This window comes from Triticum urartu, chromosome 2A (genome assembly GCF_056163025.1).
Source record: "Triticum urartu cultivar PI428250 chromosome 2A, HENAU_Tu73, whole genome shotgun sequence".
Classification (NCBI taxonomy): Eukaryota; Viridiplantae; Streptophyta; class Magnoliopsida; order Poales; family Poaceae; genus Triticum; species Triticum urartu.
Genome location: NC_141874.1, coordinates 98,948,334 through 99,020,422, shown reverse-complemented (window position 1 = coordinate 99,020,422; position 72,089 = coordinate 98,948,334).

Below are 72,089 nucleotides of genomic sequence, written 5' to 3'. Positions count from 1 at the left end.
ATTAGTAGTTTTGCAAAAAAAGTAAATAAATAAATAAATATATATACTAATGGCGCACCGGGTAATAGTGCGCCATTACTAGTTTAAACTAGTAATGGCGCAGTGTGAAACGGTGCGCCATTAGTAGTTTTGCAAAAAAAAGAATAATTTTTTTTACAGTAATGGCGCACTGTCTGCCTGGTGCGCCATTACTAGTTAGAACTAGTAATGGCGCACTTCGACCTGATGTGCCATTAGTTTGTATGGAAAAATGGAAAAAAAATAATACTAGTGGCGCACCCTGTTTCTGGTGCGCCATTAGTGTCTTCCACACTAATGGCGCATCACCAACCAGTGCGCCATTAGTATATAGTAGTGGCGCACTGCTTCCATGGTGCGCCATTAGTATCAATCCTATCTATAGCCCTTTTCCTAGTAGTGAGTTGTGTGTGTGTGTCTATGAGAGAGAGAGGAGACGGTAGTCGGGGTTGTCTGATCGGTAAACAAATGAATAATGTCAGTCTGGGATGGAGATGAAAAGGAGACCGCAACAAATGTTGTGTCTACAGGAGAGAGAGAGTAATTTTAGTGGTATGAGTCATATGTAGAGACATATAGGGTGTGTGAGAGAATCCCATAGAGAGAAACACAAAGTGAAAGACGAGTGGAGACTGTGTGTGTGGCAGTCAAAAAGAAAGCTTAGGTACCGAGTGATACCAGAGAATAGTAGAGACGTGAGAGATAATGAAAACCGTGTAATGTATAATGATAGGGAGAGTGCGACACTTCTCAAGGGAGACGTTGAGAGACCATGTTTGCGAGGATAGGAGAAACATGAAGTGAGCGTGCGGGTGAGCTGGAGAAAAGAGAGTGATAGCTACCTAAAGGAGCATGCATGCGAGAGAGATGGGCGTGAAAGGAGTGAACAAAAAAGGGATTCAAATATTTGAATTCGAGATGATGATACATGTAATCCATACTCGAACCAAAATTGATCTATCAAACATGCATACTCATATGAATTCACGCACATCTATGTTATTTAATATGTAGATATTACTGATCCATACATTTTAGTAGAACATAATTTGGTTAATTTTTTTGAATTCAACCTTAATATTTCAAGATCGTTGTATTTGTAAATCATATTATACATATAAAGGAGCATAATTCTTTGTTGTGCTTTTGAAAGTATATATAAAAAATGATGTATATAGAATGTAATTCCAATTGAAAATGGATCCCGCCCGAAAAAATAGAATACAAACGGGATTAGAATTGAGTTGGCACGGTAAACATGCACTCTGCAAAATTTGAACGAAGCGGGGAAAGTCGCAGTAACCGCCCGAAACCAAAATCTGCGAGGTGGAAATCACTACTGCCTATCCCTGCCACGCAAAGCCTATCTGCTGGATTTCTATAGGTTTCGATAGGGGTAGGTTTGTAATTTCACCCAAACGTGACGTAACCGCCTCTCACCTGGATTCATACACAGTTGGCGCCAAAACACAGTGTGTCCTCAGCCGAAATCGACTCCCTCCCCGATTCATATTCATACACGGTGGGCGCCAAAAACAAACTCTCGTCGGCAAATATTCGGTGTATGCGGGATTACCGTCCTATCCCAACCGACTAATGTTGCTGTGATGTAGTAGAAATTTGAAACGGGGGCTAAGTTTGTAAATTTCCTCGCATTTGAGACAAGCGCGCCCTGAATACATGGTTCCCCCTTCCTTTCTACCTCCCTTTTCCCCATTCGTACTCCGTGGGCGCCAAAACACCCTCTCCACCCCACCCTCCTCTGTCCGCTGCCATCCGCCACCCCATCCACCGCCGTCCTCCTCCACCATGCCGGAGCTGATACCCCGACGCTGCCATCCATTAGAAGAGATCGACCTCTCTCATCCACGGCTTCGGACCGGGATCCTTGCATCCCGTCCTCTCGCTTCATCCCCGCTGTCGTCCACCTTGCCGGCGCCGCTCCTACGACCGTCTCGTCCACCGCACCCTGCCGCCACCGTCTACCCTCCTAGATCTGCTTCCACGCCGCTGACAGCCATCGCTACCACAGCACCGTCAAATTCTCAGCAGATGCGTACACGGCGCCGCACCAGAGGCGGTACTCTTTCGTATCTGCTCAACTTATTTATCATAGCAAGAAAATAGATCGCCATTGCTTTACTCTGATTTCTTGTCTTGGTTGCAAAGTTGCCTTTGTCCGGTTTGCACCTTCAGATCCGCCATGGCACGCTCAACACTATACTCCCAATGCTTATGGTTTTCCCCTTTTATATTCCACACTAGTTAAATCACAGTACACTAAATTTCAAAATTGGGTCAGTCGATTTTTCAGAGCTCGCCGGAGTTCGCCGGTGCCATCTAAGGGGCTCGGGTGGTTGTGGGGCCTCACCGAACGAAGAAAACTCGGCGCGGGTGGGGGTTGGGGCGGGGGTGGCGGAGGAACACATGCGGTGGGGGCCGGTGGTCCGGCCGGTGGCCCATGCGGTGTTTTGTATGGGAAGAATCAGAGACGAGGAAGAAGAAGGGTTAGGAGACGTAGGATCTTCATCCAACCGCCTGAAATGGTCGAGAGACAGCTGGGAGTTCCATTCTTAATGCGCTCTGGTTCATCTTGTGTGGGCACTGCGCAACCAACATTTTATTATCCAAAATCTGCTTGCTCTTCTTTACCATGTTCCTCTTCCGTTCTTCTTTAATATGTACTCTCTCCGTTCCTAAATACAAGTCTTTGTATAGATTCCACCATGGACTACATATGGAGCAAAATGAGTGAATCTACACTCTAAAATGTATCTGGATACATCTGTATGTGATCCATAGTGGAAACCTCTACCAAGACTTATATTTTGGAATGGAGGTAGTATGATAGTAGTACAGTATATTCCTTGTACTGAAGATGAGCAGGGACATTTTCAGTGTAGAGGTCTATACGATCGGTTGTGATGGACACTTTGAGCCTCTTTGATTCGTAGGATCTTGTAAACATAGGAATAGGATTTGTAGTGGCCTTCCCACCTGAATCCTATAAGAATAGCAAGGAAATGCGGGGAGCTGTGTCGCCTTTGAGAGTTACACTGATATTAACAGTACCGCACCTTCACTTGAAGAGAGCTGGTATCCGAAGCCTTTCTAGCCCTACCAGCAATACTAGCACATATATTCCAGCAAGTTCCACTTTGCTGATTTTACTCTGATGCTTAAGGTTTTCCCGTTATATCTACACTATGATCTGTGTAGCTGCTTTGTGTCGCACTAGCAGCAGTCCACTCTTGAAGCTAAACACTGCAATGACTTACAAAATTGGCACCAAGGCATTGAGTGCCATTCTGGATGAAATGAAACTCATACGCTCCCCACCTGTTGATTCTTGTTCAGAATATGATCCTAATGACTATTCTAACCTCGAGGAGTCAAAGGCAGATGGCCTATCCTGTTCACCCATCAAGGTGCCTGTTCTAATTTGGCAATGTTTTATTGATTGCGGGTATCTTGCATATGTTGTCTTGCATTTCTTCTACTTTGTTGCACCGCCATCTGCTTAGTTTACTCATCATATATGTTGAGATGCCATGCCCATCCATTATCAATACATATTTCATCTGTCATCATGCCATGTTTTTCCACTCAAATGTTGTTCTTGTGCATCAGACATCAAAAAGGAAGAGGGTGATTGCAAAACCTGAAGGAGCACCGGCAAAGTCCTTGAAAAACGCGATGGTGCCGGAGAAATCAGACAACACCCCACTTATATTGGCTGTACAACCAGTGACACAAAACGTAGGACTGACTCCAGCAGACTATACCCATACTTCACTGGCCACACCACTAGCCCCACCACACGGGACCTGCACTCCAGCAAAAGGTATACCAATTTCATTTGCCATAGCACCAGCTGTACCACAGAAAAATCCCACTCCAGCAAAAAGTACAGCAAGTCCACCGGCCGAAGACCTATCCCAACTGCAGAGACGGCCAATTCCTGCAGATTGGAACCCCATTCCATTTATTCCCAGTTTAAAAGACAATGCTTTCAATGTTGTTAGGGACTACGTGCATATATTCCCATCATGGGAAGATTATTGTGAAGACAAACACCATTTTCACATCTTCCTGTCCAACTTATGTGTAAGTGCTATTATTCATGGTTATTATTTTCCTGTTTTCTGCTGATTGAATATATCAATGATTTACATTACATTGTTTTAACTAGGCGAGGGTCAATCTGGATAGTCATGACGAGCAAAGCTTGCTTGTGCTTTTCAAGGAACCATTGCAGCAGTATCGGTGTTACCTGAGGAAATCACACTTTGATGGCAAGTCTATAAACGAATTTCCGGTGAAGTCTCCTGTGCTAAATTTAGAAGACATTGAATGGAAAAATCTTGTTATGCACTGGTCTCATTCCCAGGATGAGGTACTATCTATGAAATCACATAACAATTTGAACTTCTACTTTTCCGCATGTGCCTTACGGATCTTTTTTGCAGGAAATCTGCTCAAAGAAGAATTCTGGTTTGACAAGAACGACAGGATATCGCAAATATGCTGCCCGCTGCTTTGCTCTTGTTAGTACCTGTTGTCCTGTATCACTGTACTTGCATACATACCTGGTTCATTATGTGACAGCAGTATGCATGATAGCTTGCTTATCAATTGTTCGCTCCAAATTATCAAATCTGTATGAATGGTTACATTAGTGTAGAATATATCCAATGCCAATGTTTTTTAGCTCTGCATTGTTCTTGTAAGTACATGCTGTCCTTTATCAGTGTACTTATAATGACAAGTAGTTGTTCATGTACCATCACTCTGCAGCTTATTTTCCTTTGCCCTCCATTTTCTACACATCAGATCTATATTTACTCTTACCATAAGGTTGGTACTGAAGAAGTTTAGCTGTGCATTGCTCTTGGCTGTACCTTTTTCCTGTATCGTTGCACTTACATTTATAACTGCTTGGTTATGTAGCATCACTCTTCATCTTATCTTAAATATTCTCCATTTTCGTATATTATCACATCTATATTTACTCTTAACAAAATGTAGAATAAAGGCAATGCTTTTGAAGAAGATTCTATGGTAAACTTCTTGAATTGCCCCCCCCCCATCAGCATGGACAATTCCTTTATAGAGCATGTCTTCACCAATAATGTAAGTTTGTCCATCTCAAGCCTTCAAACTTTGATGTATATATTTGGTTAGGCATGACTGCAACAGCTGTTTATTTTCGGTGTTTGCATCAAATTGCTTGTTTAAAGTTTATTATGTAGTTCATAAACAAAAGTTTGTCCTTTCTCAATTTAAGTTTTCAGTTGTACAACCAAGTTCCTTCTTCATACCATGTAAATTAAACTATACAGAGCAAGTGATCTTCTTTTGCACTGCATGTATGCTTCTGTTCATCATCCATAATCCAGTGGTGTGGTGAACCTACCCACTACAACACAATGTCATATTCTGCAATGTCTTAACTATGAACAATGTCATATCATTCTACTGTTATTTAAACCGTCTCTTTATTTGCCAATCTGAAATGGTATAAATTGACAGCACACTAACCATTGATACTTATGAGTTCTTGATCTGTAATCCAGTGGTGTCGTGAAGCTGCCAACTCCTTCACAATGTCATTTCCTGCCATGTCTTGACCTGAACAATACCATATTGTGTTAATGCAATTTTAAACTGTGTCACTTTATTTGTTAGTAAGAAATGTGATGAATTGTCAGCACTGATACTTTTATGTGCAAAACCTATCATCTGTCTGCTTGTTTATCTTTCAGAGTGAGGAAGATATAATTGTTGAACAAGCGCAGTCTCATCATGTTGCTCAGGTGCTTGTGCTGCAGCTCCCCAGCAGGGCTAACCTTTCTTGAACTCTATTGAAGTGCTATCAGTTTTGTATATTATTTTGTTAGCGTGTTGCACTGGTGGCGATCTTTGATGCCCGGTGTATGTAATATGCTATCTGCTTGTGCTTTATTATCATAGTGGCGAACTTTGATGCCCAGTGGATGTAATATGCCGTAATTTCTTTATTGTATAGTCTAGGTTTTTTCTTATGCACGATGCTGCAGTTATTTTACTGTATATATATCCTGTCTTCGCGGTAAACCAGCCAAACCGTAAAATTACGGTACATAATCGGGCCGTCATGCAATCACGATGTAGGTTGGGCCTGAAACATGCCGAACAGCTCACGGGCCGGCAGCAGCCCGAAATGAACCCCTGCCCATGATTGTGTGAATCAAATCACGGGCTTTTAACAGGCCAAAATTGTCCCAGTCCTTGTTTGGCCCATTCAGATATCGGCTGCGAGCAGGCCGGATGCAAACCGGGCCGTAGTTAGGCCCAACTATATGACGAGCTTTTAACAGGCCGAAATGTTAAACGGGCCCTTAACATGCCAAAACTAATATCAGGCCGAATTACTAAGTGGGCCTTTAGAAAGTGGGCCCAAAAGCATTGTGTCCAGTTGACGGGCCGTATCTGATATGGGCCATAATTGAGCCCAAAGCCTCTTAAAGGGCCGGACCTGATCTGGGCCGTAATTTGGCCCAGAACGTGGTAGGCTTTTAACGGGCCGGATCTCATATGGGCCACTATTAGGCCCGGAGCGTGGCAGGCCATTAATGGACCGGATCAAATATGGGCCGGCATTTGGCCCAAAACATGGCATCCAGTTAATGGGCCGACCTACTAGGGTCCTCAAAATCTTGTGGGCCTACAGCTGGGCCGGCCCATTAATGTCGGCGAAATCTCATGGGCCTTTAGCTGGGCCGGCCCATTATGATCCGCAAGAATCTTGTGGGCCTTTACCTGGGCCGGCCCATTATGGCACACAAAAATCTTGTGGGCCTTTACCTGGGCCGGCCCATTATGGCCCGCAAAATCTTGTGGGCCTTTAGCTGGGCCAGCCCATTATGGTCCGCAAAATCTCGCGGGCCTTTAGCTAGGCCGGCTCATTATGGTCTGCAAAATCTTGTGGGCCTTCAGTTGGGCCGGCCCATTTAAACTTGATGGGCTGGTCCACGTGTCAACATATCATAGGCGCGTCTCGCCCATTTGATGAGTGACACCTGTGCCAACGCGGACCTGACACGTGTCTCCTCCAGCCAATGATGATTTTACACGTGGAAAATCTCCATTGGTCGGGGCTGTTAACGGGTTATCGGATCCAAAACCCGACCCGATAGCTTAACGGCGTTCCGTTACGGTGGATGCCACGTGTCGGTCACCCTTGACGAAAGCACTTCTATGACGCGCGATTTATCGTCATGGAAGTGGACACTTCCGTGATGATAATTTTGGTAATGTCATGGAACACTTCTACGATAGCACAGGTATGACTATCTTGATTCTGTCATAAAATCGTCATGGATGTACATGCATGACAGAAAACGCGACCTACTGTGACAAACACGTATCATCACGGAAGTGTATTTTTTTGTAGTGAAAGCTACAGAATATGTATCATTTGTACTCGAGATTAACTAGATGGCACACAAAAGTATTAAAGAACAACATAGGTAATACTAGAAGTGGTATAATACTATAATCACCAGCCTGTGGGATAGCATTGGCTGATGGATGATAACTATGGAACAACTTTACCTAAAGAACAAGTATCTTAGCTGAACTATGGAACATCGTTAACTCCTGAATAAGACCCGTAAGAAATCAGCATGAATATACAGTGAAATGTGATGATCTATTTTCCATGCTTAGATGAATAACAAAGCCAAAAATGTTGCACACAAGTAAGATGAGGGTACAACCTATCTGGCTGCCATCCATAGGAGTGAGCATCATGTGCTGACTTGTCGATGGCCTTGCAGTTGTTGTGGCTGTCCATGTCGGCCACGCGCATTCGATGCAGGGAACTGTTGAGTGGGGACTACAGGTCGCTTCTGGTGTATGCTTCCCTTGTTGGAGCAGCTGCGGTGAGTCGGAAGACGGTGTGTTTGAAGATGCAGATAACGCATAATGTTAAGAATGACATATCTCTTTGATCTGAAGAAATACACTAAGAGATCAACAGCAAGGTATGAGAGTGGTCACACGTCTATTGACTGAAGACTAAATTGGGGTCACACGATTTTATTTTATTTTGGTACTGTCCGATCTACGCCGGATGGCTGGCCGTCTTGTGCCTCCCGGCTGACACTGTTCGGAATCTTCCCCGGAGAGCCAGCGACCAACGGCAGAGCAGCCTGCCTCCGCCGTCCGTGGCCCCGGCCAAACCCCGCTCCCCGCCCCACCGCACTGCCGTGGTTGCGCCACCCTCGGGCCAATCCACAAAGACTCCCTGTCATCCAGATCCGGCGGCGGCAGTATCTTCAACCCAAGCAACTCTAAAAGATAGCCATCTAAGCGCTGCTTCCGCGGCGAACTTGCGGCCCTGCACCCTTACGTTAGATACCGGCCAACCGGCAGCCTAGGAGCTCCGCCGCCTCAAGGGGTGCTGCTTCCCATTGGGAATCGATTGGCCCAGAATAAAAATTCAGACAACTGACGCCTAAATAAAGTGATTTGAGATGAGGGCGCGACCTATCTGGCGGCATGGTGAAGTAGGCAGGTCCACCTGCCGAGTCTGTGAGGCCGGCGCGGTTGCAGTGGCGACCGGCGGCAGGGAAAGAGCGATGTCGCGACGGTCGACGGCTACGCGGAAGCAGCGCCAGGACTCTGGACGGATCCAAAGTTGGAGCCGCTCCGGCGCCATGAACAATGGTGGGGGTGAATCGGCTCTGGTATGGTTCACGCGGCTGTTGTCGAGGCAGCACCAGCAGCACGGAGTAAGAGGCACACGGCCCAGTGCACGACAGCAGATGGACAGCGTCTCCGGCATTAGGGAGGAGGGCGGCTGTGAAATTGGTGCGGTGGAGGCGCCATGGAGCTGGGGCTGAGGTTTCGTGGCTCGGGAAAAGGGAGCTTCCCGGGGAGAAGGTGATTTGGTGCCCACGAGGTATGAATGGGGGCGGGCGAGGGGGGGGATTGGGAGGGGAGTGTAACCATGTCTTACGGACGCATTTGTCTGAAATGTGAGGGGGAGTTACAGTTCTACCCTTGCCTATAGGCTTCTTGGCTTGGGTCTGTGTACTGAGGGTCGGGGATAGTAGAGTAACTTTGCTTCTCCCCAAATAGTGGGCGGGAGCGATTTCAGGCGAGGAGGGCGTGTTTTGAACTATAGTGTGCGCGAGCGATTTCGGGCGAGGAGAGCGTGTTTTGAAATAGTGGGCGCGAGCTATTTCAGGCGAGGAGAGCGTGTTTTGCCGACCATGGTTTATGAATTATTCGGCACATGTCATTTCGGCCGAGGAGAAGGCGTGCTTGGATGAAGTTACGAATCTACCCTCGATGTACAACGGGCCAATTGATGCGTGTCCCACATAGGACGGTAATTTCACATTTCCCATTTATTTGCTTGGGCGAATTCCACCGAGCAGAGAGGATGTTTAACAGTTCGTTCAAATTTTGGGAGAACGAGCATCCACGTCTACCTTACGAAGTCGATTCAGATCAAATTTTGAAATATTAGCTTGCCACTTCTTTTTTAGATGGAGAGATGATGCTCGGGAGTAATGTGTTTTTACATGCTCGTTGCTAGCGATTTACTATATGACAAATAGTTGACCCACTCAAAAACGCGAATCAAACCCAAAATGAAATATCTCGATTCAATGAAATAGCTCGTTCAGTAGGTCAAAATAGTGAACTAAATCCAAAATTGAACACCTCAATCGAGTAGTATGTTGTACAGTATTATAGTACTCCATGAACATGTTGGAAGTCAAATTAATGAACTTGTTTGATATACGCATGTATCTGTTCATGTGTGGATTGCAGACAACATGTTCTCCAATTTAAATATTTGAATGCAAGTTTATATCGAAACATGGTTTATATCAGTCTTTGATGCATAAAACGCGACCTCCCCCTCTCCCGGACTCCTATTATCTCTCTCTCTCTCTCTCTCTCGCCGACAATCTTCAATTCTGTCGCACGCATCCCGACACAAAAACCTTGTTGGTCCCTCTCCCTTTATCTCCATCTCTCTATGTCTCTCTTTGTGTGTGTGTGTGTGGGGGGGTCTTTCTAGTTCGCATGCATATATACACCATCTATAGGTCTCTCTCGCACACTATGTATGATACTCTAGCTAGTCCAAGCTAGATATCTTGGGTGCACTCATCGTATGCACACAAATTCCTTGGCTCTTTGCCCGTAACTCTCTCACGCACCACTATGTCGTCTCGGAGCTCTCCCCCCTCTCTCAAACTCTCCATCCACCTGGGTCACACATACACATGCATATCTCACTCGCACTCGATAGGCCCATCTAAAACTCTATCTCTTGCCCTCGTTCTCTCTCCATCTCACACACGCACACACACAATCTCATGCCCAGCTAGCCAAGTATGATGGTCTCTCACTCAATTATAGGCACACGCAGTCCCCCCTATATGTATATGACTAGCTAATCTTAGTCTCCATCACAAACATGTGCATGGTCTATCTCGATTTCTCTCAGGGCATCTTTCTATCACGCAGGCACTCCCTCGATCTCCCACCCATATAGTCCCCTCACAATCTCAATGGGATCTCTCTATCACAAACACACCCTCTCTCCCTCCCCATGCGTCCATGCCATCCATGTGTCCCTCTCGACCTTTGTTCCTTGTTGGCCAGACCTCTATTGGACATGTGGTACAGGGGTGTCTCTCTCCGTTGCAAACAATCACACACTAGCTATCTTCGTGTATCTCCTCGCCTTGCTTTTCCATCTCGGAGATGCATGCGTGATATGTTCGCATAAGAAACGAAAAAACACACTCTCTCTCTAATTTATCGTTTGTTGTTACTTTCTCTTTCACACATATACTCTTTTTGCACACTTACTCATTCTCCTTCACACGCATTTGATCTATCTCGATTGAGGCACTCTCCTCGGTCCATAGCATATAGATTTATTGAAAAGTCAAACATCACAAAGTTTGACCATGTACGTGGAGAAAAAGAATTACATCTAGTACGGCAAACATATATCATTAGATTCACATGAGATGTAGTTTTGTATGATGTATCTTTGGTATTGTAGATATAAATAACATTTGCGTAAACCTGATCAAAGTTTCCAAAGTTTGACTTCTAAAAAATTTACATGCACTGCATTATCGAGCAGATGTAATATCTATTTCCCCCTCTCAGCTATCTGACGCACCACTCAGCCTTATCGGGGCTCCTCAATCTCTCTCAAACTTTATTGGTCAGTTTGGTTTGTGACCTGACCCTCATGCCACGATGGACGGTACTGCCTGGTGTGGACGTGAGATGTAAAATATTTCTGCCTGGCCAGGCTTGTGTGGTGCTGAAGCATTTGGTTCATGCCTGGGCCAGGCAAAGCATCAACATCCCATCAATCAATCCATGCATCAATTATTTAATGCTAATATCCATCCATGTTGCTGTTAGCGTCGTGGCCACACGACCAGGCACGGCCAGGCGTTCGAAATCGGTCGCCTGGGCCAGGCTACTTGTAGTGTCTGGAGTTCAGCCAGGCTAATTAAAGTGCAAGGGAACCCAGGCCAGGCGGGCTTTCTTTTTCATAGGGTAGCAACCAAACAAGCGCGCATGAAATCCAGCCACAACCCCAGGCCAGGCAAAAGATGCTCAGGACGCAAGCCAAACTGGCCTTATATCTCCCTGGTTCACACATACACATGTCTCGCTCGCGCTATACATATGGACCCATCCAACAACTCTCCGCCCTTGTTCTCTCTCCATGTGACACCCCCCCTAAGTACCATAATCCCTCACTCCATCATAGGCGCAAGCACTCCCCCCTCCTAAGTATGATTATCTCTTACTAGCCATCAGGAACACACGTATTGTCTCCTTCCATCCATATGTCTATCTCGATATCTCTCGGGGCATATTCTATCGCGCACACACCTTGTCACTCGATCTCCCACCCATGTAGTCCCATCATGATATCCAGGGGATCTCTGTGGCGACCCGACCCGAATGGATCAAGCCTACTGTGCTCCGGTGTCATCCCTAGATCAGTAATGCTGACACCAAAGTACATCGAAGGATTTATAGCAGAGTGGCAATCACACACTTATTACATCGTTGTCTCAAAGAGAACTTATTACAATAAATATGGCTTAAGGCCATCTAATAACGATAACAGCGGAAGACTCGGAAGATAAATGGGTCCATCAACTCCAACGGCATCACTGAGTATAGAACCACGACCTAAAAGCACCTTACTCGTCGTCTGAAAAGTCTGCAACATGAGAAGTTGCAGCCCGAAAACGGGTCAGCACATGGAATATGCTGGCAAGGTAACACATAGAGAGTAATGAAATGAAACAGCTATACTACATGCATATATGGCTGGTGGAAAGCTCTATGGTTACAGTTTTGCATAAAGCCAGTTTTTCCCTACTGCAAAGGAATACATTTATTTAACTATCATGGTAGTTGTTAAACATCGAGAATGGTTGACAGCATTCCGATCCCAATTAAGTAATTAAACCCATTAATATTAATTAGAGTAACATGATGAGATTCACATGATATTCAAGTACTAGATACTCAAGTTGTCCATAACCGGGGACACGGCTAATCATGATTAGTTTGTACACTCTGCAGAGGTTTGCGCACTTTTCCCCACAAGACTCGATCGCCTCCGTTTGGTTTCTCGTACTATATGGTGTTTGAGAAGACGGATGACCGAGACATAGTCTTTCAGAAGCGCTAGCACCTTACGATCGGGTAGACCGTACCACCTATAACCCCTACATCTGCTAGTCTACCACTGTAAGAGTTCACACGACTTAGTCAACTATGCCAGAGCCCATAATAGCTTGTGGCTGCACACGGAAGTTACTAGCATGAATGATCTTATGATCCCTTTGAGCCTGGGTGGCGGTCCAAAATAAAACAGGCAAGTCCTGATAGACATCAGGTGCCTCAATCCACCCAGATGTGTGTTTAAGTTGCCACCTTAGATAAACCATTAAAATTATCAACTCACATCTGTCATGGATATCACTCACCCAATCCACGTCTACTAGCATAGCATGGCATAATAAGCAAACGTAGAAGTAACTCCCAAAGGTTTCATAATAATACAGGTAATAGGTACTACCTCATCTACTTCCCATCCCACAATTTAATCAGATCCTAATCATGCAATGTGAGAGGATTTATCTAATGCAATAAAACATGGGTTGTAGAAAAGGTATGATCAAACTGTTACTTGCCTTGCTGAGAATCCGCGAGTCCTAGGGTTTCGAAGTAACAAGCGGCGCAATCCGGGTGATCTATCGCAGACAAACAACAAGCATATAATAAGTACTCATCTAATGCACAGGTAAATCTCGAACAAGAGAACGAACCAGAAAGTTCAACTTAAGAACTCCGGTTGCAAAGAAAGAACGAACCGAACAAAGAAACGGAAAACAAACGGCGGAAGAAAACAACTCGGTTCTAGCAAGTTGAAACTAGGTCAAATTTTAATGTAGCAAAGGCTTGTTCAAGTTAATTAGACGGAACGGCGGTTTTGAGACGAAACACCAGGCGCTTGAATCACCTGATTCCGCTAAACGAGCGAGAAGAAAGACTAGAACGAAGATCGGATCTGAGATCACGATCGCGGAATAAATCCAACGAAAAGAAAGAGACGAACGGTTAAACGAATGGGCGTCGTTAACCGGGAAAAAATCGGTGATCACGTTCGTTGAGACGAACGGTCCGAAAGAAGAACGAAAACCGATCTAGGGTTTCGGAAAAGAAACCGAAAAGAAAAACCGGAAAGAAAACGGAAAAGAAACGGAACGGTTCTTTTAAGAAAAACCGAACCGGGGAAAAGAAGAGGCGGCGTGGCTACATCGGGAGGCGGGGCTCCGGGCGGCGGCTTAGGGCGGCGGCGGCGGCTTAAGGCGGCGGCGGCGGATAAGGCGGCAGCGCTAGGGCGGCGGCGGCGGCTGGCGCGCCTGGCGCACGGGGCGGCTGGGCCCTTGGCCCAGGCGGGCGCTGCGGTCTCCTTTTTTTTAAATCGGTTACGCGCGCAGAAAAACAAAAGAAAGAAAAGCTAAACGAACTCCAAAATTCCTAAAGTAAATTTTCCCCGACTCCTAAAAATGAGCCGAACAAAATGAACTTTACTCCGGACCTAGAATGCAATTTTTGAAAACACGCATTTTTTCCCTATCCAAATAAAAAGCAAACAAAACTCCTGCAAAACCAAAATTTGATTTATTCATTAGATCTTCATTTTTCCTAACTTTGGGAAAGTCATATTATTCCCTCTCTCATTTTTTTGATATTGGAAAAATAATTGAAGATGAAATAAATAAATCAAATGATCCTCTTTTCCAAAATTTGAGAGAACTCAAATATGAAAATAACGAAATCTCCAACTCTCTCCGTGGGTCCTTGAGTTGCGTGAAATTTCTAGGATCAACCAAAATACATGAAAATATGATATGCATGATGATCTAGTGTATAACATTCCAAATTGCAAATTTGGGATGTTACAATCTCTCTATGACAAACATACACTCTCTCCTCCCCATGTCTGCATTTTCTCCGTCCGTCTCTCTCGACCTCTCTCCCTTGTTTGTCAGACCCCTCTTGGCCACGTGCTAGGAGTCGTGCTCTCTCGGTTCCAAACAACCACACACTATCTCCTCACCATGCCTCCGTTGTTGAAGATGCATGTGTGATATGTTTGCATAAGACACACACGCTTTTTCTCTACTTTATCATGTGTTGTCCATGTCTCTTTCACACACGCATACTGATACGTCTCCAACATATCTATAATTTTTGATTGCTCCATGCTATATTATCTACTGTTTTGGATGTTTATGGGCTTTATTATACACTTTTATATCATTTTTGGGACTAACCTATTAACCCAGAGCCCAGTGCCAGTTTCTGCTTTTACCTTGTTTTAGGGTTTTGAAGAAAAGGAAAATTAAACGGAGTCCAATTGACCTGAAACTTCACGGAACTCATTTTTGGAAGGAAAGAAGCCGAGAAGACTTGAAGTGCACGTAAGGGAAGCTTTGAGGAGGCCACGAGGTAGGGGGGCGCGCCCACCCCCCTAGGGCGCACCCTCCACCCTCGTGGGCCCCTCGTGGCCTCCCTGATGTACTTCTTCCGCCTATATATCTCCATATACCCTAAAAACATCCGGGAGCACAATAGATCAGGAGTTCCGCCACCAGAAGCCTCTGTAGCCACCGAAAGCCAATCTAGACCCGTTCCGGCACCCTGCCACAGGGGGCAATCCCTCTCCGGTGGCCATCTTCATCATCCCGGTGCTCTCCATGACGAGGAGGGAGTAGTTCTCCCTCGGGGCTGAGGGTGTGTACCAGTAGCTATGTGTTTGATCTCTCTCTCATGTTCTTGAGGTGATACGATCTTGATGTATCGTGAGCTTTGCTATTATATTTGGATCCTATGATGTTTCTTCCCCCCTCTACTCTCTTGTAATGGATTGTGTCGGTGTCAAAACCGGCGGATCTCGGGTAGGGGGTCCCGAACTGTGCGTCTAGGCCGGATGGTAACAGGAGGCAAGGGACACGAAGTTTTACCCAGGTTCAGGCCCTCTTGATGGAGGTAAAACCCTACGTCCTGCTTGATTAATATTGATGATATGGGTAGTAAAAGAGTAGATCTACCACGAGCTCGGGGAGGCTAAACCCTAGAAGCTAGCCTATGGTATGATTGTTGTTCTGTATGTTGTCCTACGGACTAAAACCCTCCGGTTTATATAGACACCGGAGAGGGTTAGGGTTACACAAAGTCGGTTACAATGGTAGGAGATCCACATAACCGAATCGCCAAGCTTGCCTTCCACGCCAAGGAAAGTCCCTCCAGGACACGGGACAAAGTCTTCAATCTTGTATCTTCATAGTCCAGGAGTTCGGCTAAAGGTATAGTCCGGCCATCCGGACACCCCCTAATCCAGGACTCCCTCAGTAGCCCCTGAACCAGGCTTCAATGACGACGAGTCCGGCGCACAGATTGTCTTCGGCATTGCAAGGCGGGTTCCTCCTCCAAGTACTTCATAGAAGATTTTGAACACAAAGATAGTGTCCGGCTCTGCAAAATAAGTTTCCACATATTGCCATAGAGAGAATGATATTCACACAAATCTAATCTGCTGACGTATTCCGTAGTGTGACATCGCACCACGGCCAAGCCTTTATTCGAATCGTTTTATTGTCCCACCTCAGCGTGTTATGAGAGGCGGTTTCCTTGGCACGTTTCGTCGAAGCAGAGATCGTGTCCCCTTATTGCGGGATTCTCATCAATACGGGCATAGGTAACCCAATCGTGCCATTGATTACGGCGCTTGGAGATAAGCGAGTTTTACCAGGCTGGTGGGGACACGTAGTTGCGTCCACCCATATAAGGGGATAAGGATCCACCTTTTCACCTACGCCTTATTCCTCCTTTGCCTATCCATTTTCGCGCACTCGAGCTCCAGCGCCCAAGTCCGCACTCCCCACCTCAACCTTCTCCAGCCATGTCCGGAGCGGGAGGCAAGTGGATGGTCTCCTCCGTCACGGAGGGACACATCAAAAAACTGAGGAAGGCCGGATACTTGTCTAACGACATCGCGTACCGGCTTCCCGAAGAGGGGCAGCTCCTCCCCACCCCAAGGCCCCATGAGAGGGTAGTATTCCTTCCCCACTTCCTCCGCGGACTGGGCTTTCCTATCCATCCATTCGTCCAGGGACTCATGTTCTACTACGGCCTAGATTTCCATGATCTGACCCCGAACTTCATCCTCAACATCTCGGTGTTTATCGTCCTGTGCGAGGCTTTCCTCCGCATCCGCCCCCATTTCGGCCTATGGCTCAAGACTTTCAATGTCAAGCCGAAGGTGGTGCGCGGCAACCAGGCGGAGTGCGGAGGCGCCATGGTGGGCAAGATGCCCAACGTCTTATGGATCAAGGGCTCCTTTGTGGAGACCCTGAAGGGGTGGCAATCGGGGTGGTTTTACATCACCGAGCCGCGCGACCCTAAGTGGGTCGCAGCCCCCGAGTTCCGGTCCGGACCCCCAACGCGGCTCACGTCCTGGAAAGAGACGGGCCTGTCGTGGGGCAGCAAAGGAGAGGTGACTAGACTACAAACATGCATCCAAACCCTGGTGAACAAGCAGCTCAAGCTTGTCAACGTAGTCCATGTTATGCTCATCTGCCGGATCCTCCCGTGTCAACAACGGGCCTTCAATCTGTGGGAGTTCAACCCGGCGCAGCACCGAACTCTGAGCATGCTCTTCGAAATGACATACGAAGATGCCTGGAAGGTGCTTTTCAAGGGCGCCGAGGCTCCCGCATCTGCTACCGAGGATCGTGGATTCAGCGCGCTGCGTCACGCTAGCGCGGTAAGTTGTTTGTACCTTTTACAGGGTATTAGTTTTTCATAGTTTAACTCTATGCGGGATCTAAGCTCCCTTACCTTTGACAGGATTGGCAGGCGAAGTCCGGACAGATCGACTGTCCAGCTCCTTTGCCCAAAGACCCAGCCGATGCCCGCTTGGCGAAGCTGCTGGTTCCGGCACCCTATGTGGTGCCGGAGAAGAAGGCCACGAAGAAGGCCACGGGGACTTGAAAAAGTGCCCGGTGCCAGGAGGTGTCGGGTTCATCATCCGACGGCTCCAAGGCGCATTCCTCCTGTGAAGACGACGAGGAGGAAGAAGAGACCTCTCCCCCTCCAGTGGGGGGGGGGGAGAAGAAAAGGAAGGCCGCCCTCACTGGGGAGGCCGAAGGGTCCAAGAAGGGGAAAACCCTTCCTCCGGACTACTCCACCAACACCGACGACGGCGGAGAGGAGTGGCCGCTCAGGGCCAAGCCCCTGGCGAGATTGTAAGTATCTAGAACCAGAGTAATTCATAGTATTCCTTTATTGCACAGCTTTCCCTTATGTCAAATATGATTATGTAGCCCACCCAAAGACCGGCTCGACGCGTCATCGAGCGGTTCACTGGACTAGTCGGATGTGAATTCGCTTCCGACGGCTACCTTCTCCGCCCTACGGAAGACGCCGAAGTGTTGTCCCAACAGGTTCCAAGCCAGGAGGAGGTGGTCCGGGAGGCGCCGCAAGGCGACCTCCCGGACTCCAGGAGTAAAGGGGATCAAACCCCCCAGGGCTCCAAGTCCGGCTCTAGGCCGGACACCGCTCCGGAAACTTCAAAGGTTCTAGAGTCCGGCGGGCGACCTCCTTCCAAGAGGAGCAAGCCCACCGTGCCGGTGACCCCCGTCCAACCGGAGGCGCCGGACAATTTGTTGGAGGTGCTCAAAGGCGCCTCCATCGACGAGGAGCACCGCACCATTATGAGTGCGGTGGTCCAGAAGGTTCAGTCCGCCAAGAGCGGACTGACTGAAGCTTGTGCTAGCCTTTTAACAGGCTTTGAGGTAAGTAAAGAATGTGTAAATAATATTACCGCATAGACAGTAGCCCCTGATGCTCTGTTTGGCGTTCGGGAAGAAAAGCCGAATAGAGGATCAAATAGAATTCACAGGAGTCTAACAAAAAGGAGTCAATATGCGTATGCAGGCTTCTCTGCTGGCGTCCGCCGTACTGACTGCAGAAGTGGACACGCTAAAGCAGAACCTTGAGCAGTCCGAGCAATAGCTTGGGCGTGCCAAGAAGAAGCTCGAGGACAAGGAAGGTAAGAAATACCTTGTTTAAATATATATATATAAAAGTGCAATTGCAAAAAATGACAGGATTATCGTGGCTATTGTAGGGGCCACGTCTGATGTGGCAACCCTTAAGCAAGCGCTGTTCGAGGCTGAGGAGAGGGCGGCCACAGAGCGCACCAAGTGGGAGAAGTATGAGGCCCAAGTTGGCAAGGTGCGGCAAGAGCTCCAGTCTCTCATGAAAAAACATGAGAGTTTGGAGCTTGACTCAAAGACGCGAGCATCCGAGCTGCGGTGGCTATTGAAAATGCCAAGGCTACCAAGGCCGAATCCCAGAAGACCCTCCAGGAGTTGGATGCGGTGAAAAAGATAGCGGCGGGTAAGGAATTCTTTATGCAAAGCAAACACATAAACGTGAGTTACTTGTTACTTACCCGAATCCGGAGCTCTCCAGGAGCATTCACAGATCTTCCCCGTAGCGTGTCTGATGCCGCCGCATTCTATCGAGCCGAGGAGGGAAGCTCGACCGAGAAGGTGTTCTGGTCTCAGTATGCTGAGGCCAGACACCCCGTGCCCCTAAGCGACCAGCTGAAGCAACTGGTCGAGCTCCACAAGGCGGCCGAACAGGCCATGAAGGGCCTCATAGTTCGGTTGTGGCCTGGAGAGGCTCTGCCTGGGAGCTATTTCCGGCTGGTGCGGCGGCTGGTGGGGGCCTATCCAAGGCTCGAAGTCATCAAGCGCTCCATCTGCATTGAAGGTGCCCGTAGGGCCCTTGCCCGTGCTAAGGTGCACTGGGGCAATCTGGATGCTGAGAAGCTTGTGAAGGACGGGCCACCGCCGGGGAAAGAGCATCGCAAGCGCGAGAATTATTATAAGGATGTTCTGAAGGGTGCCCGCCTTATGGCGGATGAATGTTCCATGGATGTAATTTTTGAGTAAAACTCGCTCGTTTTGTCCTGTGCGCTGAAAACTAGTTCATATGCGCTAAGCAATGCTGTTGGAATTTAAAATATTACCTTCTGTGTGGCTGTTTATCAATTCTGAGAGATGGCAAGTCGTCGGCTTCTGCCCCCGTGCCGCTAGTGCTGGGGTGTTCGGGGATAAACCTGAGCGCTCTTTTTCCCATGTTTGGGTCCTTCGAGGGAGGCGCTCAGCTCAACGAACAAGGCAATCGGACTATAATGCGTGAACACTCTCACTTAGCCATAGAATTCTATAATTTTAAATTTCGATGAAGCCCCTAGTATTCGGAAGACCGAGTTCGGGGCGCTATCCACGCCTTGGCCGGACAGAGCCGACTCCTCGCTCTAAGCGGCATAAGTCTTTAGGGACTCGAAAAACCTCTCGAACAGCGACCAGCTCTCGGTTCATCATGACAGTCACTTCTAGCTTTCTCTACTGAGGTGCTTGACCCAGCCCAACTGGGGCACAATCGCAGTAGTTCTCCTAGTGCTACCTTAGCCGACATAGCGGAACGTAAGGCACCAAAACATAGGAGCCGGGCAAACCCAACTATTGACCCAAGACATGATTCGGAGCCGATGCATATAATGCTATAAGTTCGGGGTGCCGCACTTGTTAAAGTGTTCGGACTTCTCACACCATATTGAGGGGTACTAAAGCCCTTGGCGTATTTTTGCCGTACCAAAGTGTACGGGTGCAACATGTCGTTAAGGAACATATATTTGTAAAAAAAAGAGTAATGCAAAAATAGGCAAAAGCTATGCATTGTTTATTAAAAAGGGCTGCGATCAAAGCAGAACGATACAAATAATGCGATAAGCAAAAGGTTGGACTATTTAACATGTCCGTTCCAGGGGCAGGCTGCGGAATGGTATGCGAAACAGGTATACTTCTCGTGATAGAGACCACCTGGGAGTTCCGTAATGTGGCATGGCTTGTCTGCTTCCCTGGTTCTTGCATCGTTTGTGCGGCAATTGAACTACCGCATAGGCCTTCCGAAGAATGGAGTCCTGAAAGTAAGAGAAAATTAAAAAATCGGCAGCCCCTGGTGTGGTTTAAGCCGTGTTTCGGGCGTGCCGTGATGGTGCCCCTCCCCCTGTACCCATGGTATTTCTAGAGCGTAGTTATGTACGCGAAGCACTGGTGTCGCATTTTTGCGAGGGCTGGGGTAGGGGCTGCATTGCTACGCCTTCTCGGAACATGCCAGGCGGTCTTGTTGTAGGTTACTCCGAGCGCGCTTGACGGTGTCTGGACGTTTAATGGCCGGACTGGAGAACTGCCTGGAGAGGCTGCTTTGTACTTCCGCTGCAAGGGCCGCAGTGTGCTCCTCCGTTCGGAGGGAGCGTTCGGTGTTTCCATTGACCGTAATTACTCCTCGAGGGCCTGGCATCTTGAGCTTAAGGTATGCGTAGTGCGGTACCGCATTGAACTTGGCGAATGCGGTTCGCCCGAGCAGTGCGTGATAGCCACTGCGGAATGGGACTATGTCGAAGATTAACTCCTCGCTTTGGAAATTATCCGGAGATCCGAAGACCACTTCAAGTGTGTCTGAGCCTGTACAGTTGGCCTCTACACCTGGTATTACGCCTTTAAAGGTCGTTTTGGTGGGCTTAATCCTCGAGGGATCTATGCCCATTTTCCGCATTGTATCCTGGTAAAGCAGGTTCAGGCTGCTGCCGCCGTCCATAAGGACTCTAGTGAGATGAAATCTGTCAATAATTGGGTCTAGAACCAATGCGGCGAATCTGCCATGACGGGTGCTAGTGGGATGGTCCCTTCGATCAAAGGTGATCGGGCAGGAGGACCATGGGTTGAACTTTGGGGCGACTGGCTCTACCGCGTATACGTCCCTTAACGCGCGCTTCCGCTCCCTCTTGGGGATGTGGGTTGCATATATCATGTTCACCGTCCGCACTTGTGGGGGAAAACCCTTCTGTCCACTATTGTTCGGTGGCCGGGGCTCTTCGTCGTCATCGCTATGTAGCCCCTTGTCTTTATTTTTGGCATTTAACTTGCCTGCCTGCTTGAACACCCAACAATCCCTGTTGGTGTGATTGGCCGGCTTTTCGGGGGTGCCATGTATCTGGCACAAGAGATCGAGTATTCGGTCCAAACTGGACGGGCCCCTAGGATTTCTTTTGAATGGATTTTTTTCACTGACCGGATTTATAGCCTCTGAATCCGACATTAACTGCCGTATCCTCAGCATTGTCGTCGTTAATGCGGCGCTTCTGCTTGTTGCGACACGACCTGCCACTATTGTCCCAGGTATCCGAATTACCAGGGTTCTTGGTCATATTGTTGCTACGAGCAAGCCAGCTGTCTTCTCCCGCGCAAAAGCGGGTCATGAGTGTCATGAGTGCTGCCATAGATTTCGGTTTTTCCTGTCCAAGGTGCCGGGCAAGCCACTCGTCACAGATATTGTGCTTGAAGGCTGTTAGGGCCTCTGCGTCCGGACAGTCAACTATTTGATTTTTCTTTGTTAGGAACCGTTTCCAGAATTGCTTGGCCGATTCCTCTGGCTGATGAATTACGTGGCTTAGGTCATCGGCGTCTAGTGGTCGCACATAAGTGCCCTGGAAATTGTCGAGGAATGCGGCTTCCAGGTCCTCCCAACAACTGATTGATCCTTCTGGCAAGCTGTTAAGCCAATGCCGAGCTGGTCCTTTAAGCTTGAGTGGGAGGTATTTGATGGCGTGGAGATCATCGCCGCGGACCATGTGGCTACGAAGGAGATAATCCTCGATCCATACCGCAGGATCTGTTGTGCCATCATATGATTCAATGTTTACGGGTTTGAAACCCTCGAGGATTTGATGATCCATTACTTCGTCCGTGAAGCATAGTGGGTGTGCGGCGCCTCTGTACTGGGCCATATCATGATGTAGCTCCAATGAGCTTTATCTACTGTGTTCGGCCCTACCGGATTTTTGTCCGGCGTGACGGTTATCGTCTCGAGTCGTGGGGCGCCCACGCAATCCGTAGATCGATCTTGTTTGCCTTGCCTTGTCCTCCAACATATCTCACAGGTCTGGCGCATTTTCCCGTGCCTTGGTACGGGGTGCGGCTTGAGTGGAGGGCCGAGAGGCCTCTCTGTCGCGGCCACGAGGTGGCCGGCCGGCCGTATCAAGTGCTGGTGATGTAGGTTTAAGTGCTTCCTCCTCTAATCGGGGTAGCAACCTGCGCTTTGGGTAGCTCTTGGAGGGGCGTTTGAGTTTATGCTCTTCGGCCGCAAGGACTTCAGTCCATCTGTCGACTAGCAAATCTTGATCAGCTCCAAGATGTTGCTATTTTTTCTTAAGGCTTCTTGCTGTGGCCATAAGCCTGCGTTGAAAACGCTCTTGCTCGATGGGATCCACTGGCACGACGAATTCATCGTCGTCGAGGCTTGCCTCGTCTTCGGAGGGAGGCATATAATTATCATCCTCGACCTCTCTGTCTGCCGCTCTCTCATGATGGCTGGCTTCTCCCTCCTCCTGTGCTGAATCTTGCTGGAGGGGGTTTTCTTCGGCACTCTCCGGCGTATTATTATCTCCTATGCTGGAATCACCATATTTGCTTTGGCGGGATTTTGAGCGGCGCCGCTGACGCCGGCGCTTAGGCTGTTTCTTGGAGGGGTCATCCTCCACTGTTCCATCGCCATCTCCTTCTTTTGGGGTGTCCACCATGTATATGTCATATGACGAGGTGGCTTTCCAGGGCCCAATAGGCGCTGGTTCTTCATCGTCTCCTGCATCGGCGTCCATACCGTCGATGTCTTCGGAGTCGAAGTCGAGCATGTCGGTTAAATCGTCGACAGTGGCTACAAAGTGGGTGGTGGGTGGGCTTTGAATTTCTTCATCGTCCGTATCCCAACCTTGCTGACCGTAGTCCGGCCAGGGCTCTCCTGATAAAGAGGGAGACTTTAGTGTCTTCAGAATATCGCCGAAAGGCGAGTGCTAAAAATGTCCACGGCAGTAAACTCCATGATCGGCGCCCAATCGGATTCGATCGGCAGGGGTGTGGAGGGTTCAGAGTCCGGAGAGGAGTCCGGCTCCTTGGAGTCACGAGTCTCACGGAGTGCGGGGCTGGTGTTCGGCTCGATCGCTGTTGGGATCGCAGCCTCCGAGGCGGCGTCCAACCAGCCATCCTCGATTGGCGCAGTTGGCTCCAAATTAAGGGTCGAAGCCGATGCGGGTGCGGCCTCCAGGGCACTGTTCGGCAGAAGAGCTAGATCATGCTCGTCGTGACAGTGCGGCACGCTCGGCAGTGGCTCGAATCCGTCGAAGATCAAGTCCCCGCGGATGTCAGCCGTGTAGTTTAAACTTCCAAATCTGACCTGACGGCTAGGGGCATAGCTTTCGATCTGCTCCAGATGGCCAAGTGAATTGGCCCGCAGTGCGAAGCTGCCGAAGACGAAGATCTGTCCGGGGAGGAAGGTCTCACCCTGGACTGCATCGCTATTGATGATCATAGGAGCCATCAAGCCTAACGGCGACGACACAGAGGAACTCTCAATGAAAGCACCAATGTCGGTGTCAAAACCGGCGGATCTCGGGTAGGGGGTCCCGAACTGTGCGTCTAGCCCGGATGGTAACAGGAGGCAAGGGACACGAAGTTTTACCCAGTTTCGGGCCCTCTTGATGGAGGTAAAACCCTACGTCCTGCTTGATTAATATTGATGATATGGGTAGTACAAGAGTAGATCTACCATGAGATCGGGGAGGCTAAACCCTAGAAGCTAGCCTATGGTATGATTGTTGTTCTGTATGTTGTCCTACGGACTAAAACCCTCCAGTTTATATAGACACCGGAGAGGGTTAGGGTTACACAAAGTCGGTTACAATGGTAGGAGATCCACATATCCGAATCGCCAAGCTTGCCTTCCACGCCAAGGAAAGTCCCTCTCGGACACGGGACGAAGTCTTCAATCTTGTATCTTCATAGTCCAGGAGTCCGGCTGAAGGTATAGTCCGGCCATCCGGACACCCCCTAATCCAGGACTCCCTCAGATTGAGTTTCCCCTTTGAAGTTATCTTATTGGATTGAGTCTTTAAAGATTTGAGAACACTTGATGTATGTATTGCCGTGCGTATCTGTGGTGACAATGGGATATCACGTGATTCACTTGATGTATGTTTTGGTGATCAACTTGCGGGTTCCACCCATGAACCTATGCATAGGGGTTGGCACACGTTTTCATCGTGATTCTCCGGTAGAAACTTTGGGGCACCCTTTGAGGTCCTTTGTGTTGGTTGAATAGATGAATCTGAGATTGTGTGACGCATATCGTATAATCATACCCATGGATACTTGAGGTGACGTTGGAGTATCTAGGTGACATTAGGGTTTTGGTTGATTTGTGTCTTAAGGTGTCATTCTAGTACGAACTCTAGGGCTGTTTGTGACACTTATAGGAATAGCCCAACGGATTGATTGGAAAGAATAACTTTGAGGTGTTTTCGTACCCTACCATAATCTCTTCGTTCGTTCTTCGCTATTAGTGACTTTGGAGTGACTCTTTGTTGCATTTTGAGGGATAGTTATGTGATCCAATTATGTTAGTATTGTTGAGGGAACTTGCACAAGTGAAAGTATGAACCCTAGGCCTTGTTTCCTATCATTGCAATACCATTTATGCTCACTTTTACCACTTGCTACCTTGCTGTTTTTATATTTTCAGATTACAAAAACTATTATCTATCGTCCATATACCACTTGTATCACCATCTCTTCGCCGAACTAGTGCACCTATACAGTTTACCATTGTATTGGGTGTGTTGGGGAAACAAGAGACTCTTTGTTATTTGGTTGCACGATTGCTTGAGAGAGACCATCTTCATCCTATGCCTCCTACGGATTGATAAACCTTAGGTCATCCACATGAGGGAAATTTGCTACTGTCCTACAAACCTCTGCACTCGGAGGCCCAACAACGTCTACAAGAAGAAGGTTGTGTAGTAGACATCAAGATCTTTTCTGGCGCCGTTGCCGGGGAGGTTAGCGCTTGAAGCTATATCTTTAGATCTTGCAATCGAGTCTTTTAGTTTCTTGTTTTATCACTAGTCTAGTTTATAAAAGAAAACAATATAAAAAATGGAATTGAGTTTGTCTCATACGCTTCACCTTTTTAATATCTTTCGTGAGTATGATGGAAAGGAAAATTGTGCCAAAGTGTTAGAAGAAGAATGCATTAAAATGTTTGGCACTAAATCTTTGAATGATGAGCATGATTGCAATGTTGTTAGTATGAACTCCTTGAATATCCATGATGCTAATGATATGCAAAGCCACAAGCTTGGGGAAGCTATGTTTGATGAAGATGATATTTTTGTCCCCCAAGTTTTGATGAGCAAATTTATTATGATGAAAGCATGCCTCCTATTTATGATGATTATATTGATGAAAGTGGATTTGGAGAGGTCGTGACTTTATTTTGTGATGAATCCACTATCCCGGATGAGGTTCCAATTGATTATGAGAACAAAGTTGCTATCTATGATGATTATTGTGATGACTTGTATGCTATAAAGAATAATGATATCCATGAAACTTGTCATCATGATTTTAGTTTTCAATTGAATTTTGCTTATGTGGAGAGTAGTAAATTTTCTATGCTTGTAGATCATGAAAAGAATGCTTTATGTGATAGTTATATTGTTGAGTTCATTCATGATGCTACTGAAAATTATTATGAGGGAGGAATACATGCTTGTAGGAATTGCAATAATATCAAGTTTCCTCTCTATGTGCTTAAAGTTTTGAAGTTATGTTTGTTTTACCTTCCTATGCAAGTTGATTCTTGTTCCCACAAGTTGTTTGATCACAAAATCCCTATGCATAGGAAGTGGGTTAGACTTAAATGTGCTAGTCATATTCTTCATGATGCTCTCTTATGTTTCAATTCTTATCTTTTATGTGAGCATCATTGAAATCATCATGCCTAGCTAGGGGCGTTAAACGATAGCGCTTGTTGGGAGGCAACCCAATTTTATTTTAGTTCTTTACTTTTTGTTCCTGTTTAGTAATAAATAATTCATCTAGCTTCTTTTTTGATTGAGTTTTTATGTTTTAATTAGTGTTTTTGCCAAGTAGAACCGTTGGGAAGACTTGGGGAAAGTCTTGTTAATCTTGCTGTAAAAAACAGAAACTTTAGCGCTCACGAGAACTTCTGACATTTTTATTTGGAAAGTGCTATTTAGTTAATTCTTTTTGCAGATGATTAATAGACAAATTCCCCACGTCCAGAAATTTATTTTAGAATTTTGGGGTTCCAGAAGTTTGCGTTAGTTACAGATGACTACAGACTGTTCTGTTTTTGACAGATTCTGTTTTTCGTGTGTTGTTTGCTTATTTTGATGAATCTATGGCTAGTAAAATAGTTTATAAACCATAGAGAAGTTGGAATACAGTAGGTTTAACACCAATATAAATAAAGAATGAGTTCATTACAGTACCTTGAAGTGGTGATTTACTTTTGTATACTAACGGAGCTTACGAGTTTTCTGTTAAGTTTTGTGTTGTGAAGTTTTCAAGTTTTGTGTAAAGATTTGATGGACTATGGAATAAGGAGTGGCAATAGCCTAATCTTGGGGATGCCCAAGGAACCCCAAGATAATATTCAAGGACAACCAAAAGCCTAAGCTTGGGGATGCCCCGGAAGGCATCCCCTCTTTCGTCTTCATTCATCGGTAACTTTACTTGGAGCTATATTTTTATTCACCACATGATATGTGTTTTGCTTGGAGCGTCATTTTATTTCATTATGTTTTTCTTGCTGTTTGAATAAAATACCAAGATCTGAAAATCTTAAATTTTAGAGAGTCTTCACATAGTTGCATAATTATTTGACTACTCATTGATCTTCACTTATATCTTTCGGAGTAGTTTGTCGTTTGCTCTAGTGCTTCACTTATATCTTTTTAGAGCACGGTGGTGGTATTATAGAAATAGATGAACTCTCATGCTTCACTTATATCATTTTGAGAGTTTTAAATAGCATGGTAATTTTCTTAAATAATCCTAAATATGCTAGGCATCCAAGAATAGTAAAAACTTTCATATAGAGAATTGAATACTAAGAGAAGTTTGATGCTTGATGATTGTTTTGAGATATGGAGATGGTGATATTAGAGTCATGCTAGTTGAGTAGTTGTGAATTTGAGAAATACTTGTGTTGAAGTTTGTGATTCCCGTAGCATGCACGTATGGTGAACCGTTATGTGATGAAGTCGGAGCATGATTTATTGATTGATTGTCCTCCTTATGAGTTGCGGTCGGGGACGAGCGATGGTATTTTCCTACCAATCTACCCCCCCTAGGAGCATGCGCATAGTACTTTGTTTCGATAACTAATAGATTTTTGCAATAAGTATGTGAGTTCTTTATGACTAATGTTGAGTCCATGCATTATACGCACTCTCACCCTTCCATCATTGCTAGCCTCTCTAATACCGCGCACCTTTCGCCGGTATCATAAACCCACCATATACCTTCCTCAAAACAGCCACCATACCTACCTATTAAGGCATTTCCATAGCCACTCGGAGATATATTGCCATGCAACTTTCCACCGTTCCGTTTATTATGACACGCTTCATCATTGTCATATTGCTTGCATGATCATGTAGTTGACATTGTATTTGTGGCAAAGCCACCATTCATAATTCTTTCATACTTGTCACTCATGAGTCATTGCATATCCCGGTACACTGCAGGAGGCATTCATATAGAGTCATATCTTGTTCTAAGTATCGAGTTGTAATTCTTGAGTTATAAGTAAATAAAAGTGTGATGATCATCATTATTAGAGCATTGTCCCAGTGAGGAAAGGATGATGGAGACTATGATTCCCCCACAAGTCGGGATGAGACTCCGAACGAAAATAAATAAATAAAAGAGGCCAAAGAAGCCCAAATAAAAAAAGATAAAAGAGGCCATAAAAAAGAGAAGGCCCAAATAAAAAAATAAAAAAAATGAGAGAAAAAGAGAGAAGGGGCAATGCTACTATCCTTTTACCACACTTGTGCTTCAAAGTAGCACCATGATCTTCATGATAGAGAGTCTCATATGTTGTCACTTTCATATACTAGTGGGAATCTTTCATTATAGAACTTGGCTTGTATATTCCAATGATGGGCTTCCTCAAAATGCCCTAGGTCTTCGTGAGCAAGCGAGTTGGATGCACACCCACTAGTTTCTTTTGTTGAGCTTTTATACATTTATAGCTCTAGTGCATCCGTTGCATGGCAATCCCTACTCACTCACATTGATATCTATAGAATGGCATCTCCAGAGCCCGTTGATATGCCTAGTTGATGTGAGACTATCTTCTCCTTTTTGTCTTCTCCACAACCACCATTCTATTCCACCTATAGTGCTATATCCATGGCGCACGCTCATATATTGTGTGAAGATTGAAAAAGTTAGAGAACATCAAAAGTATGAAACAATTGCTTGGCTTGTCATCGGGGTTGTGCATGATTTAAATATTTTGTGTGGTGAAGATGGAGCATAGCCAGACTATATGATTTTGTAGGGATAGCCTTCTTTGGCCATGTTATTTTGAGAAGACATGATTGCTTAGTTAGTATGCTTGAAGTATTATTATTTTTATGTCAATATGAACTTTTGTCTTGAATCTTTCAAATCTGAATATTCATGCCACAATTAAGAAGAATTACATTGAAATTATGCCAAGTAGCATTCCACGTCAAAAAATTCTGTTTTTATCATTTACCTACTCGAGGACGAGCAGGAATTAAGCTTGGGGATGCTGATACGTCTCCAACGTATCTATAATTTTTTATTGCTCCATGCTATATTATCTACTGTTTTGGATGTTTATGGGCTTTATTATACACTTCTATATCATTTTTGGGACTAACCTATTAACCCAGAGCCCAGTGCAAGTTTCTGTTTTTACCTTGTTTTAGGGTTTCGAAGAAAAGGAAAATTAAACGGAGTCCAATTGACCTGAAACTCCACGGAACTCATTTTTGGAAGGAAAGAAGCCGAGAAGACTTGAAGTGCACGTAAGGGAAGCTTTGAGGAGGCCACGAGGTAGGGGGCGCGCCCACCCCCCTAGGGCGCGCCCTCCACCCTCGTGGGCCCCTCGTGGCCTCCCTGGCGTACTTCTTCAGCCTATATATCTCCATATACCCTAAAAACATCCGGGAGCACAATAAATCGGGAGTTCCACCAAAAGAAGCCTCCGTAGCCACCGAAAGCCAATCTAGACCCGTTCCGGCACCCTGCCGGAGGGGGCAATCCCTCTCCGGTGGCCACTTCATCATCCTGGTGCTCTCCATGACGAGGAGGGAGTAGTTCTCCCTCGGGGCTGAGGGTATGTACCAGTAGCTATGTGTTTGATCTCTCTCTCGTGTTCTTGAGGTGATACGATCTTGATGTATCGCGAGCTTTGCTATTATATTTGGATCCTATGATGTTTCTTCCCCCCTCTACTCTCTTGTAATGGATTGAGTTTCCCCTTTGAAGTTATCTTATCGGATTGAGTCTTTAAAGATTTGAGAACACTTGATGTATGTCTTGCCGTGCGTATCTGTGGTGACAATGGGATATCACGTGATTCACTTGATGTATGTTTTGGTGATCAACTTTAGAGTTCCGCCCATGAACCTATGCATAGGGGTTGGCACACGTTTTCGTCGTGATTCTCCGGTAGAAACTTTGGGGCACTCTTTGAGGTCCTTTGTGTTGGTTGAATAGATGAATCTGAGATTGTGTGACGCATATCGTATAATCATACCCATGGATACTTGAGGTGACATTGGAGTATCTAGGTGACAATAGGGTTTTGGTTGATTTGTGTCTTAAGGTGTTATTCTAGTACGAACTCTAGGGCTGTTTGTGACACTTATAGGAATAGCCCAACGGATTGATTGGAAAGAATAACTTTGAGGTGGTTTCGTACCCTACCATAATCTCTTCGTTCATTCTCCGCTAGTAGTGACTTTGGAGTGACTCTTTGTTGCATGTTGAGGGATAGTTATGTGGATCCAATTATGTTAGTATTGTTGAGGGAACTTGCACAAGTGAAAGTATGAACCCTAGGCCTTGTTTCCTATCATTGCAATACCGTTTATGCTCACATTTATCACTTGCTACCTTGCTATTTTTATATTTTCAGATTACAAAAACTATTATCTACCATCCATATACCACTTGTATCACCATCTCTTCGCCGAACTAGTGCACCTATACAATTTACCATTGTATTGGGTGTGTTGGGGACACAAGAGACTCTTTGTTATTTGGTTGCAGGGTTGCTTGAGGGAGACCATCTTCATCCTACGCCTCCTACGGATTGATAAACCTTAGGTCATCGACTTGAGGGAAATTTGCTACTGTCCTACAAACCTCTGCACTTGGAGGCCCAACAATGTCTACAAGAAGAAGGTTGTGTAGTAGACATCACACACACACTTTTTTCACTCTCTCTCTCTCTCTAGTTAGGGACTCTGTCACGTCCATAAGCATATGGATGTTTTGAAAAGTCAAACCTTAGAAAATTTTGACCAGGTATATGTGGAGAAAAACATTTACATCTAGAACGATCATTAGATTCATCACAACATGTACTTACTTCATACTATCATTTATCTTTGGTATTGTAGATATAAGTAATTTCTTTATAAACTTGGTCTAAGTTTAAAAAGTTTGACTTAAAAAAATGTTGGAACTACATTATCGAACGGAGGGAGTAGCTCTTTCTCTCTCTCTCTCTCTCTCTGCTATCTCTCACGGGCCTCCCCTCTCACTCGAACTCTCTATACCGATGGATTATATGCTCACTGTGTCAGCGTATAGCTCCGTATATTCTTTAGTTGACTGGTCGACCAATCCACATGCTGCCTTGTCAGCTCGTGTTCTGTATCTTCGTGTGCTGGCCCATGTGGCAGTGGGTGAAAATAAGTAAACTAGAGGCCCATCTGACACGCAGTGAAGTAAACAAAGTTGAAACCACTCGGGGTAGAACCCCGCACGCTAGTAAATTGAGGGCGCATTGAGGACAAACTTCTTGCGCGCGAAGGACACACTCACACACAATTCACCACTGCGCGGCGGCATGCACAGAAGGACGCACTCGCGCACACCCAGCACACAACACACACCAGCACACGTGTACACCGGCGTCGCCGCCGGTTGAGATGGACAGCGAGGCAGCCAACAAGTGGAGGCGGCGAGCCTGAACTTCATCAGCAGCCTCCCCGATGACATGCTGCTCGTCATCATCGGCCTCCTCCCCACCAAATCTACCGTGCGGACCGCCCTGCTCTCCCGGCGGTGGCTCCCCCTCTGGCGCTGCGTCCCCCTCAATCTCACCGTCGACAGCTGCCTCTGCGACGGGGATTGCAAACGCATGGCCGCAGTCTCCAAGATCCTTTCATCACACCCTGGGCCAGCCAGATGCCTTGACATCCGCATGTTCAGTACCAACTGCAAGGTCCAACCCAAGTTCAACGAGTGGTTCTTATCCCCCGCCCTAGATCAGCTCAAGGAGCTCAGCTTTGAAGCTGGACGATGTCGCTCTCTGCCGCCGTCCGCGCTCCGCCTCATGCCAACGCTGCGCCGCGCCAGCTTCAGCTCCTGCTATCGACTCGAAAACTTATTTGCCCATTAGTGACTTGTCAGGGTAGTGGATTTTAGTTTGTATGATATTGCTGCATCCACCTAAAGTAACGAAAGTTCTTACGTAAACTTCCTAGTAATTCCCTCTTCATAGGTGCAGCATTACTCCTAACATTTGTAATATCAGTTTGAAACTTGTAATATTGCCGTGTCCTATTCCTGCGTTTTCAAAATCCTGCGAATCAAACAGGTCCTGAGTTGGTGATGATGTTGTGCCTCCCATCTTTCACCAATAGCCGTCGGATCTAGATCTGACGCATACAAACCAAGCTTCTCCATTTTTGCAAAAAGATGCCCGCACTTGTTCCCTATTTATAAACAACTCCTTGTCTCTCACAATCAGCATTATCTCCTCCCTACCACATCTAGAAGGCCGTGGAAAAATCTGGCGCGATGGCCGCTGCCGGAGCCGTCCACCCCCAATCTTGGAGTTCCGTGCAATGCACGGGCATCTACGCACGGGAAATTATGTTGAACAGGGCTAGTTGTAAGCAGGCTAGGTCTACAGGCATGATGATAGTGACTATGGTATGCCGAACACGGCGCCTATACTCAGATGTCATCTCCGGCGCAGGGTCTTGTCACTTCACTGTGAGGAGCAGAACGTAATAATTTGACCAACGGGTAGTACAGTGCTAGTACTCCTACTACTACATTGGTAGTACTACTACTAGTACTAGTAGCACCACCGTCTGGATTTAGGAGTACTACCACGTCCATCTGGATTTTAGTATTTGACTAGCAATATCTAGTAATGCATGTCACAAAAAATGTACTACTCCCTCTGTAAATAAATACATGGTGTTTTATTCCTATCGGTGAGAGAAGTTAATGTTTTTTTGCTAACTAGAGTACTAATAGGATTACATGAAATGAACTAAACACTGCATGTCATGTTTGGTAGTCTCAAGTCATTGAAAGCATGCACGGCCCACATCTCTCGTTGGTTGATATGCCATGAAATAAGAAACAAGGAGGGAGTTAATGCATCGTGCCTAAGTATTTTGGGATTATTGGGTTTTCGTAAGGTGACTTACACAATATTTTTGTTTACATGCATTAACATTTTATTAGTTAAATCAAAGGTCAAAACTTGGCGCAAAATGCAAAGGGGACCAATAAACTAGTAAACATCAAACTTCTCTCGTTTGGCCCCAACTAGAGGTCCGGTGAGATGACTATACTGCACCGGCACGGAGGGGGACGCGGCTTCATTGACTTACAGCAACTACCTTTGGGTGAATGACATGTGAGCCCAGGGGGTGGCTGGCCCACCTATCGTATAGCCAAAGGCAGGTGCAGTAGAGGGCCGAGGAGTGGTACAAAATCCTACGCACCTACGCACGCTAACCAAGGGAAAGAGTGATCACTCGAATCGCAAGATCAGTTGACTAGAAGCTAAGCTAGACCCATGGAGGCGATGAGCGCGAGCATCAGCCAGCTGTGCCAGATGGTCCACGACGCCGGCCTGCGGCCCGGCACCGAGGAACGTCTCCAGGTAGTATTGCTTGAGGCCGCCAGGGTGAGGGGCCGCTTGGACGACAGCTTCGTCTCCTTGTTCGATAAGGTCCTCGTCTGTTTCCTCGACAAGTTCACCGTCGTCAAGAAGCTTGTGGATGACTTTGACGTAAGCCTCCAGCCGACGCGCCCAGGCTCTGCGATGCCCGCCACCGTCAACGGCCACTATGGTGACAACCTCTTCGACGCACTGGTGGCCCTGCGACTGCCTGCCGTCGCGCCGGAGAATGTCCACCTCGAGCTTGCGCTCGCCGCGCAGCGCCTGGCGCGGCAAGACACCATCGACATAATCACTCACGTCTACGCGCAAATCGTCAAAAAGGACTACTACATGCAAGAGGAGGACGATAGGACCTGGCCTTCTTGGACCGTAGGGCAACCTTGGACAGCATTGTTCAGAAGCACGTTGAGTTCGCCACCAACGCCGCTCCTCCTCACACGTCGGTCGGTGACCCGACACACTAGGGCGTGAGGATGTCGTTGATGGATCTGTATGTATTTTTTATCTTCCTGTCAAATCCATGTAGTAGTATATGATACTACAGTAATTATCTTACCTTTCGCATCAACTTCATAATTTTCGTACGTACTCCATGCATGAACAGCGCCAGAACCAAACTTCTCATTACTCTAGGCAAAATCGTTATTTTCTATCTATCGGTCATGCCATGGAGCAGAACCAAATTTTACAAGCTACGAGTTCAAAAGGAAAAGCCTGCCATGTTCGCGTCGCACCCCCACACGGTTGGTCCGGCACGCTGCTCAAGCGGGAATGCGTGCAATGTTGCATTTTCACTTACAAGTGGGACCGCAGTTGAGCAAACCGACTATCGGCAAACCCCCACCCCGCCCACCGCGCGATGGCTGAGAAAACAGGAGGGAGAAGAGATGGCTGTAGCACGGACTCCAAGAAAATTGGTGTCGGATGGAACTCGTGTGGGTGGCGTGTGCCGTACTGCTAGACGTGAATGCTAGTTATGGCCCATGCCACCCCACTATATCGAGCCTATATCGAGGTACGTAGAACAAATTTCCTGCAGTCCTTGCTCAGCCCTCCTCTATCTCTCTTCTCAACCAGCCAACGGACGCGCGGAGCCCATCATCTGTTTGCTCACATGCGGCCCCACATGTCAGTGAAAACGCAAGAGGACCCACTGAACCTACACATCTTTCACCTCGACGTGCTGGTGATGAAAAACAAATCCAATAAAGATCTTCGGTGGCCGCTTTTGGAGTTACTCAAGAGTAGTAAGATTCTATTTACAGTTTAACCCAAGATGCACATCTCGTGGCTTCAACTACCACTCTATTTTCTTTCATGACACGACCTGGATGCTGGATGTCCCATGTGTCGACAAAAGGAGGAAGAACCCGACCAAATCTTCGGTTGTGCTCTCGGATTAGACTAGTTGTGCTAACTTAAAAAATTTATTGTGTACTCCCTCCGTTCCAAAATACTTGACTTCCATTTGTCCAAAAATGGATGTACCTATATACTAAAACATGTCTAGATACATATATATTTTGATAAATAGAAGGCATGTATTGTGCAACAAAGGGAGTAGAATGGATGCAAGTTTTTCTATTGGGAAGAAGAGTACATCCATATATTGATAGAGCACAATTTAGTAGATGTTCTATCACTTTTAGCTAGCACAGAGGCTGGAGATGAGATTTGTGCACTTGTTGATACTCCTACTAGAATAGAGGCTAGACATGAGACTAGATGCGAGGAAGCAACGTCTACTTCTTTACACTCGAAGAAGAAAGAAGCACGCAAGATTGAGCCTCCGCAGATCAACAATGAATGCATCGAGAAGGCACTAATCCAACTTATAGGAGTAGTAAAATGTATTCTTGTGGTTCTTGTTTTCTTTGGTATTGCTTTTCTAGTCAAAATTATCGTTGGAGTTCGTGCAAAACGGAGGTCCGTTTGGGGTCGTGCGGTTGAGTTGGCCTTACAAGGTGGGACCGTAGTTAAGGAAACCGACTATCAGCAAACCCCCACCTCGCCCGTCGCGCAATGGCTGAAGTTAGAGAAACGACGAGGTTGAAGAGATTTCTAGCACGAACTCCAAGAAATAATATGGTGTCAGATGGATGTCGTGGTGCTGGCGTGTGCCGTACTCCTGGACGTGAATGCTTGTTCTGGCCCGTGCCACCCTACTACTGCTACTACTTACTCCTACTATATAGTACTAGTATCGAGGATTCGAGGTGCTGGTTACGTACAATGAACACATTAACATATGGCTACAGTAAAAACACCCGCCCGACGCGCGAAGCATGTGAAGCTAGTACAAATAGTGTACTACTATTGTTGATTGGCCACATCCGATAACCTGTTGCAATGCACGTACAATTATGTATTCGGAAAATATTTTTTTGCCTCATCGCACCACTCAATCAGAGAAGCGACTCGAAAGCCATTCATAAATTTAGTAAGTTTCTCACAGGCATCTCATTTTATTACATACAACAGGTCATCAACCCACATCGACAACGAGGATACATTATAAATACTAAAGTTTTTACCACACAACAAATAACAAGCAATGAAATGAACTTCAACTCAACCATTCCTCGGCATTGGAAACACTTGCTTTGAACCACAAGTGATTCTCTGGGACGGGCCATCGATTGTCGATCTGGAAACCAACGCAGGACTGATCATCCAGGCTGAAGCGGCCTACTATATCAGTACCAGGGCAGGGAACCACCCAAATTTCCGAGGTATAGACACAGTTGCTTCTCATAAATGTTACTAGTAACATTGTGTCAACAGCAGTTGGATCGCCTTTCACCATCATCGGATAGTTTTGTATAAGGAAGAGCGAGTTTTCTCCAAGACTATCAATTCTGTACCAGGGAGAAGGAGTTGGCGCTAGCACACTAGTATCCATCCCGAATACCATGCAATGGGTGTTGGAATAGGTCCAGAGAGTGCGACCATGGGAGACTACACCTGCTTCCTTAGCAGTAACATCATTAGTGGATTGTATACACACAAGAAGAGGTCATCCATCGAAATTAGTTGCCAGGCGCCACAGAGTATATGGGCGCTGCTCGTCCTCATGCTCATGATCATCACCATCGTCATCTCCCCCTTGGTTATAAAAATTTTCAAGTATAGGTGGTGGGATGTTCACAGGACCTTGGAAACACAAGAAGAAGGTTAATTAGTAAAGGGAAACTTCCTAACCCGCATGCATGTGGATGAAACAATTATAATTATGATGGATGACAAATGTACCGAAACTACGAGGATCCCATGCAAAAACAGTGCCACGAGTGGTGGCAGCAAACACAAGGCCCTCGTATTGAATTGCATCATAGTACTCATCCGTGTACAGAAACTGATTTTTGAGAAATATCCATCAAGTCAAACCACCAAGGACGGCAACAAGCTTGTCAAAGATAGCAACAACTTGATAGTTGTTGTAATTCCAAGAGCGGTTGGGAACTCGCCAAATTGCTATCTTCCGTAGAAGACAGTCACCATGATCGTATTTGAATGTGCGTACAATACCGGTGTGCTCAACCTCTGGGCAGTCTGCTGAGATTTTTGGAAGTGGAACCCGGTCACGAGTGTACACATTCACAAGTTCCCACTCGCAGTTGGACCCAATGTAAACAACCCAATCTCCATTTGCGCCCGCCCAAGCCTTGCCCTCAAGCGATGGCATCTTAACATCATACGTATCATTATCAAGCGGCATCAACTTGCATAGGGCGAGGCCTCCGTCATGCCGGCGCTAGTCATCAGGGTCATGGCGAAGAAGATAGGGGATATCAAACCGCTCCTTGACTCTTGGGGTTCTTTGTAATGATGTTATTAGTTGAGTCGAGAATGGGCTTGAATGAACCTGCCATGCTAGCCGAGGTGATGACGTTGCACCGATCAATGAGTTCCTCCACCACGTCATCTTTCAGATTGGGGCAAGACTAACGGGGTCGTTTCCGGCCTGTTCCCTCCATGGAGAAGACGATCGAACAATGGCAGAAGAAAGGGTGAATGGGTGAAGGAAAATGGAGGAGGGAGAGGAAGAGCATGCGACAGCAGTTCCAAATCGAGAGGGAAAGGCGAAGAGTCGGTGGACGGTTGCGAGTTTGCCACGGTTCATGAAGAGGTGCCCCGGCCTACACGTCCGTTTGGAAATACTCCTACTACTCGCCGTCGTCTCACTGATATGTTGGAACGGGACCACATGTCAACGAAACATGGTGTGTAATTTCTCGTGCAAAATGTGATCTGGCCGCGTTGGCCCGAGGTGCCCATTAGTTATCGACCTTTATTTTTTTAATGGCATGCCGATCAGTTTTGAAGCACGACAAACTGGTACTGTACGAAGAGAAAATATAAACTACTCTACCACTACTCCACCTCCAGTACTAGTAGTATAAAATAGATATATAGGCTGGAGCTTGAGCGCTTTCTTGCTAAGGGCTGCCCACTTGCTTCTCACACTACCACCCTCTCTCTAGATCTAAAAAAGATGACCCCTCTCTCCCTCCTCACCGGTGGTCATAGATCCGCCGGGGAAGAAAAGGACGTGCAACATTGATGCACTCGTCGTTGACGAGCGAGGTCACGCACCGACGACAAGGTCGTCCTCTCAGACCTAGCGCCCATGCGGGAAGGCCACCGTCCCCAAGCTCGATGTCGTAGTGTGCGTGGAGGACGACGACCACGAGCGAAGCCACTTCCCGCCGACCCTCAGGTATGCTACCTCTTTTCGAACCAAAATCTTGTTCTATTGCCCCATCTGCCACGTCGTTGCATGTGGATCTTTTTCCACTCCACCATCTTCCCAATTTTCTATCCTCTGCTCTACTGGCCACGCAGACGAAAACCATAATTTACACTATTAAAGGAAACCCTAGTTCATGCAGACTAATCCATGTCTGGGTTGAATAAGGAAAGGAAGGGAGATTATACTGTCCAAGAGAGTAGGCATCGAACCCGCATCTAGGTTGAAAAGGGGAAATCAGTAGCTAAGGAACGAGTCTCGTGTCTCTTGGTTGAAGAAGGGTAGAAAGGCATGACAACGCAATAGAGAATGACCAGGTCGATCGGTTTGTTGTCCTTGCATAGGAAAAAGGTGTCTAACGAGAACAAAAATGGGACGTAATCCACATATGCTGCCTGGATATTTGTTGCTCTGGGCAACCATACCTCCGTAACCACTCTCCGTCCGTAGAGGTACATCGTACTGGTGCGCCCACTGTCTGAATGGGCCTCCCATGCTCTTATTGCCACTTTTTTTGCTGTTAGTATAACACCAGCAGTCAAGTCAAGCAATGCTACTGGTAAAGTGATGCCACATTTAACTAATGCCGCTCTCAGTCTAATGCCACCGATAAATTTAAGCAATGCCATTTAATGTCACTGGATTATTTCAGGGTTAGCTGTTGATTGTGGATGTATTAAAGATTTTTTTAGCTAAGGCATTCTAATTCTGTTGCACAGCCAGTATACCAATGATGAAACTTGTTACTACCTTCAGATTTTTGCACTGTTAATGCTTATAGATTACATACCTCACTTTCATGAGATACGTTATTTTTTTTGTACAGTGTCACCAAAATGCCAAGGCGACGATGTCATTTTATTTTGGTTAAACTGCACAGACAATTATGAACACAAGAGGAAAGGTCAAGAGTGGGCACCTCCTCCTCCGGTTGTTCTCTTGATTCGTTTGATCAAGTTTTTATGTTTGATCGATTATCAAGATTGGGATAGCAATTTTTAAGGTCCCCCCGAGTTCGAAATGATATTTACCTTGGAGGTACATGGTTTGCAATTTTTTATACTGCCATTAGTTAATAATGCTAGTTACCTTCAGACTTTTGTATTTGGTTTAATGCTCATGCACAACTAGTATACCAATGCTAAAACTTGTTACCTTTACATTTTGTATTGTTAATTCTTATAGAAACCTTCCAGTGCTAGAGTTAATTGAAATCTGTTCAGTAAAACCATTGTACTGTACCCTGTAATAAACTAACTACTCTAATGTTGCACTAGCCACTGGATTAGTGTATATTTGTAGTATTCGAATGGTGTTGCATTAGCGTATCGACATAAATAAAGTGTGGCAAGCTTTCCCAGATATGTGCTCAAGAAAACTACTACCTGTTTTTCTAAATACTAGACGTTTGGGTACTTTAAATTGAACCGCGAAAATGTCTTACATTAAGGAACAAAGGGTGTAGAGTTCACTCAAATTATCCCGGTAAAGCTAGTCACACCTTTGTTAAAATTAATGTTCATTATGTTATCGGAGGAGGTCTGTATGTTTGTCTCTAATGCCTGTCGACTACATACCTGACATCATGATGTAATGTTAAGTCATTTCCTTTTGTACAGTGTCACTAAATTGTCAAGGCGGTGATGGCATTTTATTTTAGTAGAACTGCACAAAATTTTCTTAAAAGAAGAGGAAAGGTCAGGAATGGCTCAGTTTTTCAGAAAAAACTATGTATGCCTTCCTGACATCAGCCGATGTTGCTTTATTTATTCCTTCAAACAGGTGGTTAGAAACAGTCTTGCTACCTTTTCCCATTAAGAAATTGGAATGCTTATATTTGTGAGTCTATGCTTCAACTAGTGCCACTTTTAGAGTAATCACACTTTCAATATCTATGCAAACATGGATGCTCGATTTTAGTGGAACTGCACAAAAAGTCCAAGTGGTTCAACATTAGGAGCATGTCTTTTTTCTAAACCTTTATATCCAATTGGTGGCACTATGAGCTGTTCATTACGAAGGTACATGGTTTGCTACTATCTTGCTACTCTTTTTGTACTATCATTAGATAGTAATACTAGTGGTTTTCATGTGAATTTATTGGCAGGTTGGACCTACATTGGAGGTGCAGGACAGGATTCAATGATTGGATGCTCAATTTCGGTTGTATCGCTTTCACCTCTTCCATCACTATGAACATGGATATCCTTGGTCTGATGAAGAATAGGCGCTATATTTCTGCTCTGAACCATCAAATCAATTCAGTATGAAATTGTACAGGGCAAAACATAACTGTATCAGATTGTCCAGTGCAGAACATGATAGATGCTAAGCGGAAGAGACATGTTTAAACCGAAAATACAAGGTGTGGTATATGTTTACTAGCTGCTTGATATTTGTGCAGACAGAGATGTCTGCCCGTTGCTATTTGGCAAACAAACAAAGTGTCCGCAATTTTGGTTGAACTGCACAAGAGAATAGTATAGTCACTGCATGCAGTGCCATTTGAAAAGAGACACAGAAAGATTGGATAGTCACTTCATGGACTGCAGAAAAGTAGTACTGTACTATTTATTGGCCAACACTAGGTGCTTCATTGCTTTGGTCTGATTATACAATGGGCATCATTTTGCCTAAGTTAAAGTTTGTATTTCGAAAATAGTCTCGCGGTGTAATTGAGAGAAGACCAAATCATATTGTAGTGGATGTTCCTCTATCATGTGTGGTCCATTCTCATGGTTCCAGCTGTTGGTGAAACCACTTACGTTAGCAAGAGGAATTGTAGACTTCACAAACAAATTTGTCTTTCAGTGTGTACTGAATGTTGGCCAGGAGAAGCATCCATGTTAGTAGGAAGAACAAATGTTTTTTCTAGATCTTTGCTTTTGGAGCTACATATTTGTATATGATCTGTGAACCATTGAGATGCATTAACATGTTGATCTTATGCATGGGAATCATACTAGTTAGTTTTAGTTGTGACGCAAGATCCAAAGTGGCTGATCTTTGCTTTTGGAGCTACATATTTGTATATGATCTGTGAATCATTGAGATGCATTAACAGTTACTTATTTCTGTTCACTGAGTGTTTACAAGTTACTGGTCGATCACTAGCTAGCCTACGAATGCACTCCTGGCAATTTTATTTGCGACGCAAGATGTGAAGTGGCAGTTTTTTGAATAAAAATGCCTACCTCTGAAGAAACTGACAAGCTACACTATCAATCCTACATGGATAAAAATGCCTACCTCTGAAGAAACTGACAAGCTACACTATCGATCCTACACAGATAAATAGCGGATCACGCACGTACTACCTCCTTTCCGGTTTGTAGGGCTCAATTCAAGAAACGACCTACTCGATCCTACACGAATAAATAGCGGATCACGCACGTACTAGTACCTCCTTTCCGGTTTGCAGGGCTTAATTCAAACCTCTCACCAACCAAGGTACTCCCTCCGTCCGGGTTTATTAGTCCCGTGAGGAAAGCAGCAAGACCAAGGCATGGCAATAATTAACGGCATGTAGAAGTTTAAGCCTAATTAATTCCAGCGATTTAAGTGGCTGCATCCGTGCCCTCGGCTGCGACTCGTTGCATGCTGCTTCGCGTACTGCCTGCGAGCGATTCTGAGTGCCTGCATGCAGCCGGCCGTAACTAAGGCAGCTAACTGATGCGAAAAAAGATACGCTTTAATTGTTGCAGGCTTTTTAAATCCGTGGAATCATTATTGACAGGGAGGGAGATGATTCGAGTGCACTCGTTTGACCGCCATGCCGGCGTGTGACCCAGACGGGACGGGACGGCACAGTCATAATTTCAGTTTCTCTAGTTTTCCACGGCAAGCTGGCGTGCTAAGCCATTACGCATTGAATTCTGATGACCGTCGCGCTACCTTCCGCCTATAAGTACTGTTTCCCGGCCTTCTCTGGTGCCACCGTGACCCAACTCGCCATATCCTCATAAGCCCCCACTGGCCTGACGTCGCTCGCCACGTCCGCCATGCGCCCGCCCGTCCGCGGTAGGCGACGCCGGAGGCGGTCACCGCCGGAACTAGTGTTCGGGTTTTCACCGGAAGGTAGACGGAGGGAGGAGGCGTTCTATCTGTCTTTAGATGGCAATGCGGAGATCGAGGAGTTGTTGGAGCGCGACCGCATGGCGGAGGAGCAGGAGTTGTTGGAGCGCGACCGCCTGGCGGAGGAGCGGCGTATCGCCGATTTGCGCCGCCAGCGGGACATGGAGCAGCAGCGCACCGACGCTCTGAGTCGCGAGCAGAGCGGCCGCAACTGGGCCGACTACGTGGAGGCTGTCGGGCACGCACACGTTCGCGACGCTGATTTTTACTACCAGCTCGTCAAGTGGGTTTCCCGCTTGGAAGCCGAAGCTTCGGTGGACCATGCCGGCATGGAAAGGGCCAACGCGCGCGAGCAACGCGCCCTATCGCACCTCTTGCAAGTCCGAGGCGAGGCGCACGACCCCAGTGCCGGCGTTTAGCGTGTACCACATATGGCGGCCGGCATCATCTAGTTAGCTAAGAGTAAGTTAGTACTTGTACGCTACTAGAGTTTTAGTGGGAGTAGACAGTTAACTTGGCTATGATGGTTGTCAACATGGATGTTCAGTATTCTATATGTGGATCAGACCTGTTACTTTGCTCTGAATGTTGAACTTTCCATTTGAACGTATGGAATGGGCTGCTATTTTTTTAAATGGGTTGTATTTGTCCTCCACGGGTTTAGAGGCTGACTTGTGGGCCTAGCAAGTTAATGCGTACAAAATCAGGAGATGATTGTACGTGGAGAGGATGACAGCAGGGACCCGCCAAGGTCATGGCAGTACGCAAGCAAGTGCCTCCTTATTTCAAGCCAATAAAAATGGCTCCTCCTAGTGGATTTCTGACATCTGGGTCCCATGCCATTGTCAACGTAGTCAATAAACGAGAGAATTGCACAACGAGCTGCTGACACCAGGGACCCAGCAGCTCGCCCAGTTATTTTTGTTTTGGGTTAACTTGATAAATGCCACTCCAAATCTGGTGTATCTGAGAAATGCCACTGCAATTTCCAAACTTTGAAAAATGCCATTTCATGCCATTTCTAGTGGCATTTTTCGAAGTCTGGAGTGGCGTTTTTCAAAGTTTGCAAACTGCAGTGGCATTTTTATGAATTGCCATAATTGGAGTGGCATTTATCTAATTTGTTTTTGAGATGGAAGCAGGGTGTCAACTCGGCTGTGCGGAACACTTTGGCCTGTCTAGACAACCTTTTCTTTTATGTTTACCACAGACCAGCCCAGTAGTTTTTTTTCTTTCTGAAAATGGCTAGCCCAGTTTTTTTGTGATTTGTCAAGTCGCTTTATCAGCCTGTTGGGCTGCAAATCTTTCAAGACGAGGAGAGCTTCATTCGGCTGGCCGAGAAAATGGCCTATCAGTAATGAGAAATGTGTTGTACATTTTTAAAACACATCAAACCGGCAATTAGTTTCAAATATCTTTTTTTTCATTTCGAGATTTTAAATTGCATTGATTTTTATGTGTAGACAATTTATTGGATTTTATATTGATATACATTTATTTCTAAAATCAGTTTGAATGTGACTCGAAATTTCGGGATTAAAAACAGTTCAGACCGCACCGACATATGCAAAATTTTGTATAATTTTTTAACCGTGGCCACAATATGGGCTGTAATGCTAACAAAAAGAATATGGGCTCCAAAAAAACCCGTAAGAATTAGCAAATGGGCTGTAAATTATTTGAAATAATGGCAGATGGGTTGTATGTTGTTTTCCACATATGGCCTGTATACTGTTGGATGTCCATCCAACGGCCGTCGTGCTTCTTCAATCTCTGCTCTTCCTGCTCCAGCCGCTCAAACAAGCGCCGGCGAGACAGCCTGCTCCCTCCTCCCTGCGGCCGGCTATGCTGCTGCGCAGGCCTCACCGCCTCACCGTACTCCCATCGCTGGCCTAGCCATCCCTCTACTCACCCACACCTGCTGTTATTCTCCGGCGACGGCAGACGAACCAGTAAACCCTCGTACAGTCGTACTCCCCTCCCCGTGGGAAACAAAAACAACTGTTGAGTCTTCCCTGCCTCTGTGCCGTTCCCTTCCTAGGCCTCGCCGTCGTCTACCGCCCTGGTGCTCTCGGCGTGGCGTGGTCAACGTGGTCAACGACCGACATGCATCTGAAGTGGACTGTACGTGGAGAGGCTGACAGCTGGGTCCACGGCCGCACGCAAGGAAATGCCTCCTTATTACGCGCAAAATAATGATTCCTCCACCTGACATCTGGGACCCACTGAAAGGGCCTCTGTATTTCACGAAAAAAACTTTATCGCCGCTGATAGCTCGGACCCACCAGCTATATCTTCGCACGCAAGGAAGTGCCTCCTTATTACGCACAAAAAAATGAATACTCCCCCTGCTAGCTGGGACCTAGTATAGTGGGCCTACTAAGTTGACGGGGACGAAGGGCCTTGTCAACTTAGTCAATACGCATGATTCTAGCTCGACTAACCGTACGATGTCCATCCAACGGCCGTAGTGCTTCTTCAACCTCTGGTCTTCTTGCTCCAGCCGCCCAAAGCAGCGTCGGTCGTGCCGCCTGCTCCTGCCTCCCATGGCCGACTGTGCTGCCGCGGAGGCCTCACCGCCCCCATACTACTCCCACCGCTGGCCAGGCCATCCCTCCACTCCACTCACCCACACCCCCTGTTATTCTGCGGCGACGGCAGCGCAACCGAACCAGTGAACCCTCGTACTCCTCTCCGCGTGGGCATCCACTGCCGCGTCTTCCCGGCTCTGCGTCGTCCCCTTCCTAGGCCTCGCCGTCGTCCACCGCCGTGGTGCTCTCGGTGCGGCGTGGTCAATGTGGTCAACAACCGAATTCCATCGGAAGAATACTATACGTGGAGAGATTGACAGCTGGGTCCACGGCAGCCGCAAGGAAGTGCCTCCTTATTACGCGGAAAATAATTATTCCTCCACCTGACAGCATGGACCCACCGTACACCCACCAGTATTTCGCGAAAAAACGTTTGCCCCTGACTTCTGGGACCCACCCGACGGGCCACTGTATTTCACGAAAAAAATGTTCCCCCTGCCGTCAGCTCAGACCCACCGGAAGTGCCTCCTTATTATGCAGAAAAAATGAATACCCCCTGCTAGCTGGGACCCACCTTGGTGGGAGGCTGACTTGTGGGCCTACAAAGTTAACAGGGATGGAGGGCTTTGTCAACTTAGTCAATATAAACGATTCTAGCCCTAGTGACCGTACGATGTCCATCCAATGGTCGTAGTGCTTCTTCAACCTCTGGTCTTCTTGCTCCAGCCGCCCAAAGCAGCGCTGGTCGTGCCGCATGCTCCTGCCTCCGATGGCCGGATGTCCTGCCGCGGAGGCCTCACGGCCCCCTACTGTTCCCACCGCTGGCCAGGCCCTACGGCGACGGCAACCTCACACCGCAGCCGAACCAGTGAACCCTCGTACTCCTCTCCGCGCGGGCTTCCACTGCCACGTCTTCCCCGGCTCCGCGTCGTCCCCTTCCTAGGCCTCACCGTCATCCACCGCCCTGGTGCTCTCGGCGCGGCGTGGTCAAGGAACAACTTCCATTGGACGTGGACTGTACGTGGAGAGGCTGACAACTAGGTCCACGGCCGCAGCAAGGAAGTGCCTCCTTATTACGCGGAAAATAATGATTCCTCCACCTGACAGCTGGGACCCACTGGACGGGCCACTATATTTCACGAAAAAAACGTTCCCCCTGACTGCTGGGACACACCAGCTACATCTTCGCACGCAAGGAAGTGCGTCCGAAAAAAATGATTCGCCCCCCTGACTGCTGGGACCCACCAGCTACATCTTCATGCGCAAGGAAGTGCGTCCGGGCAAAAAAATGATTCGCCCCCTGACTGCTGGGACCCACCAGCTACATCTTCGCATGCAAGGAAGTGCGTGACAGTCGGGACCCACCTGGTCGAAGCGTACGTAGCGTGTCATTCTGGCCGCGAATGTGTATGTACATATATACTGGTGGATGTAGAGGCGCGCACGTGTTGTAGTAGAGGCGCGCACGTAGCATGTACACGTACGTATAGTGGCCAGGGTGCAAGAAAGAAAATACGGCCACGTATGTGTACATACGGGCGGGGTCTCGAACGCCTACTCCTGCATACGTACGGCGAGGGCTCGTGTACATGGCTGGGCCGAAATGGAGAAACAGCGCCGTCATCGTGTTCATGGGGAGGCAACGAAATGCGTCATGTTCATGGGGAGGCAACGGAATGCGTCGTGTTCATCGGGAGGCAACGGAATGCTCGTGTTCATCAGGAGGCAACGGAACGCGTGGGAGCCAACCGGCTGGGTCGGAACGGAATGCGTGGTTGTGTTCATCAGGAGGGCTTGGACGGAACAGGCGATGGAAACGAGGCCTGGCGTACCGCAGAATGAAGGAAACGGACCTCCTACGGTCGAAACGGGGGTCCTGTTGATCGGGAGGGGTGTGGTGTACCGCAAAACGGAGGAAACGGACCTCCTACGGTCGAGATGGAGGTCCTGTTGATCAGGAGGGGTGTGGCATACCGCAAAACGGACGAAACGGACCTCCTACGGTCGAAACGGGGGTCCTGTTCATCAGGAGGGGTGTGGTGTACCGCAAAATGGGACTCCATGGGATACTGTTCATCTCCATTGTCGACCTCCTCCAGCCTCCACGGGCTACCGTCGACCTCCTCCAGCCTCCACGGGCTCCTGTTCATCCAGCCTCCACCGCGCGCTACTCCACCGGCTACTGTTCAACCATCCCTCCACCGTCTACTGTTCATCTAGCCCTCCACACCGCGGGGTCCTGTTCAACCACCCCTCCACAGGCACCCCTCCATCGTCTACTGTTCATCCAGCCCTCCACCACACCACAGGGTCCTGTTCATCCAAAGGCAACGCCACCGCTCACTGTTCATCCACCCCCCCCCCCCCCCCCCGCAACACTCGCTGTTCATCCCAGAGGCAGCATCGATCGGCTTCAGTTAGCAACAGTAGCGAAGGAATCGCTCAATCGGGTTCAGTTAACAGCCATCGATCGATCGCTCGGGTTTAGTAACGTGTAGCCTGCAGTGCAATCGCTCGGGTTCAGTTAGAGCCCAACGCCTCACTCGGGTCCAGTTAGAGCCAACGCGTCGCACATACACGCGTACGTGTACGAGAGAAACGTGCATCGCTCGGCCCTTGACCTCCCACCGTAACCGGGAACTCCCCGAAATTTTCCTCGCCCTCGCTTCTACCACGGTTTTTTCCGTCATGGACGGCCCAAAGAATGTCATGCAGCTGCGTCTCCGGCCCGCCCAAGACGAAAATCCGATTTTCTGTCATGATTTTTTGTCATAGAAGTAGGAGCCCACCACATCTATGATAATATCGGGTTTTGTCACAATTATCGTCATAGAAGTGTCATATGTATGACAGAAAAAAAATCGTTCGGCCCAAAATGTCACGGATGTGTCTTTTTTTGTAGTGATAGCAGCACGATGCTTCTTCAGAGTTTTCAATAATCTTTCTTCTTCATGCTCTGAAAGGTTAGCACTAATAATAACAGGATATATCTTCTTTTCATCAAGATAAGCATATTTAAGAGTATCAGGTAACGGTTTAAGCTCAAACACGGGATCACCCTTGGGTGGAGGAGGATCCCCTAGGATTTCAACAGGCAAATTGTGTTTCAGGATGGGTTCCTGTTTAAAGAATACTTCATCTATTTCCCTTCTTTCATTCATAAATATATCATTTTCATGGTCTAGCAAATATTGTTCTAAAGGATCACTAGGAGGTACGGCAATAGAAGCAAGACCAACAATTTCATCTTTACTAGGCAATTCCTCTTCACGGTGTTGTCTACGAAATTTAGAGAAATTAAATTCATGAGACATATCACCTAAACCAATAGTAACAACATCCTTTTTGCAGTCTATCTTAGCATTAACAGTGTTCAAGAAGGGTCTACCAAATATAATGGGACAAAAGCTATCTTGTGGGGAACCAAGAATAAGAAAATCAGCAGGATATTTAGTTTTCCCACACAAGACTTCAACATCTCTAACAATTCCAATTGGTGAAATAGTATCTCTATTGGCAAGTTTAATTGTGACATCAATATCTTCTATCTCAGCAGGTGCAATATCATGCATAATTTCTTTGTATAAGTCATGAGGTATAGCACTAGCACTGGCACCCATATCACATAAGCCATGATAACAATGATCTCCTATTTTAACAGAAATAACATGCATGCCTACCAAAGATCTAGGTTTATCTGTAGCACAAGGTTTAGCAATTCTAGCAGTCTCATCACAGAAATGAATAACATGCCCATCAATATTATCAGACAAGAGATCCTTAACAATAGCAATATTAGGTTCAACTTTAACTTGCTCAAGAGGTGTATAAGTTCTAATATTGCTTTTACGAACCACAGTTGAAGCTTTAGCATGATCTTTTATCATAACAGGAAAATGTGGTTTCTCAACATAAGTAGTAGGAACAATAGGATCATTATAAGTGGTAGTATTTTCTTCAACTTTAATAGGTGCAGCTACTTTTACTTCTATGGGAGGATGATATTTAAACCACTTCTCCCTAGGGAGATCAACATGAGTAGCAAAAGATTCACAGAAAGAAGCTACTATCTCAGAGTCAAGTCCATATTTAGTGCTAAATTTACGGAAAACATCGGTATCCATAAAAGATTTAATGCAATCAAACTTAGGTGTCATACCTAACTCCTTACCTTTGTGGAGGTCCCAATCTTCAGATTTGCATTTAAGTCTTTCCAATAAATCCCATTTGAATTCAATAGTGTTCGTCATAAAAGAGCCAACACAAGAAGTATCGAGCATTGTGCGATTGTTATCAGAAAGCCGAGAATATAAATTTTGAATAATCATTTCTCTTGAGATCTCATGATTGGGGCATGAATATAACATTGATTTAAGCCTCCCCAAGCTTGAGTGATGCTTTCTCCTTCACGAGGCCAAAAATTATATATATAATTGCGATCACGATGAACAAGATGTATAGGATAAAACTTCTGATGAAATTCCAATTTCAATCGTTTGTAGTTCCATGACCCTGTATCATCACATAGCCTGTACCATGTCAATGCATCTTCCTTCAAAGATAAAGGGAAGACCTTCTTCTTAATAACATCTCCGGGTACACCTACAAGCTTAAATAATCCACAAACTTCATCCACATATATTAAGTGCTCATCAGGATGAATTGTTCCGTCTCCTGCAAAAGGATTAGCTAGCAGTTTTTCTATCATACCCGAAGGAATCTCAAAGCAGACATTTTCATTTTCAGTAGGTTCAGTAGGTTGAGGAGCAACTCTTTGCTCTACTGGTCGGGGTGAAGATACCCCGAACAAGCCCCTCAGAGGATTACTTTCCATAGTAACAAGTGACAGTAAATTTCAGCACACTATATAAATTTTTCCTTACCAAATTCCACCTACCAAAGGCGCTTCAGTCCCCGGCAACGGCGCCAGAAAAGAGTCTTGATGACCCACAAGCATAGGGGATCTATCATAGTCCTTTCAATAAGTAAGAGTGTCGTACCCAACGAGGAGCAAAAGGAAATGATAAGCGGTTTTCAGCAAGGTATTCTCAGCAAGCACTGAAATAATAGGTAACAGATAGTTTTGTGATAGGATAATGTGTAACGAGCAACAAGTAAATAAAGTAAATAAAGTGCAGCAAGGTGGCCCAATCCTTTTTGTAGCAAAGGATAAGCCTGGACAAACTCTTATATGATGTAAAGCGCTCCCGAGGACACATGGGAATATCGTCAAGCTAGTTTTCATCACGTTCATATGATTCGCGTTCGGTACTTTGATAATTTGGTATGTGGGTGGACCGGTGCTTGGGTGCTGACCTTACTTGGACAAGCATCCCACTTATGATTAACCTATATTGCAAGAATCCGCAACTACAACAAAAGTATTAAGGTAAACCTATCCATAGCATGAAACATCTGGATCCAAATCAGCCCCTTACGAAGCAACGCATAAACTAGGGTTTAAGCTTTTGTCACTCTAGCAACCCATCATCTACTTATTACTTCCCAATGCCTTCCTCTAGGCCCAAATAATGGTGAAGTGTCATGTAGTCGACGTTCACATAAAACCACTAGAGGAGAGACAACATACATCTCATCAAAATATCGAACGAATACCAAATTCACATGACTACTAATAGCAAGACTTCTCCCATGTCGTCAGGAACAAACATAAGTACTCACAAAGCATATTCATGTTCATAATCAGAGGGGTATTAATATGCATATAGGATCTGAACATATGATCTTCCACCAAGTAAACCAACTAGCATCAACTACAAGGAGTAATTAACACTACTAGCAACCCACAGGTACCAATCCCAGACTTGGATACAAGAGATGAACTAGGGTTTTGAGAGGATATGGTGCTGGTGAAGATGTTGATGGAGATTTCCCTCTCCCGATGAGAGGAGTGTTGGTGATGACGATGGCGATGACTTCCCCCTCCCAGAGGGAAGTTTCCCTGGCAGAACAGCTCCGCCAGAGCCCTAGATTGGTTCCGCTAAGGTTCCGCCTCGTGGCGGTGGAGTCTCGTCCGGGAAGATGGCTTATGATTTTTTTCCTCATCGAAAGACTCCATATAGCAGAAGATGGCCACCGGAGGGCCACGAGGTAGGGGGCGGGCCCAGGGGGTAGGGCGCGCCCCCACCCTCGTGGGCAGGGTGTGGCCCCCTGTTGAACTTCTTGCGCTCAATATTTTTCATATATTCTGAAAATGTCTTCCATGAAGTATCAGGACTTTTGGAGCTGTGCAGAATAGGTCTCTAATATTTGCTCCTTTCCCAGCCCAGAATCCCAACTGTCGGCATTCTCCCTCTTTATGTAAACCTTGTAAAATAAGAGAGAATAGGCATAAGTATTGTGACATGATGTGTAATAACAGCCCATAATGCAATAAATATCGATATAAAAGCATGACGCAAAATGGACGTATCACTTGCCACCTGACCATAGAGGTGGTTTGAGAGGTAATCATTAGTGAACTACTTTGGAAAGGCCTGAAAACAAGGATGTGCATAAATATCTTCTCTATATTGGAAATGGGGCAAAGGAATAAAAAAGGCAAGGTATAGTAGTTAGTACCATCTTGTAGTGAACTGATGTCTTCTTCATTGCGCAGACAAAGATCTTGTTGTTTTTTGTCGCTAATTTCTTTATCCTAACAATCTTTCTGAGTTTCTTGATTTGATTGATATTCATGGACAACTCATTTCCCCATATGCAAAAAGAGTCGAATAGTGGGTCAAAACCTCTAGCAGCAGGACCTACATGTGCAAGACCAAATTGTTAAAAACCAAAATATTAGAATGGTTCCTGCAATTGCACAATAATGTGCTATTAGAGAATGGACCATGCACGTGCTAACCTCGATTGTAAACCTCAGTGATTCCCATTGTTTCCCTACAACACATATAAGGTAGTTAGTCATCAGGTTAAGTAAGGGTTCGCATGCTATCAGTAAAATATGTTGATGGAAAATAAGCACATTGCAGATTCATCAGATTAATTCAAGCCACACGGAAAACCCATTTACCCAAACCAAGCATGATTAAGAACTAGGAAATATAGCACTTGTATATGTTTCTCATGTATTAAGTGCAGCCAAATTTGATTTATTCCTCACATGCACGACAATACAAAATTCTACCCACGACAATTGGACATTGCATTGCAGAATTGAACCAAGCAGTTAACTAAACACCACAACAAATGAACCAAACATCAACTGAGCACCACATTGCACAATATAACATACTCCTAGTAGAAGATCATACAGTTAACCAAACAGTTTACTACAACCAATTGTAGCAATTGTATTTGTTCCTCATGTATTTACTACAACCAAATTCAATTTATTCCTCACATGGTATACAATAACAGAATGCACCCACAACTATTGAACATCGCATTGCAGAATTGAACCAAACAGTTAACTAAACACCACTACACAAATGAACCAAACGTTAACTAAGCACCACATTGCACAATGTATAACCAAACCAAGCATTCTTGACAGCTTGGAAATATAACAATTGTATTTGTTTATCATGTATTTTGTAAAGATAAATTCGATTTATTTCTCACATGGAAGACAATACAAAATTGCAGCCTGAATAATTGAACATCGCATTTGCAGAATTGAACCAAATAGTTAACTAAAGACGACAACTAATTACCAAAACAGTTAATAAGTGAGCACCGCACTGCACAACATATAGAACATATACACTAGAGCATTAGATTGCATGGTAAAATTAGATAGCACAATTCACTTGAATTTTTGAAGGAAAGGCAGGAGCAGCACACGCAACGGGTAAACCGAGCATGCTTAACCGGCGTAGCTAGCAAATGGCAAGGTGCTCCTCCAAGATCTGGGGGTCGACACGAATGGCGGCCATCGCGACCTCATCCGCGCGGTGCGGACGTGATTTGCTTCTCAGCTGCCAAATGGTCCTTGAGATCCTGGCTATATGATACATCTCCGTTGTATCTACTTTTCCAAACACTTTTGCCCTTGTTTTGCACTCTAACTTGCATGATTTGAATGGAACTAACATGGACTGGCGTTGTTTTCAGCAGAATTGCTATGGTGTTATTTATGTGCAGAAACAAAAGTTCTCAGAATGATTTGAAACTTCCCGGAACATCTATTCGGAAATAATAAAAAATCCTTGCAAAAGATGAAGGCCAGGGGGCCCACCACCTGTCCACGAGGGTGGGGGCGCACCCCCCTACCTCGTGGGCCCCCTGGAGCTCCTCCGACCTCAACTCCAACTCTATGTATTTGGTTTCGGGGGAAAAATCAGAGAGAAGAATTCATCGCGTTTTATGATATGGAGCCGCCGCCAAGCCCTAAAACCTCTCGGGAGGGCTGATCTAGAGTCTGTTCGGGGCTCTGGAGAGGGGAATCCGTCGCCATCGTCATCATCAACCATCCTCCATCACCAATTTCATGATGCTCACCGCCGTGCGTGAGTAATTCCATCGTAGGCTTGCTGGACGGTGATGGGTTGGATGAGATCTATCATGTAATCGAGTTAGTTTTGTTAGGGTTTGATCCCTAGTATCCATTATGTTCTGAGATTGATGTTGCTATGACTTTGCTATGCTTAATGCTTGTCACTAGGGCCCGAGTGCCATGATTTCAGATCTGAACCTATTATGTTTTCATCAATATATGCGAGTTCTTGATCCTATCTTGCAAGTCTATAGTCACCTATTATGTGTTATGATCCGTTAACCTCGAAGTGACAATAATCGGGATACTTATCGGTGATGACCGTAGTTTGAGGAGTTCATGTATTCACTATGTGTTAATGCTTTGGTATGGTACTCTATTAAAAGGAGGCCTTAATGTCCCTTAGTTTCCGTTAGGACCCCGCTTCCATGGGAGGGTAGGACAAAAGATGTCATGCAAGTTCTTTTCCATAAGCACGTATGACTATATTTGGAATACATGCCTACATTACATTGATGAATTGGAGCTATTTCTATGTCACCCTAGGTTATGACTGTTACATGATGAACCGCATCCGGCATAATTCTCTATCACCGATCCATTGCCTACGAGCTTTCCATATATTGTTCTTCGCTTATTTACTTTTCCGTTGGTATTGCTATCATCACTACAAAATACCAAAAACACTACTTTTACTACTGTTACCTTTTGCTACCGTTACCACTACTATCATATTACTTTGCTACTAAATACTTTGCTGCAGATACTAATTTTCCAGGTGTGGTTGAATTGACAACTCAGCTGCTAATACTTGAGAATATTCTTTGGCTCCATTTGTGTCGAATCAATAAATTTGGGTTGAATACTCTACCCTCGAAAACTATTGCGATCCTATACTTGTGGGTTATCAAGACTATTTTCTGGCGCCGTTGCCGGGGAGCATAGCTCTATTCTTTGAGTCACTTGGGATTTATATCTGCTTATCATTATGAAGAACTTGAGAGATCCAAAAACCAAGATTTATCCCTCAACTACGAGGGGAGGTAAGGAACTGCCATCTAGCTTTGCACTTGATTCACCTTCTATTTTGAGTAAGCTTGCGACACCTAAACCTGCTTCTGCTATTCGTTCTGATATGTCGCATGTTATTGATGATGCCACTTCTGCTATGCATGATACTTATAATGAAACTACTTCTATGCTTGATACTACTGTGCCACTTGGTGAATTTCTTGATGAACAACTTGCTAGGGTTAGAGAGAATGAAAATATTGAATCTGATAATATTGATGAAAGTGATGATGAAGACTTGCCTGTTATTCCTAAGGGTTATGTTTTTGATAAAGAAGCTTCTTTAGCTATTTTAGCTTGCAAAGATAGATACAAACTCAAGAGGTTATTAGCTAAATGGAAGCAGCAATCTCTTAATGCTAGAATGAAACCTGGCCCTACTTTTGCTACTTCACCTATCTGGCCCTGGCAAAGCATGGCGAGGCAAAGGATAACGGAGGGGCGCGGCGAGGGTCTTGCGCGGGTGAGGGCGCGCAGGAACTGGCCGGATCCGAGGCTCGGTGGCGGGGGAGCTCCGTTCTAAGGGCAGTGGATCGGGCGGCTAGGTGCGTGCGTCCTCGACCCATCGCTCAGAGCAGAAGAACGAGCGATGCTCCGGCGAGGAACTTGACAGGGCGACGACGACGAACGAGGCACGGCTGGAGCGTCGTCCTCTTCCCGTAGTAGAAGAAAGGGGAGGCTAGCGGGGTCCTGGACGACGAGGCGGTGGAGAGATCCGGCGGCATGGCGCGGCGGCGGAAGCTCCTGCTGCTGCAGTATCAAGAGAGGAAGAGGAGGTCAGGGAGGCATAGAGAGAAAAGGGCGAATCGAGGAGGCAAGGGAGGGCCGGCGGGGCTCATCTGCTGAGTGCGTCGGCGATGTGGATGGCCGAACGGAGGCGGTTGCTGGGGCTTCGCGGGAGGAGCTACTAGAAATTCTCGCATGGCGGGCTTCGATGCGCCGAACAGCAATGGCGAAAAGAAAGCTTCGGGAGGAGCTTGACGATGGCGTGGTCCTCTCCTCTGGATCGAGCGAGACAGGGGCGCGGGGACGAGGGGCACGGCCTCGATCCCATCCGGATCGAGCAGGAAGGACTGCAGGTTGGAGGCCGAGGGAAATTTGGATCGATGAGTAGCAGTGGAGAGAGCTGGTTGGTGGGTGGAGGAAAATGAGGAGAAGGGGATCCTGAGGTAGATGCGGTAGGTGGCGGCGGCTCGACGGGACAAGGTCCCTAGATTTTGGGGTTTGTCCAAAAGACTAAGGGTGGACTATATATACATCACAGATTAGGTTAGGGGCTATCTCGTCCCTCCGATCTTCATCGGACGAACCGGATAAATAGGTTAGGGGGGCCCAATTAACAAAACGGAGATGTTTTGTAGATGTTTGGGGATGATCCGGACACAACGGTAGCGACAGTCCGAGTCGGGTCCGGGACAGCTTTCGGACGCGCGCGGGAGGAGGTCCGATGCACTATGCAAAGAGGGGTAGGCATGGGCCGAGGTGGACTGTGAGGAAGGGCCTGGGCTGAGAGGAGAGAAGAGAAAATGGCCCAGCAACAGTTTTCGAAGACTGAAAACGTCCGACGTTTTGACCGGCTATAATGCCGCTATAGTTATCCGTTGGGGCATCAAACGGACTCCAAATGCGATGAAACTTGATAGGCGGTCTATCTACACTATAATAAGACCACACGCCAATTTCCAACCCATTCCGAGAACATTTTCCGACCACTTATAAAATACTATTTCAGACATGCCGCGGGCGCGTGCAAGTGTGTCTGGGCTCAGAACGGACAACGGACGAAACGAGGAGACTGGGACGGATGCAAGTTTTGAAAACATGCAGATGCAATGCAGATGATGACATGGCAAGATGCAACATGGAAGCAAATGACAAGGCAACAACAGCGAATAACTGGAAGACACCTGGCGCAACGGGCTCGGGGCGCTACAACACTCCACCACTATGAGAGGATCTCGTCCCGAGATCTAGGATGGCACCGGAGGGAAAACGGAAGAGGAAGAGGAGAGGTAAAACTAAGTTGCTCCTTTGACAAACGAGTGAAACCACGAACCTTGAGAGGTTGAACAAATTCGAGAAGGAATACAACGAAGGTGAACAAAGTCGAAAACACTCCGTTAGAAAAGAGGAACAAAGAACATTGCGAAAAAACCTTGAGGTTGAAGGGCAAGATATATATTGAAACCACTACGGTTAAAACAAGATAGAGAAGGATTAAGGATGATAAAATTTGGACAGCACTCTGACTGAAAAGAAAAGGAATAGAATAAGAACTTGATAAGATGAGAAGATACTTGATGAAATCAACAACACATTACCTCTGGAACTATTGAAAGAATGGCACAAGGGGTAAGAACGATTTCAGACAGCACTCTGGTTGAGAATGGAGGTAAAACTTGACAGAATGGGAAGAACTTGAAAAGAGGGCATGACACTTCGGTTAAATGGATAAGCACGAAAAGAACATGATCCTGACAAAACAAGAAGATGGGTTGAAGAGAGCAACATCACAATGCCTCCGGAACAAAAGTAAGAATGGAATGGAATGAACGAAGGGAAACACGATCTTGAGAGAGCACGCTTACAACAAATGCTAGAACGGAGTTGTTGGAAAACCAACAGCGGAAAGAACAATCTTGATATGGTCTTATGGAATACATCTCAAATTATGAGGTGACAACCTGCCAGTCACGGAAAGAAGGGTTGGATTGATATGAACAAGGAGACGAGAAAGTTATCACCGGGAGGATAAATGAAGAACTTGGGTCATTTATAAACACCATAAATATCAACAATCCTTAGGAAAGCTTTAGGTGAAATATAACCCAATATAACTCCAATGAATAGATTGATTGGTTGAAAAGATGTCTTGAGCGAAGAGAAAAAAATGGATTTAGATATGTCACTCTTGAAAAACTTGTGAATCAAGAAACACGAAGGGAAATTATCATCAATGACACAACACCACCTCAAAAGATGAGATAACGAATTGCACTTCGAAATGCAAGATGAAGAATACTTGAATTATAGCTTGGCGGATCATCGCTTCGGGAGAAAACTTGATGAACAATTGGAGAATGAAAAGAATCCTTGACGAAACACCATGTAGCCTCCATGAAGAACTCCGGGAACAAAATGATGATAAAAAGAAATAGAAGTTGAAAACACAAGGTGTAGCCTTGTAATGATTTAGATGGATCTTTGTGGTGAAGTCATTGCGAGAGCTTGAAACTCCGGGAAAGAAAAGATGACACAATTGAAAACCAAGAACTTGATGAGCCTCCGGAATAAGGAATTGAATTTACTCGATGAAACAAGAATAAGAATTACATTATGCTTATCTTTCACCAATTCAAATTGATGACAAGCAACGGATTTGACATATTACTTATTCTCGTAGAAAGGATTTAGATAGTTATAGCGTAAACTTAATTGACCACCGGTAGGATTGAAACAACGAATGAATTAAAAGGATGAATCACCGGTAAGGATTAGCAAATGAACGAAGATGCTTGAGGGAATTTGATACAAGAGAACGCAGAGAGCACGAGCTGATTAGAGGATATGTGAACGATGCACCGGTAAGATTTAGAGAACGAGAGCTGAAAGCTGAGCATGAATAAATCTTCTGAAATGCTGGCCTCTGGAGAATCAAACTGAAAAGGCTCATGAATTACCCCGGATGGGTGAAAAGAATTCTCACAATCGAAAACAATTATGGGAGGAAGGCAACAAGCTAGAACCACGAATCTTTGAAGAGAATGGAGCAAGATTAAAGAGAAACTCTTCTTCGGTCTTCAAAATCCGAGAATGACGACGAGAAACACCACCATGAATTATTTAGACACTCCGGAAGAATCAAAAGCGAAGAGGTAGAGCCAACGATGAAAAGAATTTGAAAGCGATATTGAAGAAGGCAATTGACTGATGAAAATTCATTCTTACGTCAAACTTCGAAAAGAGATTTGAGGATAGCTCCGGGAAAATAAGAAGAGTCAGGTAAGATCCTGGAAAAAGACCTGTGGGTTAGGGCCCACTCAAAAGATACACCATTGAAATGATTACTTGAAAAAGGAGAATGCACCGGTTGAATTAAATGGTTTGAATACGATAACATTCTCGAAAGATCTTGAATGAATGAGAATGAACACTAGCATCTTCTGAGATATCTTGAGCACTCCGGAACAATAAATAGCGAGAAGTGGAATGATAATTAAGTGCACCAGCAAGAGAAAGCATTGGAATGAGGAAAAGGATATGATCAACAAAACTTGACTTGAAACCACCAGAGATGAAAAGAATGAAGAATGATGAACTTGTGGAGCATCTTCATGAGAATCACCGGGTAAGGACATTGAAAGGAAAGAAAGAAGAGACTTCACATCCATAAGATGGATACTTGAATAAGACATCTGAGTCCTTGAGGAAAAAGGGTGGGTGGGCGGGAAAAACAAAGGCAACTTGGAGACGGATGAAACAAACACCATTGAGAAGAACTGATAATTGATCTTGCGAATGTTCAAGTGATCGGATCCACTTGAAGAGAGACACACCAGTTGAAAAGGATTGACATGACAGACTCGATGATCGAGAAGGATTAGTATTCACATAGGAACATGAGAACACCGCTTAGGAAAGGTATGGAATCAACATTTGACTTCGAAGCAACTTGAATACCACAACTCAAAACAAAAACAAAGGATTGGCTTGCAGAATAAGCCGGAACAAACATATGATAGAGATTTCGTCCGAAGTTTTCGTGGTGGGGCATACACGGGCTCGATCGTACAGCACCATCATGTACAAGGCAGTGCACATGACATACGAAGCGTCCCCGAGTCGGCATAGCCAAGGACTCTTTAAGACACAACGAGACCACTGTAAAACCAACCGTGAATAGGCGAACCACTAGACGTCGAACCCCCAATTTCATATCATACATCCGTCGGAAAGATATCCTAAGAGCTACTTGAATTCCCACTTATAAACTCCCGAAATTTCCCGGTTATGCAATCAGGTGTTGGGGATACAGGGGAAGCATAATATCTCACCCAAACTAGCAAATCCTACATCCAGTTGTATCCATCATTCAACACATAACCAAGAAACCTTCGGAAATCGTTTACCTCAACCTTCGAAAAGCATCCGTTATACGAGCTATGGCAATACTCCAGAACTCCCGCCCCAGTACTGGGTGGCATCGAGGTTATCTCACCAACAACTGCATAAAAGAGATTTTCGATGTCGGCGAAACTAAACTCAGGTATTCCAGAACTGCAACGATAAAATTGTGACGAGAACACCTCGGAGCTCAACTCCTCGGGACACTGCCACAACCCCTAAATGACAGGAGGCACCCAGAATAATGTTCTCGTCACAAAACCATCGGAATGATTCCAAGATACCTGCGTGATCCTAAAAATTTTTTTAGTGAAATTTGAGAAGAGAAGAGTCAAAATTCTACGTCAGGATGCCTCACCAGAGCGACGAAGGGACTGAGGAGTAAAAAGAATTCCTAACTCTCCGATATATATAATCCTATAAGACTCAAAACATTTTTCTAGACTCAACAACGCCAGCGATTCGATCAAGCAGGGGGCTCCTAAGGTCGGGGAAGCCTCTGATTACCAACTTGTAATGCCCTCGATGCGGCTATATCTCCCACGTGTTGAAGCATGACTTAGAGGCATAACCGCATTGAAAGCAATGTCGCAAGTGAGGTAATCTTCACACAACCCATGTAATACATAAGGGAAAGAGATACATAGTTGGCTTACAGTCGCCACTTCACACAAAACATGAATAAAGCATTACGACATCCAAATACAATCAAGGTCCGATTACGGAACCAAAATAAAGAACAACCCCAAATGTGACAAGGTCCCCCGATCGACCCCAACTGGGCTCCACTACTGATCAACTGAAAACGAAACAAGACAAAGGACAAGATCTTCATCGAGCTCCTCCTTGAGCTTGGTTGTGTCACTTGCTCGGTAACATCGGCACCTGCAAACTGGTTTTGGAAGTATCTATGAGTCACGGGGACTCAACAATCTCACACCCTCGCAATCAAGACTATTTAAGCTTATAGGAAGGGTAAAAGTATGAGGTGGAGTTGCAGCAAGCGACTAGCATATTTGGTGGCTAACATACGCAAATGAGAGCGAGAAGAGAAGGCAAAAGCACGGTCGAACAACTATGATCAAGAAGTGATCCTAGAACAACCTACGTCAAGCATTACTCCAATACCGTGTTCACTTCCCAGACTCCGCCGAGAAGAGACCATCACGGTAACACACGCGGTTGATGTATTTTAATTAAGGTCAACTTCGGGTTTTCTACAACCGGACATTAACAAATTCCCATCTGCCCATAACCGTGGGCACGACTTTCGAAAGTTCAAATCCCTGCAGGGGTGTCCCAACTTAGCCCATCACAAGCTCTCACGGTCAACGAAGGATATTCCTTCTCCCAAGACAATCCGATCAGACTCGGCATCCCGGTTACAAGACATCCTCGACAATGGTAAAACAAGTCTAGCAAGACCACTCGCTGTTCCGACAAATCCCGATAGGAGCTGCACATATCTCATTCTCAGGGCACACCAGATAAGCTAAGCGTACGGGAGCCAACGTAACCCAAGTTGCCAAGGGACGGCCCCGCACGGTGCTCTGGGTTGTACCAACACTTAGAGAAGCACTGTCTCGGGGGTTTAAATAAAGATGACCCTTGAGCCGGCCGACCCAAGGGAAAGAAAAGGCTAGGTGGCAAATGGTAAAACCAATGTTGGGCCTTGCTGGAGGAGTTTTATTCAAGGCGTCAAGGGGTTCCCATTATAACCCAACCGCGTAAGGAACGCAAAATCCGGGAACATAACACCGATATGATGGAAACTAGGGCGGCAAGAGTGGAACAAAACACCAGGCATAAGGCCGAGCCTTCCACCCTTTACCAAGTATATAGATGCATTAATTAGATAAGAGATATTGTGATATCCCAACAAGTAAACATGCTCCAACAAGGAACAATATCTCCATGTTCCAACAAGGAACAAACTTCAATCTTCACCTGCAACTAACAACGCTATAAGAGGGGCTGAGCAAAGCGGTAACATAGCCAAACAACGGTTTGCTAGGACAAGGTGGGTTAGAGGCTTGGTTTAACAATATGGGAGGCATGATAGGCAAGTGGTGGGTATCGCAGCATAGGCATAGCAAAAGAGCGAGCAACTAGCAAGCAAAGATAGAAATGATTTCGAGGGTATGGTCATCTTACCTGAAATCCCGCAAGAGAACGAGTCCACGAAGAAGACAAACGGACGTAGTCGAACGGGTCCTCACAAAAGCTACGTTACCGGAACCAACCCGAAGAAGCAACACCAGAAAGAAGCACACAACATAGTAAACAACCACCACATAATCATGGCATGATGCACAATCAAGTATGATGCATGTCTGGTTTAACGAAGCATGGCATGGCAAAATGCCCAAACAACACTACAAGTTACGTGGAGCTCAATATGCATCGGGATGCATATTGACAAAACACCACATAATCATTATTTAGTTCTCTCTCATTTATGTACTCACAATATTAAATGTTGTTAAACATGGCAAGAGGGTGAAGCAAATGAAGACTACCTATCTAGGCAAGTTTAAATGAGACCGGGACAACAAAACAACAAGTCCGGAAACTCCTCATGTGCATATTTTAGGTTTGGTACTGATCTGCCCTAAACCATATTTTAAAGTTGTTAAACATGCAAACAGATGCCACCATGTTAAACTATGCATTTTTCCACCCCATTTACATATAAAGATTAATAGAAACCGAGCTACGGTTATTTAGTTATGAAATAAATTATTTTAACAAGTTATTTGAGCAAATTTAAACAAGCAACATTTTAATAATTTTAAACATGCATGAAAGTGGCATATAATGAAACTAGATGAAAAACTAAGCATTTTTCATATATAATGTTTTTACAAAAGATGCCCGGTTGGTGAGTTATGATATGCATGGAGCTTAGGGGTTTTTCTGCAAATCTGTAAACTCTAGAAAAATAACTAAATCGCAGATCCTAAAAAAACCCTACACGGGCCGGACCTGGAACAGGGCCCAACAGAGAAGAAGAAAAAAAAGGTGAGGCGCTGGGGTGGCTCACATTGGGCTGAGGCCCAGTTGGGAAGAGGCTGCAGCAGGCCGGATCTGGGGAAGTAGGGGGATCTTGGCAGTGGCCCAGCGAGGCGATGGGAGAGCACACGGTCAACGGGAGCAGGCGCGGGATGAACGACCTGTTCCTCGCAGTCGCAGAGGAAGCAGAGGCCATGGCAAAGCATGGCGAGGCAGAGGACGACGGAGGGGCGCGGCGATGGTCTTGCGTGGGCGAGGGCGCGCAGGAACCGGCCGGATCCGAGGCTCGGTGGCGGGGGAGCTCCATTCTAAGGGCAGTGGATCGGGCGGCTAGGTGCGTGCGTCCTCGACCCGTCGCTCGGAGCAGAAGAACGAGCGGTGCTCCGGCGAGGAACTTGACAGGGCGACGACAACGAACGAGGCGTGGCTGGAGCATCGCCCTCTTCCCGCAGTAGAAGAAAGGGGAGGCCAGCAGGGTCCTGGACGCCGAGGCGGTGGAGAGATCTGACAGCATGGCGCGGCGGCGGAAGATCCTGCTGCTGCAGTATCAAGAGAGGAAGAGAAGGTCAGGGAGGCATAGAGAGAAAAGGGCGAATCGAGGAGGCAAGGGAGGGCCGGCGGGGCTCATCTGCTGAGTGCGCCGGCGATGTGGATGGCCGGACGGAGGCGGTTGCTGGGGCTTCGCCGGAGGAGCTGCTAGAAATTCTCCCATGGCGGGCTTCGACGGCGCCGAACAGCAATGGCGAAAAGAAAGCTTCGGGAGTGGCTTGACGATGGCGTGGTCCTCTCCTCTGGATCGAGCGAGACAGGGGCGCGAGGACGAGGGGCACGGCCTCGATCCCATCCGGATCGAGCAGAAGGACTGCAGGTTGGAGGCCGAGGGAAATTTGGATCGATGAGTGGCAGTGGAGAGAGCTGGTTGGTGGGTGGAGGAAAAATGAGGAGAAGGGGATCCCGAGGTAGATGCGGTAGGTGGCGGCGGCTCGACGGGACAAGGTCCCTAGATTTTAGGGTTTGTCCAAAAGACTAAGAGTGGACTATATATACATCATAGGTTAGGTTAGGGGCTATCTCGTCCCTCCGATCTTCATAGGACGCACCGGATAAATAGGTTAGGGGGCCCAATTAACAAAACGGAGATGTTTTGTAGATGTTTGGGGATGATCCGGACACAACGGTAGCGACAGTCCGAGTCGGGTCCGGGACAGCTTTCGGACGCGTGCGGGAGGAGGTCCGATGCACTGTGCAAAGAGGGGTAGGCATGGGCCTAGGTGGACTGCGAGGAAGGGCTTGGGCTGAGAGGAGAGAAGAGAAAACGGCCCGGCAACAGTTTTCGAAGACCGAAAACGTCCGACGTTTTGACCGGCTATAATGCCGCTATAGTTATCCGTTGGGGCATCAAACGGACTCCAAATGCGATGAAACTTGACAGGCGGTCTATCTACACTATAATAAGACCACACGCCAATTTCAACCCATTCCGAGAACATTTTCCGGCCACTTATAAAATACTATTTCAGACATGCCACGGGCGCGTGCAAGTGTGTCTGGGCTCAGAACGGACAACGGACGAAATGAGGAGACCGGGACGGATGCAAGTTTTGAAAACATGAAGATGATGACATGGCAAGATGCAACACGCAAGAAAATGACAAGGCAACAATAGTGAATAACTGGAAGACACCTGGCGCAACGGGCTTGGGGCGCTATAGTGATGCTAAGATATGGTTTAATTCTCTTGATCCTGATTGTGTGCGTAGTCCCCAGGATATGATTTATTACTTTTTTGCTAAATATTTCCCTGCTCATAAGAAACAAGCTTCTTTAAGGGATATATATAATTTTGTGCAAATTGAAGAAGAGAGTCTCCCACAAGCTTGGGGGAGGCATCTCAAGTTACTTAATGCTTCGCCTGATCATCCTCTTAAGAAAAATGAAATACTTGATATGTTTTATAGTGGACTAACTGATGCTTCCAGAGATTACCTGGATAGTTGTGCTGGTTCTGTTTTCAGGGAAAGAACACCAGATGAAGCTGAAATCCTATTGAATAATATGTTGACAAATGAAAATAATTGGACACTTCCTGAGCCAGCTCCTGAGCCTATTCCTAAACCAACTCCGAAGAAGTGGGGTGTTCTATTTCTCAGTCCTGAAGATATGCAAGAGGCAAAGAAATCTATGAAAGAAAAAGGTATTAAAGCTGAAGATGTTAAGAATTTACCTCCTATTGAAGAAATACACGGTCTTAATTTACCGCATGTTGAAGAAACATATGATCTTAATCCATTACCTATTGAAGAAACTCATGGTCTTGATAACCCGACACAAGTAGTAAAGGTAAATTCTCTCTATAGATATGATAAAGCTGAAATCCCATTTACTAAGTTTGCTAGCCCATGCTTAGATGAGTTTGATAAATTTATGGTTAAGCAAGAAGACTTCAATGCTTATTTTGGTAGACAATTGAAATACAATTCAAATATGCTTGAACACTTGGGTGATTATATGGCTAATGTCAAAGGTGAACTTAAACTTATTAGTAAACATGCTTCTATGGTTACCACTCAAGTAGAACAAGTACTTAAAGCTCAAAATGATTTGCTCAATGAATTGAATAGTAAGAATAATGATAATGTTTTTAGAGTTATGACTAGAGGTGGTAGAATGACTCAGGAACCTTTGTATGCTGAAGGCCATCCTAAGAGAATTGAGCAAGATTCTCAGCGAAATAATATAGATGCACCTAGTCCTTCTAAAAGGAAGAAAAAGAAAAATGATAGGACTTTGCATGCTTCTAGTGAACCTGTTATTGAAACACCTAAGAATCCAAATGATATTTCTATTTCTGATGTTGAAACACAATCTGGTAATGAACCTGAAACTAGTGATAATGTTAATGATAATGTTCATGTTGATGCCCAACCTAGCAATGATAATGATATAGAAATTGAACCTGTTGTTGATCTTGATAACCCACTATCAAAGAATCAACATTATGATAAGCAATACTTTGTTGCTAGGAAACACAGTAAGGAAAGAGAGCCTTGGGTTTAGAAACCCATGCCTTTTCCTCCCAAACTATCCAAGAAAAAGGATGATGAGGATTTTGAGCGCTTTGCTGAAATGATTAGACCTATCTTTTTGCGTATGCGATTAACTGATATGCTTAAAATGAATCCTTATGCTAAGTACATGAAAGATATTATTACAAATAAGAGAAAGATACCGGAAGCTGAAATTTCCACCATGCTTGCTAATTATACTTTTAAGGGTGGAATACCAAAGAAACTTGGAGATCCCGGTGTACCAACTATACCGTGCTCCATTAAAATAAACTACATTAAAACTGCTTTATGTGATCTTGGAGCCGGTGTTAGTGTTATGCCTCTCTCTTTATATCGTAGACTTGATTTGAATAAGTTGACACCTACTGAAATATCTTTGCAAATGGCTGATAAATCAACCGCTATACCTGTCGGTATTTGTGAGGATGTGCCTGTTGTAGTTGCAAATGTTACTATTTTAACGGACTTTGTTATTCTTGATATTCTCGAGGACGATAGTATGTCTATTATTCTTGGAAGACCCTTTTTGAATACTGCAGGGGCTGTTATTGATTGCACTAAAGGCAATGTCACTTTTCATGTTAATGGTAATGAGCATACGGTACACTTTCCGAGGAAACAACCTCAAGTTCATAGTATCAACTCTATTGGAAAAATTCCATCGATTATATTTGGAGGTTTTGAATTTCCTCTTCCTACTGTCACGAAGAAATATGATATTATTATTATTGGGGATGTGCATATCCCCATTGAGGTAACATAGTGTTATTTGAAATTTCTTCGGTTCCATGTTATTCGGAATGAGTTCGTTAACAAGACTTGATCAACCTTGTTAGTGGATTCCTTTTGATGATCATGAGATGGATGAAACTAGAAAACACAACTCTCTGTACCCTCCTTTTACTTTATGTTATTTATATTAAATAAAATAAAAATAGTATTTTCTGTCTGTTATCTAAATCATCCGTGCAATATAAAAATACCCCGAAAATAAAAGTTCTCCCAATGCCCTGAAATTTAAATATGATTTTTTCTGGAATATTTAAGAATATTTGGCACCAAGAACACAGCATGGGGGGCATCCACCTGGCCACGAGGGTGGAGGGCGCGCCCTACCCCCCTGGGCGCGCCCCCTGCCTTGTGGGCCCATGGTGGCCCTCCTCCACTTATCCTTGCACCCACACACTCCTTCTTCCTCCCACAAACACGAATATCCGGCTCAAACCCGAGTCCAAGCTCATTTTGCTGCCATTTTTGATCTCCTTGCTCAAAGCACTTCTCACAAAACTGCTTGGGAGATTGTTCCTTGGTATGTGACTCCTCCATTGGTCCAATTAGTTTTCGTTCTAGTGCTTTATTCATTGCAAATTTATGCTTCCTAGGTGACCATGTTCTTGAGCTTGCATGTCAAATTTATATGGTTCCAAGTAGTTTTGATGCATGATATAGGCTCTAGGCACTTATATGAGTAGTTGCTATCAATATTATTGAGTTTAGTTCACTTATATTTTGAAGTTACTAAATTTTTTAGAATTTTTCAGAAAATAATGAAGAGATTTTTGAGGGGCTCATCAAGTCGAAGCTCAAAGGAAAAGGCACAGAAGCCCAAGTATAATCTGCCTCGCACCGCAGAGGTTCGGCCGTGTGAATGGCCTTCCGATGATTTCTTGAGAGCAGCCGGGATTTATGATGATTTTTCTGAATTGGCTGAGAATGCAGGCCTCACCGCCTTCCTCCACGACCAACGTGAACAGTATCTCTTACTCACAAATATCTTTGGGCAAAACTTTCATTACCATTCTAGGAGCTCACCACCTACGGTGGAGTTTTATTTATATGATGAGCATAAGGAGATGTCACTTTATGATTTTTGTCGGGTTTGTTTGGTCCCTTTCGAGGGCACGACAGAGGAACCACACTGCAGCGATGTGGATGGGTTTATTGATACCATCACTATAGGGGAAACGAGGAAGGTTTCCGATGCACGAATCACTAGCATACATTTTCCTGTTTTACGCTACTTTGCAATATTTGCTAGTCGTTGCTTAATTGGTCGCGGAAACTGTGGAAACCTTAGTGTTCCTGATATTATTATTTTGTTCCACGATTTATTCAGTGATAACTCTGTTAGTATGGGCGGTATTGTTGCTAAATAGTTAAGTCTGAACCGTACAAAGGGCCCCATCTTTGGAGGCATCTATGCTTCACGCCTAGCTGCACATTTTAACATACCTATTAGGCATTATGAGAAGGAAGAAAAATTGCTGCCTCGTGTTTATTTAGATTGTAAGAATATGGTAGCACATGATTCTATTGTTAAGAATAGGGAAGGGGAGCTTAAATACAAATTGTTCTTTGATAAACATCATCCTGAGACTATTACCCTGCCTGCTCCTTCCTTGTTTGATTTATCTGCAGGCCAGTACCTTGTTCCGTTAGAGGCTATTCACGCCTATCGGAACCCTACATCAGCCGCAGAGCCAGAGCCGGAACCACAAGTTGACCCTCCACGACAGTCTAATTAGCATTGGGATCCGGAAATGATGGACAACCAGTGGTAGTCAGAGTCTTCTTCTTCTCAGTATGACCCCAACTATTACTATGGATATCCGCCAGGCCAACCGTGGCCATAGACCAACTTAGGCCAAAAGCCTAAGCTTGGGGGAGTACGTATTTCTCACCGACATTACATTTATGTTCACACACTCATTGCTAGATGTCGGTGCTCATACTTTTTCATTGTATCATCCATGCTAGTTTATTTCCTTTTTATACTTTCTTCTTGTGTGTTTAATAAACCTTAAGAAAAACAAAAAAAATTAGTTGTAGCTTTTAATTAGTTTATTTTCCATGCTTGTAGTAGTAATTAAAAAGAAAACCCAAAAAGATTTCCCATTCTTCTTTTACTTGTTGGGAGCTTTCCCGTGTAAATAGTTTTATTTCTTTTCTTTTCTTTGGGGGTCAATAGGAGAAGACCATGATTAAATTGTTGAAGTGACTCTTATATGCACCATTGTTGATCTGACAAAAGAGCCCATATTGCCTTGTCTTCTCCTGTTTATTGAATGCTTGCAGATTCCAGCTTAGTCCAATGCACGTGCACTATTATTATTATCCACATTATTCGGTCATGCAAGTGAAAGGCAATAATGATGATTATATGATGAACTTATTGAGATGAGAAAGGCTGGTATGAACTCGACCTCTCTTGTTTTTGTATAATATGATTAGTTCATCATTCCTGATTCAGCCTATTATGAATAAACATGTTTGCAATGACAACTAGAGATCATAGTTTCTTGTGCCATGCTTGATTAGCTAGGAGCTTATAATGGTTTACCTTGTGTGCCAACATGCTATTAAAATGGTTGTGATGTGGTATGATAGGGTGGTATCCTCCTCTGAATGATTTAAGTGACTTGACTTGGCGCATGTATTTACGCATGTAGTTGAAACAAAATCAACATAGCCTTCACGATATTTATGTTCATGGTGGATTATATCCTACTCATGCTTGCATTCGGTGTTGATTAATTTTAATGCATGTTCATGACTTTTGTCGCTCTCTAGCTGGCCGCTTCCCAGTCTTTTTCTAGCCTTCACCTGTACTAAGCGGGAATACTGCTTGTGCATCCAACTCCATAAACCCCAAAGTTATTCCATATGAGTCCATCATACCTACCTATATACGGTATCTACCTATCGTTCCAAGTAAATTTGTATGTGCCAAACTCTAAACCTTCAAATAAATATCCTGTTTTGTATGCTCGAATAGCTCATGTGTCAACTAGGGTTGTCCGTATCTTCCATGTTAGGCGGTTATTCTCAAGAGGAGTGGACTCCGCTCCTCACTCACGAGAAAATGGCTGGTCACCGGGATGCCCAGTCCCATGCTTTATGCAAACTAAATCAAAATAATTGCAAACAAAACTCCCCCTGGGACTCTTGTTAGTTGGAGGCACTTGTTGTTTCGAGAAATCCATGGATCGATGCTTGTTGGTGGAGGGGGAGTATAAAGTTTACCATTCTGTTTGGGAACCGCCTATAATGTGTGTAGCATAGAAGATATCGCCATCTCTTGGTTGTTATGTTGACAATGAAAGTATACCGCTCAAAATATTATTCGTCTCTATTTCAAAACCGAGCTCTGGCACCTCTACAAATCCCTGCTTCCCTCTACGAAGGGCCTATCTATTTACTTTCATGTTGAGTCATCTCTTATTTAAAAAGCACCAGTTGGAGAGCACCGATGTGATTTGCATTCATTACTGTTAGTTTACATTGAGTATAACTTGACTGGATCTCTTTTACCATGAATTACAATGTCTAGTCAGTCCTTGATCTTTAAAGGTGCTCTGCATTTATGTTTTGCGGTCTTAGAAAGGGCTAGCGAGATACCATCTTGTTATATCATATTATGATTGTTTTGAGAACGTGTTGTCATCCGAGATTTATTATTATTGTTCGCTAGTTGATTATGCCATTGATATGAGTAAACTTGAGACCTAAGCGTTATTGTGAATATGGTTAGTTCATAATCTTTGCTGAAAACTTGAATGCTAGCTTTACATATTTACAACAACAAGAGCAAACAGAGTTTGTAAAAGTTTTTCTTTATCACTTTCAGTTTATCAACTGAATTGCTTGAGGACAAGCAAAGATTTAAGCTTGAGGGAGTTGATACGTCTCCATCGTATCTACTTCCCCAAACACTTTTGCCCTTGTTTTGGACTCTAACTTGCATGATTTGAATGGAACTAACCGGACTGACGCTGTTTTCAGCAGAATTGCTATGGTGTTATTTATGTGCAGAAACAAAAGTTCTCGGAATGACCTGAAACTTCACGGAACATCTATTCGGAAATAATAAAAAATCATTGCAAAAGATGAAGGCCAGGGGGCCCACCACCTGTCCACGAGGGTGGGGGGCGCGCCTGCCCCCTAGGGCGCGCCCCCCTACCTCGTGGGCCTCCTGGAGCTCCTCCGACCTCAACTCCAACTCTATATATTTGGTTTCGGGGAGAAAAAAACAGAGAGAAGATTCATCGCATTTTACGATATGGAAACGCCGCCAAGCCCTAAAACCTCCCGGGAGGGCTGATCTGGAGTCCGTTCGGGGCTCCGGAGAGGGGAATCCGTCGCCATCGTCATCATCAACCATCCTCCATCACCAATTTCATGATGCTCACCGCCGTGCGTGAGTAATTCCATCGTAGGCTTGCTAGACGGTGATGGTTGGATGAGATCTATCATGTAATCGAGTTAGTTTTGTTAGGGTTTGATCCCTAGTATCCATTATGTGCTGAGATTGATGTCGCTATGACTTTGCTATGCTTAATGCTTGTCACTAGGGCCCGAGTGCCATGATTTCAGATCTGAACCTATTATGTTTTCATCAATACATGAGAGTTCTTGATCCTATCTTGCAAGTCTATAGTCACCTATTATGTGTTATGATCCGTTAACCCCGAAGTGACTATAATCGGGATACTTATCGGTGATGACCGTAGTTTGAGGAGTTCATGTATTCACTATGTGTTAATGCTTTGGTCCGGTACTCTATTAAAAGGAGGCCTTAATGTCCCTTAGTTTCCGTTAGGACCCCGCTGCCACGGGAGGGTAGGACAAAAGATGTCATGCAAGTTCTTTTCCATAAGCACATATGACTATATTCGGAATACATGCCTACATTACATTGATGAATTTGAGCTATTTCTGTGTCACCCTAGGTTATGACTGTTACATGATGAACCGCATCCGGCATAATTCTCTATCACCGATCCATTGCCTACAAGCTTACCATATATTGTTCTTCGCTTATTTACTTTTCCGTTGTTATTGCTATCATCACTATAAAATACCAAAAACACTACTTTTACTACTGTTACCTTTTGCTACCGTTACCACTACTATCATATTACTTTGCTACTAAATACTTTGCTTTAGATACTAAGTTTCCAGGTGTGGTTGAATTGACAACTCAGCTGCTAATACTTGATAATATTCTTTGGCTCCCCTTGTGTCAAATCAATAAATTTGGGTTGAATACTCTACCCTCGAATACTGTTGCGATCCCCTATACTTGTGGGTTATCACTATACTGCGTGCACCATGGCTTAGGGCGGCACTTATTTGGTGGAGGGGTCGGTGATTTGGGTGGAAGGTGTCGCGCTCGCGCCGGCAGTCGGGGCATGTGGGATGTGGAAGGAGGAGGAGGA